This window comes from Lolium perenne, chromosome 1 (genome assembly GCF_019359855.2).
Source record: "Lolium perenne isolate Kyuss_39 chromosome 1, Kyuss_2.0, whole genome shotgun sequence".
Classification (NCBI taxonomy): Eukaryota; Viridiplantae; Streptophyta; class Magnoliopsida; order Poales; family Poaceae; genus Lolium; species Lolium perenne.
The window spans coordinates 67689748-67761836 of NC_067244.2; the positions used below are offsets into that span (position 1 = coordinate 67689748).

Here is a 72089-nt window from a genome sequence, read left to right on the forward strand (position 1 = left end):
CCCACAACCATAACAGATGATTCTAGGTTTCTGACAATCCTTCTGCAAATGACCCCTCAGGCCACAATTGTTGCAGATGATCTGATTGATTGGGTTCTGACTCTGACCTCCCCTGTTGTATTGACTACCAGGAATAGGTCGAAATCGGGGTTTGAAACTCCGATCAGGTGTTGGTTTACTAATTGGGTACTTTCTTGGCTCGATACGAGCCCTCTTCCTCCTATCCTCCTGGACTTGCCTGTAATCATCCTCGAAAGTGATTGCCGAGTCAATCAGTTCCTGGAATTCGGCAGTCCGTGCCAACCTCAGTTGCATCTTCATGTATGGATTCATGCCTTTCATGAACCGCTTCTTTCTCTTTTCTTCCGTATCAACATCCTCAGGTGCATACCTGGATAACCTGTTGAAATCCCGAACATATTGCATAATGGGTGCAGTGTTCTGACGTAGTTCGTCAAACTCCCTCTTCTTCAGCTCCACCACGCTCTCCGGAACATGGGCATCCCGGAACTTCTTCTTGAACTCCTCCCAGGTGAACACCTTATCTGGAGGGTGTACTGCTACAAGATTCTCCCACCATGATGCTGCTGGTCCTGACAACAGATAAGTAGTATATCTAATCTTCTCCTCATCGTTGCAACCAACGGTCTTCAGCTTCCGTTCCGTATCCATGAGCCAATCTTCAGCGTCCATTGGTTCTGGAGCTGATGTAAAAGGTAGTGGTCTTGCATTTTGGAAGTCTGATAGGGTTACTCCCTTGCCTTCATTACCCCTATCATTGATGACGTGGGTAAAGAAGTCTTGCATGTTCTTGCTTTGACTTTCCTGGTAACGCCTCCTATCTTCCTCCATTGCTCTCATATACTGTTGGAAGTCTGGGTGCATCATTGGGTGTGGTGGTGGTGGTGCATTCTCTGCTCTAGCTGCTGCATCTGCCTCCTCTTTTTCTCTCGCCTCCCGCTCTCTGCGAGCCTCTTCGGTTTCTACTAACGCCATGTTCCCCCTAGTCCTGTAACAAAGAGCGATTACTCATAATTACACCATGCAAATGTTTTCTGAGCTCAACTCATTGCCCAGAACTAGTCACACAATGAAATCAAGAAGCAAATACAAAACAAACATTTATTATGCATATACTTTGTATATTACATAACACACACATACTTATATTACATGTGGTATATATAAACCACTTATTTGGCTCAAAGCCCAAGCCAACAGAATTTTAAAATACGTTCTATTACAATACCACCTAGATTAATTTATTCTTCCTTGGAGCTCTACTCCTCGTCATCATAACTCGCATCCACGTACATCCCTGGGGTCCATCCGGTACAGCGGTTTGTCTTCCGAACACCGTCCGGAATGAAGGTCCTTCCAGTAGGTATGTAGTCTGAATCGGACGAAGTGCCGAGACAGAGATCTGTCATGCCAAAGTAACTGGATAAAGACTCATATGTATCCCCAGTGGGATACAGCTCACCTTCTTCTGCCATCCATGGAGGATTCCTACTCACTTGACCTCTCATCTTCTTATTCTTGGTTCCAGAACTCTCACCTACAACGTACTGGGATGTTTTGGGTAATCCCATCTCCAGATCTAAAGAAATGGAGTTGGTGTCTTTCTCTTCCTGCCCAAAGCTTTGGTTAACATTCTGGTTAACCGCGCCTCCTTCATCCTCTGTATCACAAGTGATGGGTTCTCCTTCATCCCCATATGGTTCCTCGAAACGCCAACCAGTCGAATTCTCGATTGGTGACTCCGAGCAGTTTAGGTTCCTGGAATCATCTCCCCCATATCCAGACTCATACGATGCGGACACATGTGGATAGTGTGGAACAAAGTTGGGTGTGAGTGGGTCTTTATGGGACAACTGGTCACTCAAATCTACATAGCTGTCTAGGCTAAAGAAAGGTGTAGTGTGTTGTGGTTGTGCCCTCAGATCACGCATCCGAGTTTGGACTTTATCAGGGTCCGTGAACTCAGTTAGCATGTGCTCAATCTCACCCCTCATCTTCATGTGTAAAAGGTACATCGTGGTCAATAAAGACTTACAGCTATCCATGTGCTGTGCTGCAGCTTCCGGACTCCTGTGTGTAAGGATGGCAATTTTACCCACGGGTACGGGTACCCGCGGGTACCATGCCCGCATGGGCAGGGTATGGGCACACTTTTATGCCCATGGGTAGTACCCATACCCTGCCCGTTAAGTCATGGGCAGGGCACGGGTATAGCCTCATACCCGCGGGTATACCCATACCCTGCCCGTTTATTGTTAAATTTTTACGTGACACATCTACTTCTGTTGACTTATGAGTTAGAATATGACAACATGGTTTTTAAATTATGTTAATTGTTATGTACTCAACTACTTGTTATTTAGTTGAGATAATTAATTTTTTCAATCGAAATTATTATCGATAAACGTAAAATTGTGATTGACTTGTGTACAATTTAACCTACCCACCGGGTACCCAATGGGTACGGGTACCCGCCGGGTATGGGTATGGGTAATGTTTTATACCCATGGGTATGGGTATGGGTAGAAGTTTATACCCATTGACTATACGGTTATGGGTATGGTATTGGTCTACCCTGCCCATACCCTACCCATTGCCATCCTTACCTGTGTGCTAACACCAAATGATTCAGAGTGGGATCCTCATCTTCCTCGGCATGAGGGATATGAGAATACGCTGAACATAGCAGCTCTACTGACTTGTGCTGCCTTATCTCAAGGATTGCCTTGAATAGGGCCATGTGATAGGCTGTGGTGATGGTTTTGGCTTCTCCGTATGGCATTATACGACTCATCAGCAGTTGTGTCGGTAGTTGGACCGATACTCTGCACTTGGCTAGGATTTCCCCATCGTAATAGGTATACTTGATAACGGGTATCCGTGGGTCACAATGGAGTTCCTTCAGCATCCCACGCAGGAGATCTGTGATTTGTCCATCATAATCACCGAGCCATCCCTCAACCTTCCTCAAAGTCCTCTTAGGAAAAGTGTTCGCCATTATGGCTGTATACAAAAGCAGAATATTAGTAGTGATAATGCATCATAATAGCTATAATAAAGAATTATCGCACTAAAATATATGGTTTTGCTATTCTCATGTGAATAATCACCATATTTCTAGAGAATCCTTTACTATTTCTACTAGACTCCTACAGGTTTCTTCCCTATACTAAGTTTTTTCCAACCTAAGGTCGCAACATTTGCTCTGATACCAGCTGCGGTGACCCAGCATACCACTGCATGTTGTAGTATACAAGTCGTTGATATGATCTTTGTGAAGGGACTTCTTCACAATTTGCCATATCCCTCAGAGTGGTACAACAGAAACATTGCAGGTCATAACACTCCATATATTATTACAAACATGGTCTTAACAAGTTGGTATTCTCACAGGTCCTATGAGAACACCCTAAGATACTACTTAAGTACGATTACAACTCAAAACCAAATATAAAGAGAGCTCAACAACTTATTTAGGTAAGTTCTACGTTGCTCGGCTCTATGATGCCAGGGTATATCACTACTCCTCCACCTCCGTGTCATCGGGTCCGTAGACTATCCCATAGTCTACTCCTTCAACTCCGCCGGTAAGATCAGGTTCCTCGTAGAACAACTCGTAGCTTCCTTCTAGTGCTCCATCGTTGATGGCCTCCACTTCCGGATCACAGTCTAGCAAGGGTGTCGAAAGAAAGTGAGTACAGAGGTACTCAGCAAGTTCTAAAAGAGTGAAAAGGTGTTTGATGCACTAGCTACGACCATTGATCAGGAAATCGCAGGTCAATGCATGTTTTGAAATCATTTCTTCAAAAGGTTGCTTTTATTATGAAAACTATGCCCATCAGTCTTCACAGGTTGACTAGAACTTCATGGAGTTCCTTTCCTGCCGCGTTCGCAGTTCCCTTCCCGGAACAGGGAGTGACAGCCACAATTTGATACACTCTGCAGAGGTGCGTTACTTTTCCCATAAGGGATCTCACCCTTTTTGCCATCCGCAGGGACTTGCCCCCGTTCACACTTCCTTTGGTGTGAGGCCAGGTATAAAGATCCAAACCCACACCGCCTTCTCCGCGACTGCAAACCCACCCTTTTGTCCACCCGCACACCCCCAGTAGACTTCTCCCGATAATACAGTTTTACTCACGATGTACTTTGGACAATCCATCATAGATCGTAGAGCCATCATCACTAATGGATGGGGATTTAAAAGGCCATCCCAACCTACGGCAGTGCCTCCAACACCCCGCGGCTCTACCAATCCGTTGGCGTGCAGAAGGGAAAAGATACGCCTGGCTTCCCCAGAGCCATTATAGATCTCATGGTTAACGCGGTTTGTACGGTGCTAGAATCACTGGACGGCATTGGTAATTAATCCTAGGGTGATATAACCCATGCAATGGAACCTCCACCATATCAACACATACCATGGTTCCATTGCCAACCACATAGTCATATTCATAGTTGGAAGGTAACATTTTATTTGCAATGCAGGAATGATAAGTATATAGCTTTGCATTAAAGTAGTAGAAAATAATCAAGTTGACATGAGCAAGGGTGAACTTGCCTATGGACTGCGAGATAGTGCAGTTCAATGCAGTTGATGGAACCTGGACCTCGGGTTCTGTAAGAAGCATCATTGTCCGGTAAGGACAATGTTATAAAATCCAAATAATGCAATCATGGACGTATTATTTTATGTTGAATCCCTTTATCCCAATGAGTTATTATAATTTAGGGTTGAGTTAAGATTTATGCCTTTGGTAGTAACTTGCAATTGATTTAAGGTGTAAACCATTTTAATTCACATAAAGTAAAATACTTCAAAGTAAAACTACTTTACTTGGTGATTCATTATTCATTCCAAAAATTGAGTTGAAATAATAGAGTTGCCTCTATATTTTTGGAATAAAAAGGGAATAGAGTATTTCTCTTTGAAAAATACCTTTCTCAATAGAAATGACTTGGAATAATAGAATTTCATTTTGAAATGTTTGAAAATAAGTATTTGAACTTATTTGAGATTTTTCCTTGAATTTTAAATACAAGGAAATAATAGTTTGAAATTCCAAGTTATTATTTTAAATTCTTCAAATTCATAATTTTGAATTTGTTTCTTAAATTCTATTTCATATTTTATTCTGCTTAAGATTTATTTTTCATTTACTAATCCAATTTTTAATGGATTTTTAGAGTTGTATTTTATTTACTAAAAATTGGTGAAATTCTGGCCTTTTTCTTATTTGTGAAAAGTCCAAAATACCCCTGGCCCCTATTGGGCCAGCCCACTAACCTAAGCCCATGGGACAGCCCACTAAGGCATGCCCCATAGTGGCTCGGTGGCGCCGAAGCGGCCCACCTCGCTCACTCACTCGTCTCTCTCGCTCACTTGCCCTAACCCTAACCTCTCGCGACTGCCGTGGCGATGGCGTCGATCGCCGCCATGGCCGCCGCCGTGCTCCGGCCACCTCCTGGCCTCCCTACCTTCGCCACCTACCTGATCTGGACCGCCGCGAGATGATCTGTCGATCTGTCCGCGTGGTTTCTCCAACCTCCTCCTCTCCAGGCGAATCGCCTCTGATCTGGATCCACTGGAGAATCGCCTCGGGCGATTTGGTGGTCTCCGGCGAACTCTCGTCCTCGCCGTCGACGTGCGCGCCCCCTGAGACCGACCTGGTGCGGTGCTGCTTGCAGTACCAGTGCCGTCGTCTCTGTGTCGTGCTGCTGTGGTGGTGTTCGTGCTCGTCGGTGTAACGCCGGCGCCTACCCTGGGTCTTGCAGCTGCTATGGCCGCGCGGGCACTGCCTCGCCATGCCATAGCCTCTGCCACCAGGCGCATGTAAGTGTTCTTCTCCTCCTGCTTCTCTTCTCCATGCATGTGCGCCTCCCAAGCTACTGTGCTTCTTCTTCCTCTAGTTCTACTACTCTCTGGTGATCCTGTGATCACACAGAGCCTTGCCATAGCTGCCTAATGTTGCCTGTGCTTCCATTTTCTGCAAGCCATGGCCAATCTACCAATTTCTGGTACTGGCCAGTGCTGCCTTGCTTGCTGTACATGCCATGTGTTGATTATCTACTGCTCCTGGCATGCTCTAATCTTGCTATGCTATGCTGTGCTTGCTTACAAGCCTGATATATCATGATGTTCATGATTATGGACTTGCTATGCTTACTGGCAATCTACACTTGCTTGTCTAGGTGTACTGCTGTGTATCTGTGACACTTGTGAATGCCAGAGATATGTGTGAGGTGCTCTGTGCCTTCTGTGTAAGCCATTGATCCATTGGATCAACCATTCCTTGTTGGCTAGCTTATCTGTGTGGCTTGACTTGATTCAATTGATCCATTTGATCAATTAAATGTCAGTGCTTGGTTGCTGTTTAATTCTGTGACTAAGTGAAGCATTTTCCTTGTTGATGCTGATGCTCAAGCATCACTATGCTACTGCATACATGTGCTGTTGCTTATTCTAGCTTACTGGACTTGATCCAGTGGTTGTGATGTAGTGATTGGTGTTGTGTTGCCTTTCAGTGTTTACTGTCAGTAAATAGCATGGATCTGTGATATATTCATGCTTGAATAAATTGACTTATGATGAACTGCTTATGCAGTGATGATTTGAATTACTTGCTTGTATATGAATTTGCTGTTCATAATAATTTAACAAGCAATTGAATCTGAATCCAACTCTGGATGATGATGTTCTATATTGGGCTTTACTTTAGCTGGTGCTAAGTGTGATGTGACCTCAGTAGCCTTGCTACTGATTGGTTGCTCACCTATTTGGTTGGATCTTGTGGGCTACTCAACTTTGCTTGCATGTTTGGGAATCATACCAAGTATGAATGCCAATATGCTTGCCTGTGATGAAATCTAGGGTTTTACTGATGGTTATGTGCCTAGGATTTTCTGTGTAGTCTATACTAGCTGCTATTTATTGCAATACATCTACTGGTGCTATCTGTGCATCAGATCTTGCTTCTGTGCACAAGATCTGTATCTGGATGGTTTCTATTTTGGTGGCTTTTTAGACTAGCAGTGATCCTTGGTGAAAACCAAGTGATGATTCACCCTGTTGAGCATCTGCTCAACCCCATGACTGTGTCATGCATGATTTATGGATTAGATCCATTGGATCTCTCCAGGAACTTGGTATACCTTGTTCCAGCTCCTAGAATGAGATTTTGTGTTAATGCAGACTTGTGGTTTGTTCACAGCCCTTCACCTCCAGTTCTGGTTGATCTTCTGTGGGTTAAGTGGTTGTGTGGGTTGGTTCTGTTCTTGAGCAAGAACTGGATGAACTCTGTGTTCTAGCTTCACCCTTACCTGGTGAATTCCTTATCTGGTCGACTGCTACATTTTCTAGGGTTTGTGTTGCTTTTATATGAGGCCTACTTCTATTCTGGCCATGACACACAAGCCTGGCTTGCTTTATGACTAAGCCCTTGCATGGCCTTGCTGTGCCTTGCATAGCACACATGAGCTGGTGCTCTCATATGCTGAAACTTGAGCCCTGTGGTGCTGCTCAGTTCTGGTCTGCTTGATCCTATCTTGTGTTGTCCAGGCTTTGGACAAGCACAAGTGTGCAGTGACAGTTGGTTCTGTCCAAACTGAATTTCTGTGATGATTATACTCTGTCCAAACTGAAGTTCTAACACTTAACACTTTGGCTAGCACTTGTGGTTTTGTTTTGCAGGTTTGAAGTTGAATATGACCAGAAGATAATATTCAAGGCATTTAGTCTAGGTTTTAGTTTAGGATAATATTGTAATTTTCCTTTTTCATTTCTGTTTATTATTCCATAATTCTTGTATCAAGAATATTGTAATGACATTGTAATTTGTGTTGTGTATTAATAAAGCTCAAGTTTTGTTTATGAGCTTTTGTCTTATGTAATGTTTATATTCTTGATTAAATATTGTATTTAATAATCAATTTGAAATTCAAAGTCATTTGAATTCATAAGTTGTGTTTGAATTGTGAATTCCATATTTATATTGTGTAATGCTTATTGTTAAATGTATTAACACTTGTCAAATGAAATCATTCCCCAAATCAAGAAGATACAAAAGAGATCATGTCGAAATTTCCCTAACTCACATTGCCTAACCCTAAGTGCAAAGTGAGAGAGAACCTCGATCCCTCTTAGCTTTAGTTGCAATAAGGCGCGAAAATTTCCCCCGTTTTGCGATGAAATGCACATCCCATTTCTAAATCTACCCTTCGTTGTTCCTATGTTCTGGGTTATTACAGGACGCGACTGGAGATGCTCTTACGCACCAACTGAAATACTAGCAGAGCTAGGAATTGGGAAAAAATGTAATCCTCCCAAACGAAGACCTCCAAGTCCCCGCAGAACTGAAACCTCTTGAAGAGCTCCGAGACATCGTTCCAGCTGATTCAAATACCTAACTAAGCGACCTACCTAACTAAGCGACCTGAATCTAACCAATGAATGAACTGTTCTCCCCAGCTGTTACGAACTATCAGATAGATGGCCAAGAAATGACAGGGATGAAGGGAATTGATTTAAAGGATCAGATAAAGGGAATTTTCTATTGGCTACGCCCCTATCTAATTTGCGGGTTATTATAACAATCTAAAAAGAAGATAATGTTTGGAGTTCAATAAGCTCTTTGCAAAAGAATAGTTCCTACCTAAATAGTGCAATCTCTTGCATCAAGAATCATCCTACTGGAGAACCTTCTTGATTATCTTTCCCTTATCTTGCTAGCTCTATACCAGTGCTTGAAATAGGCATACTCTAAGGAATTGGCTGTTGAACTGGTAAGCTGATAAGCGAGCGTCGGTATTGGCTTTTTGATAGATAGCAAGGAAAAGAAGTAAGTTGAAAAGGTCAGTCACCCCGGATATGCATTACTTTGGTAGTAAAGGAATATGCGTGAGAGGACTATTTCAAAGAAAGACCGGTCTATGGTAGTTCTTGGCAAGGACGTAGTACCGGCAGTAGAGATAGGCATACTTGCCCTCCGTGATTACATTGCCCCAGATACCCAACTGTAATAGAAACCTGCCGCAGACAACTCCTGAAACTCTTCCATGAAATTTTTTATAGTGAGAATGTGCCTAGGGAGTTGATTTGCATGTACTAGAACAATGTGTACCTTATGTCACCACTCACCACCATTGCAATGCCATGTTATGATATGGCAAACTGTTGCGTCTCTACAGTTGCAAAGCTCTGCTGTAGTGGTATGTTCTAACGCTCAGATGAAAATTTGCTTGCTTTATTATCTTTATTATACATGGCTAACAATCTCTTAAACATGTCTATGCCAGGTACCAAAATTGTCGAAGAACCTGCTCTTCAATTATCCCTCCTTTGCAGCTTTCAGGAGCTCATCCCAGGCTGTGATCTTCTCTCTAGGCTTGTTCTTCAGCTGGCCTGCTGTCTTCTCTTTAGAATCGATCTTCTCCCAGTCATGGAAGGGCACATAGCGGGTATTCTTTTGTTCTAGAATCTCAAGTAGTCCCCTCCGCCCTTGCCTTTTCGAATCGGATGAGGCCACGAGCACGCCCTTCTTTTCATCTTCAAGTATGCTAGCCACCTGTTAATCAACAAATAATTTCAACACAACATACAGAGCATACGAAAGTCTCAAAAACCAACTTCTGATTGTTGTGTTGCCAAATAAGCTGCTACACATCTCACACTGGAAACAAACGTGAGAAAACTAGCAACGTATTTGGCAATATTAAAATTATAGCTTCAAATTATGTCATACGATACAATGGTTAAAACTGAGAAGTTCTAACTTCGGAAATAAATCCAAGTTTTGGAACAACCTGACAAATTCTTAGAATAAGAATTCGGTCAGAATCTTCAGCCCTTAGGCCAAAAATATGCCCATTTGTATGATATGCAAAAAAAAGGGGGGAAGGTCTAATAAAGCAACTATAATAATATCCAAATTAAATATTTTAAAGCATGCAAATGGATATAAGGTTGGCCCAAATTTTGCAGGCTCACACTTCTTGCCACCATGTACATCTACAAGTTTTTTTTTCGAGAAAACGCAAGTGACCTTTGCGTTTCATTTCATTGAAAAGGTAGAGTTTTGTTACAAACCTCCTAAGAGGTGGGTTACAGCATGAAGGAAGCTAACTTAGTGCACATCCCAGGTGGATGGCAAGACTACTCGAAGCCCGTTGGCGCCTGCCCATGCCCAAAGTCTGGCCTCTTCCTTGATCCTGGAGACGGGGGAGCAGACAGAAGGCTGGGTACCCTGGAATATGCAGTCGTTTCGATGTTTCCATATCATCCAGGGGGTGAGCAACATGGCAGAGGCGAGGCCTTTGCGAAGCTTCTTGGAGGTTTGCTGTTTGGCTTGCAGCCACCAGTCCATGAGGGTGTCTTTCCTATTTGGTGCTCTTGCTGTCATTCTGAGCCATGCAAGCACTTCATGCCAAGCTTTCCTGGTGAAAGGACATTCGAGCATCAGGTGGCGCATTGTTTCTGGGACCTGGTCGAAGAGAGGGAAGCGTGTGTGATGTTGCAGGCCATGTCTTGCGAGGCGTTCCGTGGTCCATCATCTATCCAAGTTTGCGAGCCAGTGGAAGAATTTGACTCGCGGCGGCGCCCATGTTTTCCATATCAACTTCCAGGAGTAGCGCATCATGGATCCATGGAAGGTTCCCAGGTATGCAGAATGGGCTGAATAGGTACCGTCGGCAGTCCACTTCCAAAGTAGTTGGTCCAGCTCGTCGTTGAGGGCAATGTTCTGGATTGCAAGCCAAAGTTGCAAGTATTGCCCAACCTCAGTGATGCCAATGACGCCCAATATCCCTAGCCCAGCTGTTGCTGTTTGGGCCTGCTGCCACTGTCATGGCCCTGCGTCTCCTTTTGGAGATGCAGCTGTAGAGCTGTGGCGCCAACTCGCTGACTGAGCGGCAGTTTATCCAAGGATCCTCCCAGAAGAGGGCCTTGGTGTCGTTCCCAACCTTCATGGATGTCGAGGCGAAGAACCAGGGCATGCTCATCGCAGGAAAATTGCAGGTCCAGTCCGCTCCGGGCTCTGTTGCTGTCCGTCCGAGAGTACCAGAGCCATCTTAGCCGTAGTGCCAGGCCTGCACGCTCAAGGTCTTGGACACCCAGCCTCCATGGGTGACGGGGCGGCAGACACGATTCCAGTTGACATGGCAGTGCCCTCCATTGGCGTCTGCTCTTCCAGCACAAAGAAAACCTCTCCGAATCTTAGCGATCTGTTTGAGGGATTTTTTTGGTGGTGCATAGACCAATAGTTGGTGCAGAGGGATGGCGCCAAGGACTGACTTGACGAAGGCGAGGCAGCCTGGTTTGTTCATGAGCTTGGCCTTCCAGGCTGGCAGCTGTCCAACAATGCGATCGACGACAGGTTGTAGCTGCGCCGCAGTTGGCCTTCTGATTGTGAGAGGAATGCCCAGGTACTTGAATGGCAGGTCCATAATTGGGCATCCAAGCTGTGCAATGACAGGCGCTGCCACCTCGTTGTCTCAGCACACCAGTGTAGCCGAGCTTTTTGTGTAGTTAACCTGGAGGCCGGAGGCATCGCTGAACATCGGGAGGATTCCTCTTACGGCGGCAACGTCGCTAGGTGATGGGTGGCAGAAGAGCACCACATCATCGGCATACAGGGAGATGGCTGGGATCATCCGCGAGCGGTGTAGCTGCTGCAAGACTCCGAGGTGGGTAGCGTTTGATCCAGCCGTCCGAGGACGTCGACAGCTAGCACGAACAACTGCGGGGAGAAGGGGTCACCTTGGCGTAGTCCTCTCCGATGCCAGATGGGAGGCCCTGGCTCTCCGTTGATGAGTACTCATGTGCTAGCTGACGAGAGTAGGATGGCAATCCACTCCAGGAACCTGTGGCTAAATCCATATTGGCGTAGGACCTCAAAAAGGAAAGGCCCGGAGATGGAATCAAATGCCTTTGCCAGGTCGAGCTTGAGCAGAACCCTTGGATCGCCCAACTGGTGCAGCAGCCTCAGCCGACTGTTTGACCAAGACGAAATTATCATGGAGGGTTCATCCCACAATGAATGTGTTCTGGTTCCGGCTCACCATGTCAGTTAGCTTGGGAGCAAGCCGGGGCGAGAGCACCTTGGCGAACAGCTTTGCCACCAAGTGGATGAGGCTGATGGGGCGGTGGTCCCCTAGTTGGCTCGTGTCTGCGTGTTTTGTTTTAGATTTTTTTCAGCAATAGGAAGTAAACTTTTAGTGGGAAAATTTCATATGTGACCATTTTGATAATCCCCAGATAATCTTTAACTATTTATTCTTCAGTAATTACTTGAATGTTTATCATTTTCTGGAGTAATAAAAAACAACCAAGATAGCAAAATATCTTTAAGCGGTTCCACCAATGTGTTACTGACCTATATCCACAATGAGATAATTTAGGTAAAGCAGAGGTCTGAAGACTGGGATAAGGCATTCGCCTCAACAATTTGACGACATGGCTTGTCCATGACATGGAAGAGAGGTGCTGAGGCTAGATATATGTTGAATAAGGATTGTTTGATTGATTAAACGAGTACAGGCTAGTTCTTCACATAGGACAACTAACTTGATCCACAAGTTAGATCTCAGTTGGAACTAAAAACATACCAAAGATAATTAAGTGAAGAAATTGTTGAATACGCGCTAAGAGATTCTTGCGCTTGTTTTTTTTTTTTGTTGGGACGATTGTAAATGCCAGATTTACCACTTAAGTGGATCGGATGGTCGAGTAGCCAGCTGATTCTCCCCTAGAATCAGCTGGCAGACGCCTAGTGTTGTCCTTCAAATTATTATCAAACACCCAAGAAATGAAACAGTGTACAATTCTAAACCTGAAAGAGATCAATTGATAATTTCACACGAAATCTGTTCGATCTACGTAATGTACATGATAAGTAACTATTAGAGTTCAGAATCAATAATAGCCAAGCCATTCCACAACAATGTACACTGCACACAAACATGATAACTTCCGTATTAAATGTGTATAAGATGGTATATTGGTATGCCACTGAATAAATTGCGGGATCCCATGGAATTAGGCTACTTCAGGAGATATTTTCTGATGTTGTCACAGACGAGAACCAACCAAAACTACTCCCCAGTCACTACAGGATATAAGTCATATCAATTGGGTGCTTGAAAATCTTTTGCAGCACAACGATAGGAAATAATAATAACAATGTGAGTACTGCTTCCCTTTAATAAATGGAGGAGCATAGGGTACATACTGTTTCCTCGGCACAATGGAGATTCGTAGCAACAATCCCAGTTGGTCCTCTCTTCAACCATCCTACCACGTACAGTCCTGCTTCCACCGTGGCAGTCTCTGATTCATTGCTCAGAATTCTGCCCCTCAAATTTGGGACAACTCCTGCAATGAACAGACGATCATTACAAGTATAATTGAAAATATTCTTTATGGATAAAAAAAGAAGTAAACAAAGTCTAAGCTCCAAGGAATTAAACAAAGGCAATAACATGCACCTCTGTATTTGTCAAAGGGTAAACCTTCTATTGGCAAGGATTTGTAACCAATACTCTTCAAAACCAGTCTGACAAAAAGATAGACCTTAGGAACCAAGATTTAACTGGTCATCAAAAAACAGGAAACCATTGTCTAAAGGACTCACCCACATTTCAGATCTTCAAACTCACCAGTTCCGACTGCCACTTGTTTTCCAGTTATTCCATCATCTATATTACCAACAAAAAGTAATTGTCAAAAAGATGTGCAAGAAAATAAATAATCGAGTAGACTCCTGACATATAACCTTTTAGAAGAGTCTTTTCAAGTTCCACAGCACCAACTGTGGTTCCATCTTCTGAAGGGAGAAATCTGGTAGGTTTCCTAAAAAAGACAAAGTGAAGCTCCTTTCTATCATCATTGCTCTTTTCCTGATGCACGGTAGCAGCTTTTGATAGCAGCTCGTGGACTCTCCTTTTAATCCTACTATTCCTCATCTCCTCCTGCAACAAGATAGGCTTTCTTCTATCACAGGCAAGATGACCAAATATGGGAATGTGAACGGAACGTCAGAGTAAATTTACAGGATGATGTCAACAAATTACAAGTAAGAAGTTTTGTAGCAGTGATTCAGATATTAGTAAGTGATTGGTTTGTAACTATTACAATTTACAACCAAGAGCTGCAAAAATGGCATAGGATTGAACACTTGTCGGCCAGTGTCATTCTCATCGCATAACCAGAACAGGGATCAAAACATTTGCAAATAATGCTGATACTTCTCAACAGGATCAATCAGTTAAGTTGTCAACTTTCACCAGAATCACACTATGCCAACCTATTATGGTTCCATGTGTTTCCTGATTTCTAATGTTCGCATAAAATAAAAGGGGTTTGACAAGTTTATTGATTTTAAATGGTTATTCCTCAACCCAATGGGCTTAACCCGTCCTCTGTGTTGCTTAACAGCCACGTACAGCATGCATTCTGATCCCAAATCCGGCAGTTTTCAGAAGCTGAACTAGTTATATTCAAATATAAAGCCATAGATGCCAGCTCAGCCATTACAAATATACAACTACTGCGGTAATTTACTGCTCAAACCTTATCTGCAGGTGAGGTCACAAGATCAGCTTCCTTGATACAAACATGGACATTTTTCAAACCTACATGACATCAGTTTTTGAATCTAATATGAGCAATCAAATAAGCCAATATGAATCTAAAAAGGCTGATAAACTTTGCAACAAGAACATACCTAATATTTCACGTAGTTCCTTTGCTGTGCAAGCTGCCTGTACGGGGCCTCGTCGTCCAACCAAGAAAACCTTCCTTTACATGAACCAACAATAGCAACACAAGAACTTTTTTTATCATCCTAACATTCATAAGAGCTCACAAACAAAAGAAAGTGTTCAAATGAAAAGGTATGGATACCTTATTGTGCTGCTACGGAGAGCATCCAAAGCATAACCAGCAATGTCTGTGGAAGCCAACTCGGTTGTGCACCGAAGAAGAATACGGGCAACATCAAGAGCAACATTTCCCTTGATGGAGTGAACAACACAAAAGCAAATAGACATTACAAAAAGAGATAGAAATAATAATTTGGCAAACCATGGTGTGCTACATCACGTTTTCACATGAGGACATCACTTAAAAAAGTTGCAGAAACAAATTGTTTTGTCGGGACAGTAATTAGTTCCAAAGAAGGAACATAAACACAGTAAAGTATGAACTTCTCTATACAGAGAGTTCAGAAAACTCAAACATAATTGCTTTATCGAAGGAGCTGGTAATGTTTTAATATCTTCTATAGCCACACAAGACACAATACTTCAAGGTTAACTGAAATATTGGATCAATAGCAATCTCTCAATTTATAACTGAATTATGAGTCTGACGTATTTTAGTTTCAAGTTTAGAATGCAAACTATTAAACACCTCTGTTGACCAAAAATGTTGATATACTGTTCAAAGTTTATCTACTGATTCATTTCATAGGACTAAATTCAGATACCTGTCCAAGGACCACAGCAGAATCTGTGTTTTTCAAGTCAGGAGCCAAGTTACACATGTCTGGATGCCCATTATACCACCATACAAACTCTCGAGCTGAATGTATTCCCCTGAGGTCCTAGATACAAAGACGATATGAGGAATAGGACAACCAAAAGAAAACGAAGAAAGCGAAACATAAAAAATGATAACAATAACACTACACAAGTTTGCACACCAGATGCTATGTCAGTAGTACATAACAGTGTTCCAGCATCTGTGCATAATTTGTGTTTTCTTCTGATGATACCAATTCTGTGTTCCATATGCAAGTATCTTAGGTGAGTAATTTTTGTAGTTTCTTTATTATGGCGATAATATCATTGTAGCTACCAAATGCACGCTACTCTTATATGGTATTCATGATGAACCATTACTAAAGCTAAAATGTGGAATAAAATAGAAGGAAGCAAATAAATTAGTTGTACCTCCCCAGGAATGCCAAATGATCTATCACTTTCTGCACCATAAGCAAGAACGACCTGTTAAGGAGGGCATACTACATCAGCACTCTATCAATAACAGTTCAAAAAAAGCACTCTATCAATAAAGAACTTTGTCAAGCCATGGTAACAGAAAATAGCTAATTGGCATAAATTAAAGATCAATGGTTATCTGCTTACAACGTCATATGTCTTCCGCAGCTCTGATAGAGATACATCACTTCCAAGCGTTACATTCCCAAAGAATGAGCAGCGGGCATTCGCAGCTACACGAGAAAATTGGTTTACCACAATCTGTTGAAAGTATATGGAAAACTTAATCTTCTATGGAATTTCTTTAGTGCTATAATATTTATGCAGATTGAGAGGGAAAATAAAACCATGAGCTGACAAAGTAACTAGTATCGATGTTGGTGTAATCAATAATTTACTTCTCTAAATAATACTGTACAAGAAACTGCAGAAGTATGAAGTAGCACACCAGCTCTAAACAAAACGTGTGTCAGAATTCATTGCAGTTATGGTAGCAGCTGCTGGTACATACAAATTTACTGGACTTGAATTTCACAGTAAGACAACAAAATGAAATGCTCACCTTTGTTTCTGGATGATCTGGAGCCACTCCAGAACGAACTAAGCCAAACGGTGTAGGCAGTCTGTCAATAATATCGACTTGTGCTCCTTCGTGACCCTTTAGCATCTGCTTAATCAACCAAAGGAAGAGTCGATGTAAGCATGGAAATGATGCAGAAATAAGTAGGTAACTCCCAAGAAAAACTTCTCACGAATGTTTGCCTAACCATCTTCACCTTCTTTGTATTGTTGCAACATATACAAGGAAAATAGCATTCCTTTCTATTGCGACTAAACTCACTATTTCTGCAAATATGTCACGCTTGTCTATTGTTGCTACCTATTGGGGTACATTACAAGAAACTTATTTTTCTTCAGCACTGCTTCTATGATCTCAGGAGCGACTACAGATGCATTGTTGCCCAAGCATGGTTTAGGTTTTGAGCTTTTACTATACAGCTATAGGTTCCAGATTACAGCACATTTGACAATCATCGCTATTAAAATACACAATTCCACGACTATGACAGCACCTTAGCATTCAGATTTTCATAGAACTGGAATCAGGGGGAAAAATGCTAGTGCAGAAGAAAGCACTGAAACGCTCTATCACTGTCACCATGAAGGGAAGAACAGACATGAATAGCGAAGAAACCAGCCCCCAAAGAGGGGCCAGACCAAGGGAACCGAAGACCCGCACCTTTTCCGCCGTGTAGAATCCGGCGGGGCCGCTGCCGACGACGCAGACGTGGAGCGGCTCGCGCGTCGAAGCGACGGAGGCGGACGTGGAGAAGCCCGTCGGCCGCAGGAGCGGCATCAGCCTCCTCGCGTGGGGGAGAAGAACCCCGCGACCCATCTCCGAAGCACCAAAGTGGTTGGCGAGCAGTGCCGGAAGGGAATGGGAGGCGTGGGGCGCCGCCGGCCTTCTTCTCTCCCGGCTGGCGCTAGGGTTCGGGGGGAGCGGGGAAGGGAAGGGGAGGCGCCGGGCGGCGGGGACCTGGAAGGTTCGGGGCGGGGAGGAATATCGGTGGCCGGAGGGTGGCGTGCTGGCGGCGGCCGGAGGGTGGTGTCACCGGCGGCGACGGAGAGGGAGCGACGGCGTCGGGCGGCGACGAGATGCTGGTGGGCTTGCCTCTGGTTCTCCAGGGAGGCAGCGAGCGACGCTGCATCGGTAATGGGCTTTCCAAGAAAAACAGAATCCTAAATGCTGCCTCGTGAGCAGGGAGTTGCCGAGCTGGGAAGTGGGCCAACAGGAAGGAGAGTTAGGCCGTATTCAGACATGGGCTGAAAGCACGGAGACCGCATGGTATTGGTACCGACGTCTTTTCTTTCTCCCTCAAAAATAAAAATAAAGAGGTTCCGATGAAGCTCAAAAGGAAACAACCATACCAGTGCCCCTCCAGCAACCCCGCACCGGCCCCGACACATAGAGACATGTTAGTGAGCATCGGCACACGTGACACGTTAGAAAGAGGCGAACCTGCTCCACTCACCAGCAACCCAGCCTCACTCGTCTCCTCACACAAAATCGCCCATAAAATCGTCGACGCCGCGACCCCTTTCCACCACGCCAACAGTTTATTGATCTGTCTACATCTCATTGGTGTCGTTCTCCCGCTTTGGTTGCCGATCGCGCCCTCGTTCGAAAGCAGTTGCCACTTTTGTCCGCCACCACGTGGTCTAGAAAACTCATTTGCGTCGACCCTGCATATGTGCCACCATCGTCGGAAAATGCCTAGCTGAAATGACGGTGAGACGTCCAAGGAGTCGTGGCTCGGCGATGTGAGTTCCCTTGGCCGCAGATATAGTTGTTTTTTTGTCGATTGAGCCAAGCATTTAGCATTAAAATGGTCATTTGGCCGATGCAATACCGGAGGTGGACTACATCGATGCTCGTACGATGGGCTCGCATACAATGATGCTCCGAATTGCCGCATCCATGGCCGCGTAATGGAGAAAGACGTTCCTTTCGAAGGGACGAACACGCGCCGATGGCTCTTCGCGTGTGCCTCACAACATAATATGAGTATGTGCAGTGGCGGAGCCAGGATATGAATTGAGCCGGTGAAAGGATCGTATGCCGCACCTAGAGGGGGGGGTGAATAGGTGCTAACCAATTTTTAGTTCTTTTTAAATTTAGGCTTGACGCAAATGGTAAATTCTCTAGATATGCAACTAAGTGAATTTACCTATATGACAAGGCAAACAACTAAGCAAGATATAGTTAAGCAATATAGAGATAGAATAGGATAGAGGTAACCGAGAGTGGAGCACGCGATGACACGGAGATGATTCCCGTAGTTCCCTTCCTTTGCAAGAAGGTACGTCTACGTTTGGAGTAGTGTGGTTGCTACGAAAGCCAAACCAACAGCCACGAAGGCTTCACTCAGATCTCCGGTGAGCAACGCCACGAAGGCCTAGCCCACTTCCACTAAGGGATTTCCTCGAGGCGGAAACCGGGCCTTTACAAGGTTCTTGGGGCACACATCCACAACCAAATTGGAGGCTCCCAAATCTGTTACAACACAACAATCAACAACAATACATCAACACAAATTAACTAGGGAACCAAATAGGAACACTAGCATGAGATCCCTCAAACAAGAGAGGGGGAAATGAAGAACGCTTCGGTGAGGATGTAGATCGGTGTCTTCTCCTTCGAATCTCCAAAGATCAAGAGCTTTGGTTGGGGGAGGAAGGAGATCTTGCAAATCTTGAGTTTCTTGAGGTGGCTCTAATGGAGGTGGCTTGGCAGATTTCTTGTGTAATGATTGAGCAAGCAACCAAGGTAGAAGAAGGGGGGTATTTATACCCCCTCTCAAAAATGAGCCGTTGCAGCTTCCGGGGGGCCGGATATTCCAGCCTAAGTAAGGGCCGGATAATCCGGCCCCCCCAGATAATCTGGCCTACGGGACAAAACAGTGACTTTATCCGGCCAAATGTCCGGCTCTATGCCAGAGAAGCTTTTCTTCCAGTCCTTAGCCAAAATCGGGGGGGCCGGATATTTCCAAAATATCCGGCCCGGATATTCCGGCCCTGGTACAATACCGAGACAATATCCGGGCAAATGTCCGGCCCCCATACTGCGCTGCTTTTCCCTCGAAGACTTAGCCAAAATCAGGGGGCCGGATATTTCAACAATATCCGGCCCGGATTATCCGGCCTGGCCATCTTTTGCTGTTAACTTTTGACAGACCGACCAAATCCAACACACATAAATATGAATCTATGTAAACCCTGTACCACTTAAACAAACATTAGTGTATCACATATATTGACATCAAACACACAAAACATAATGTGAGAGATGTCCTTTCAATCTCCCCCTTTTTGGTGTTTGATGACAATATACGGATTTGCAAGGGAATCACTATAGAGACAAGCATGATGGCAAAACATAGAGGCACTCCCCCTACATGTGTGCATATAAGTAATTTGCATTTGAATACAAATACACAACACATAGGAGTATGGTGCCTCAACACAAGAGATATCCAACATGAGCTCTAACAATAGACATTGACACATATGAAGTTGAGATAGGATGCAAGAAATCATACCCATGTGTAGATATATAATGCGGAGATATAGCATCACACATAATGTAATATCCTTGATCTCAACAAATAGAAATCCGAAAACCATAACAATGTCTCACACCACATAGCACATAGTTTTGAACGGCACACAAACAAACCAAATAGTTCAAATAAGAGGGAACACAAGCAATATAAGAATGATAAACGCATATGCTTGTGCCCAAACCATGCAAATCCCCGAGAATCCTAATAGAACATTTCTCCCCCTTTGGCATCGAGACGCCAAAAAGGGGACAAGCGCGATGCTACACGTCCCATGGGAATCACTCGGAGGCTTCTTCATCATCGGACTGGTATGCTGCTTCCTCTTCTTCCTCATCGTTGTCGATGCATCCTGAGAGCGGCGAGAGATGTTGGACCTTTGAAGGCAATCATCAAGATCACTCCATGGAACTCGTGCGAGTGCCATCCACTGTAACCCTGGTGAGCTGGAGGCTGAGGCGGGGGACCTTGATCACCACTGAGCTTGTGTAGAATAACCGCCTGAGTATGCTTAATCTCAGAACGCTCTCGGCTAGCTGCATAGTTCTCCTTATGGATCTCAATGTTCATGCACAGGATGTGACGCTGAAACCAACTAAGCCGGCTCACTTGCTTCCTCATAGCCGGGACATCAGGATGATGAGCAGGAGCAAAACCACTAGAACGAGCATCACCCATGAAAGTGTCAGGTGCAGGTACAGCTGAAGAGACTGGCTTAAGCTTGTAGGCTTTCTTGACATGGTGCTTCACATAAGGATACCCACTCAAGTCTTCACCACTCACAGCCACAGAGTTGTTGATGAGAAGCTGAATGTAGGGTGCATAGGGTATGGTGGTCCGGGAGACCATGGCATCATGGATCTCATGGAAGATAAAGTCCATGATATCAAGAGAGTAGTCCCGTTCCTCATTAGTCTCACGAGCACACTTATAGCTGAGGTGCATAAGGTCCACAAGGGCTCCCCGGAGAGCATCATTGTTACCACCACTTGGGCAAATGGTTGCCCGAAAGAACCGGAGCAACTGACTGTAAATGGGAAGCAGCCCCTTAGTAAAACCAACTTTTCCCGCTGAGGTATAGAGATGCACAAGAGCATTCTTATCTGTCTGTTGTGGTCCATGAAGGCGACGACCCTCATCAACAGGAACTCCAAGAATACCAGCAAATCGGCGCAGAGTGGCACTGCAGTGAGTGGAGCCAGTCATCCATTCCATAGTGCGTTCCTCATCTTTCTTGATTGCCAAAGTGGCAAAGAATTGCTTCACCAAATCTGGGCTATAGTCACATTGAATCTTCATGATATCATGCAAGCCCAGCCTTCCAGCTACCCAGATTGCATCTTCAAAGTGATTGTTGACCGCCAGAATGTCCACATCGATAGCTTACATGGGTCTCAGATTCTTCATGGGCTCATAGACATCCTTGTAGATGAACTCCTGCTCCATGCACCAGTATCTCCTGCCCTCTATCTCTTCATCCCTTGGAACATCTTCATACCAGTTCTTCATGCGGATAGCGGAATAAGAGACTGGGTCCATGGCCTTGTAGTTCTCCCTCACTTCCTTGTTCTTCCGCCTTGAAGTGACGGACTTGCGAGGTGCATTGGGTGCAAACTCGTCACTAGATCGATCATGCCTTGAGCGTCTCCGACCACCCCGAGAAGCACCACCTGTGAGAAGCAAAGGCGGGTAGCAAAGAGAAGGTAATGCTCATAAGTCATGTAAGATACAGTAATATACTCGAAAAACATGCTATAAGTCGGTACACATCTAGACATGATAGATTGAAGCAAAAACTGCAGCGGCGATGAAGCTCCAGGCCGGATAATCCGGGGTCCCCAGGGGGCGGATAATCCGGCCAGGCCGGATAATCCGGCCCTGCGAAAGTTGCAGTTTTCCAATCAAAAGCTTGTCTAAGACTAGATCGGCCACATAGCATGCAAGAGGAGTACACTACACGAGATTTGGAACAACTAGACACCAATTCCACCAAGAAAATAGCACATATAAAACACAACATCTAGGGTTAGAGATTGTGAATCATACCCACATCCATTGTGGAAACCGCTTGGAGGAGAAGGTAGCTAGGTAGGAGATGCACCCGATCCACCCAAGAACTCCGAGAGGGGGCGGACGGAGCGTCTCCGGCGAGGAGGAGGTCCGGCGATCTTGAGAGGAGAAAGAGGAGAGAGAGGCGCGTGGGGGGTGGTGTGAACCTTTTGCCCCCCCCCCCCCCGCGGCCTCGACCTCAACCCTTTCAAGATCGCCTGTGCCGGATAATCCGGCCCTAGCTTAGGGCGGATAATCCGGCCGGGCCGGATTTTCCGGGGTCTCCTGGGGCCGGATTATCCGGGGTTCTGGAAAATTCCAGAATCGCCGTGAATCCGGCCCATCTTTCGTTGGTTATTTGCATGACCCATATGCGATGCAATAATGTATCACGTCACATATAAGGTGCAAATTTACCAATAAGATGGAGGAACCAAGATCATCCGACCGAAAAACCTCAAACTCCAAGTTTTTACCAAACATGACAAATGAGCAAGATGGAAATGGCTTATAGGAGAGAGTAGGCTTAGGTTTTAGAAGATACAAACTGTTAATGGTACATGGTCACTCAAGTTTGCAAGATATGAGCAAATAAGGCCAAACTAGAGTGATTTCCCATAAGAACATGGAGATTGTCAATAAAATCCAATGCAAATCCAAACAACTCCAACTCTTCACGAAGAAGAGTGTGGTGGCCTAGGCCACCATATATGAGTGTTGTGGCATGGCACCGCGAAGATATATCTTGGGTCCAAGCCACTACTCATCATTGAAGCTCACATATCAACATATGATATAAAGGGAATGATTTCTTAATGTTGGCATTATGGGGGGAGGGATAGCTCAATAATTTAAACCGCACTCCCCCTATCTCCATGCCCACATCTAAACCAAATAAAGTTTTGAGACGAAGGTGTGTTTGCAAGATGGTCAAGCTATACTCCTTGAATCGATGATATTTAGCTCATTCCTCAAATAAGTGAACCTTGCTTCATCAAGAGGCTTCGTGAATATATCGGCAAGTTGATCTTTGGTAGGAACATAGATGAGCTCAATATCACCACGGGCAACATGATCCCTAATGAAATGATTCCGGATCTCAATACGCTTCGTTCTTGAATGTTGCACCGGATTATAGGCAATCTTGATAGCACTTTCATTGTCACATAATAGAGGCACTTTGTCACAAATGACACCGTATTCCTTTAAAGTTTGCCTCATCCATAACAATTGAGTGCATCCACTTGCGGCGGCAACATATTCGGCTTCGGCGGTGGAGAGAGATATACAATTTTGCTTCTTAGATGACCAACACACCAAGGACCTACCAAGAAATTGGCAAGCCCCGGAGGTTGATTTCCTATCATCCTTGTCTCCCGCCCAATCCGCATCGGTGTACCCATTGAGAATAAAACTTGAGCCTTTGGGGTACCAAATACCATATCTTGGGGTATCAACCAAATATCGAAAGATTCTCTTGAGAGCTATCATGTGGCTCTCCTTAGGAGAAGCTTGATACCTTGCACACACACCAACACTCAACACTATGTCCGGTCTAGATGCACAAAGGTAAAGCAAGGATCCAATCATGGAGCGATATACCTTTTGATCCACCTCTTTACCATTGGGATCAAGTGCAAGATGACATTTGGTAACCATAGGAGTGGCAACACCTTTCATCTCGGTCATCTTGAACCTCTTGAGCATGTCTTGGAGATATTTTGCTTGGTTGATGAAGGTTCCTCCTCTCAATTGCTTGATCTCAAAACCAAGGAAGAACTTCATCTCTCCCATCATAGACATCTCAAACCTATCGGTCATAAGCTTTGAGAATTCATCATTGAAAGCTTTGTTAGTAGAGCCAAAGATAATATCATCAACATATAATTGGCAAACGAAAAGCTCCCCATTGACCCTCTTAGTAAAAAGAGTGGGATCGATTAGCCCAACATCAAACCCACGGTCTACCAATAATTCCTTAAGGTGCTCATACCAAGCTCTAGGAGCTTGTTTGAGACCATAAAGAGCTTTATCGAGCTTGTAGACATGGTTAGGGAAGTTGAGATCCTCGAACCCGGGGTTGCTTAACATAAACCTCTTCATGTATAGGACCATTAAGAAATGCACTTTTCACATCCATTTGTTGTAACTTGAAGTTATGATGCGATGCATAAGCAAGAAGGATACGGATGGACTCAAGACGAGCCACGGGAGCATAGGTTTCTCCAAAGTCAATTTCCTCAACTTGAGAGAACCCTTGAGCCACCAATCTTGCCTTGTTCCTCACAATATTTCCAAACTCATCTTGCTTGTTCTTGAATATCCATTTAGTGCCAATAACATTGCGGCACCCCTTTGGCTTCTCTACTAATGTCCACACTTTGTTGCGCTTGAAGTTGTTGAGTTCTTCGTGCATAGCTTCCAACCAATCCGAATTTTCAAGGGCTTCAAATACTTTCTTGGGTTCCACTAAGGAGATATAAGCATGATGGTTGCTAAAATTAGCCAATTGCCTTCTTGTGGAAACCTTTGCCCTTATATCACCAAGAACCTTATCATGAGTGTGATCACGAAGCTCAAGGTTCCTTTCTCTTCTTGCTAGACGACGGGCCTCGATCTCCTCCTTGGTTCTTCTTGGCCTTGGAGGTATCACTTGATCAACTTGATCTTTTGGGTCCCCGTCTTGACCTTCAACTTGAGCAACTACAATCTCTTGTGAGTGCTCAACATCATGTGCTTGATCTTGGACATCATTTGGTGCGGAGCAAATATCAAATGGATACTCGTCGGAACCATCATGAATTCTTGGTTGATCATGACCTTGATCTTGTCCTTGATCTTGTCCTTGATCTTGCACACTAGAGGGAGGGTTTTGTTCTTGTTCTTGGGTTGGTGCATCATTTGCTTCACTTGATGGGGTTTGTTGATGTTGAGAAGATGAGGGCTCCACCGTGGTAGAGCATAGTCCTTCCCGAGACGCCACACCGTGTCCCTCAACGGGGCGGAAAAATCCCACACCCATTCTTACTATGGCATCTTGAGGTATTTCATCACCTGCACAAACATCAACTTGCCCCACTTGGGAGCCACCATTTTCTTCGAACCTCACACTACAAGATTCAATGATAATCCCGGAGGCTTTATCAAAGATTCTATAAGTGTGAGACTCGGCACCGTAACCAACAAATATACCCTCCAAAGCTTTAGGAGCGAATTTAGATAAACGAACTCCTTTGATTTTGTAGAAACACTTACACCCGAACACCTTGAAGTATGAGATATTAGGCTTGTTCCCGGTGAGTATTTCATATGGAGTCTTGTTCAAGCCCTTGCGGAGATAGAGCCGGTTGGAGGAGTGACAAGCGGTGGAGATGGCTTCGGCCCAAAAGTTATAGCGGGATTTATATTCCGCCATCATAGACCTTGCCATATCCATAAGAGTCCGGTTCTTCCTCTCCGCAACACCATTTTGTTGAGGGGTGTAAGCAGCGGAATATTGATGACGAATCCCCTCATCACTAAGAAAATCATTGAGTGTGTAGTTCTTGAACTCGGAGCCGTTGTCACTTCTTATTGCCATAATGAGGAGGTTGTGTTGGCGTTGCACCTCGGTAGCAAAGTCAATGAATATTTGTTGAGTCTCATCTTTCGTCTTGAGAAAGTAGACCCAAGTGTATCTTGAGTAGTCATCGACAATCACCAAGCAATGTTTCTTCGCACCAAGACTTGCATGAGTAACGGGACCAAAGAGATCCACATGAAGGAGCTCCAAGATCCTCTTGGAAGAGATGATGGTCTTGCTTGGATGCGGAGAGTCATGCATTTTGCCTTCAACACAAGCCCTACAAACACGATCTTTGGCAAAAGACACATTTTCCATTAGTCCCACAATATGGTTCCCCTTGTGAAGACTTTGCAAAGTTCTCATGTTGACATGGGCTAGGCGGCGATGCCACAACCAACCCACGTCCGCCTTTCCGAATAGGCACATCGCACTTGTCGTGGTGGTCCCCGAAAAATCCACCACATACAAGTTGTGTTCGCGATACCCAACGAAAGCGACTTTTAGAGTCTTGCTCCACAAGAGGACCACAATATCATTATCAATAAAGACGGCGAAACCCATCTTGCCAAGGGCGGAAACGGAAAGCAAATTGTAACCAAGGGTTTTGACAAGCATGACATCCACAAGAGTAATGTTGTGTGCAACCACAACCTTGCCAAAACCCAATACCTCGGATGTAGAATTATCGCCAAAGGAGACGGTGATATCATTTATGTTGGGCCTCAACTCCTTGACGAGGTTCTTGCCGCCGGTCATATGACTTGTACATCCACTATCAAGTACCCATTTTGAACCTCCGGTGGCATAGTCCTACATGAGATCAATTCTTGGATTTAGGTACCCATTTTTCAATGGGTCCTCTTTTGTTAGCAACAAGGGTCTTTGGAACCCAAATAGACCAAGCAACATAACCATCATAGGGACCAACATATTTAGCATAGACATCACCATAATAATCTTTAAAGAGAACATAGTGAGGGTTATCTATTCCCGCACCATCATCATTAATGGTGTTGCCCTTTCGGGGTTCACCATTAGCTTTCTCATGTGCGGGCTTGGTCTTTTTCTTGTTTGCCTTTTTAGCCTTGGTATTAAAACCAAGTCCCTCCTTCCCATTGTTTGACCTTTGCTTACTCAAAAGATCATCCAAGGAAAGTTTACTTTGGGGAGAGGAGGTCCTAGCAAGTTCATCTTTCAACCTAGCATTTTCCTCAATTATATTTGCATGATCACATGAAGGAGTAGAGGTACTAGGTATGTCATATGAAGCAAGCCTAATTTGAAGTTGCTCATAAGACTCGGAGAGGAGAGAGTATTCACTCTTCAAGGCTTTGTGAGCCTTGTCTAGTTCATCTAGATCCTTCACAAGTTTCTCATGATCAACACCAAATTTGGCCTTTTCCTTTATAAGCACTTTAGTCTTAGCTCTAGCAAGATCTCTAGCTTTAGTGAGCTTGTTAATTTTATCTTGAGGCTCTTCAAGAGTTTCTAGCCTCTCCTCAAGAGAAGCTATAGTTTCTTGACTTTCCTCAAGAGCATTTTTAAGGGCATGGATTTCAAGAGAGTCTTCTCTCTCTATTTGACCCTTTTTCTCAAGCATATCACTTTGTTGAGCTATACGAACCATGAGGCTTGAAACATGCTTTTAGTGTTACCTTGTAGGTTACTAATGAACTCATCAAACTCTAGCATCTCTTGTTTCACTTTTAGACTAGCGGGGTCAACCCCTAGATCATTAGCAATGTTAGGCATAGAGGGGTTAGGAGATGATACCTCGGAAGATTTAGCCATAAGGCAACTTTCTTCCTCCACATGAATGACCTCATTGGGGGATTCACTTGGTGATGAAGAGTTAGTGGAGAGGGAGGCAAGAGCGACCAATCCATTAGAGGTTGCATCTTCTTCATCATCAACATCATCATCTCCGGAGGTATACTCTTCTTGAGTTGATAGCACAATAGGTGTGTCCAAGGAGGACCTTGCCATGAAGCAATGTGCATTCTTGATATGAGGGTTCTCATTGGGAGATTCAAAGAGAGATGAAGAGGGTATGTTGGTGGTGACGATGGCGGCCAATTCCTTTGAGCTTTCTTCATCTTCATCACCACTAGAACTTTCAACTTTATCGGATGAATATTCTTCCCTTGTTACTAGCACAACTCTTGAGGGCCTCTTGCCCTTCTTGATCTTGTTGTTGTAGAACTTCTTGTTGAGGGGCTTTGAATATTTGCCCTTTGAGTCTTTGCTCTTGTCCTTGGGAATGAGCCTCCCATTATGAAGCTCTCTATTCTCATAGGGGCATTCGGCAATGAAGTGGCGCTTGTCATCACAATTGTAGCATGATCTTGTCTTTGGACCAAAGCTAGTGAACCCACTTTTGTTGTTCCTCTTGATGTTGTCTTCCTTGGCCTTGGAGGGATCAACCCAAAAGGATTTTGCATGGAAGGCCATGTGATCATGGTAGTGGCATTGCAAATCTTCCGGATAGGACATACTCCAAGATGCCCTATAAGATTCTTGAGGAATCACTTCTTCAACGGAGTTGACCACCAAGGCAAGGTTGGTACCTTTTGCCATCCCAAGAGCACGATTGCGAGAATCATGAGAGGTTTCCTCAAGCACCTTGAGAGCTTGCATCTCGTGCATGACTTGTTGAGAGGTGAGAGAGGAATAGCATTCCCTCCCCACAAGAGTCTTGACATCAATGGGTACAAATGGCATCATGCATTCAATGTACTTCTCCTTGATCCAAGAGTCATTGATGTGGGTGGCACCAATAAGCCGGAAGGCATCGGCAACGGTGAGAAGTCTTCCATACATGTCTTCATGATCTTCATCCGGTAGCCTCATGAACCCTTCGGCTTTATTCTTAAGAGCATTATACTTGTTCCTCCTTGTGCTCTCACTTCCAATGCAACTAGCGGTCAAACCATCCCAAGCTTCCTTGGCGGTGGTGTAGTTCTGGACACGATGCAATTCCTTTGTCCCCACACTAGTTTGAATCATGTGCAAGGCCGTGTTGTTGAGTTGACTATCAACCGCTTCTCTTCTAGTCAACTTGTCGGGGTTGTATGGCTTGAAGCCCTCCAAGATGATTCTCCATAATTCATTGGAGGCACTACAAACATGAGAGCGGAACTCAAATTGCCAAGTATCGAAATTATCAATAGAAAACTTAGGTGGGTCGCCCCGAATGTTCAAATGGGGATGGGGAACCGGTATATCGGGTGATTGGAAAGGTGGAGGTACTCGATTGTAGCTCTCACTCCCACTAGTTCCCTTAGGAGATGCAATGGGAGATTTGATAGTGTTTAAGTTATCACCTTCCACGGGTTTGGTAGATGAGGGTAAGTCCGAAGCCTCTCCCTCATCTAACGCACCCGTGTCTTTTACCTCTACACTAGGAGCCTTGGGAAGAGCCGGAGCCAAAAGCTCGGCAATCATCTTTTTCATGCTTTCCATTTGGGCTTCCACGGAGGACTTCAACGAATTGAAGTCTTCCACGGAGACCGTCTTGGCGGCCCCTTCCGAGGACTCCTCGTCCGGCATACTCTTAGGCGGTTAAGCCCGAAATAAGAGCCGAGGCTCTGATACCAATTGAAAGGATCGTATGCCGCACCTAGAGGGGGGGGGGGTGAATAGGTGCTAACCAATTTTTAGTTCTTTTTCAATTTAGTCTTGACACAAAAGGTAAATTCTCTAGATATGCAACTAAGTGAATTTACCTATATGACAAGGCAAACAACTAAGCAAGATATAGCTAAGCAATATAGAGATAGAATAGGATAGAGGTAACCGAGAGTGGAGCACGCGATGACACGGAGATGATTCCCGTAGTTCTCTTCCTTTGCAAGAAGGTACGTCTACGTTTGGAGGAGTGTGGTTGCTACGAAAGCCAAACCAACAGCCACGAAGGCTTCACTCAGATCTCCGGTGAGCAACGCCACAAAGGCCTAGCCCACTTCCACTAAGGGATTTCCTCGAGGCGGAAATCGGGCCTTTACAAGGTTCTTGGGGCACACATCCACAACCAAATTAGAGGCTCCCAAATCTGTTACAACACAACAATCAACAACAATACATCAACACAAATCAACTAGGGAACCAAATAGGAACACTAGCATGAGATCCCTCAAACAAGAGAGGGGGAAATGAAGAACGCTTCGGTGAGGATGTAGATCGGTGTCTTCTCCTTCGAATCTCCAAAGATCAAGAGCTTTGGTTGGGGGAGGAAGGAGATCTTGCAAATCTTGAGTTTCTTGAGGTGGCTCTAATGGAGGTGGCTTGGCAGATTTCTTGTGTAATGATTGAGCAAGCAACCAAGGTAGAAGAAGGGGGGTATTTATACCCCCTCTCAAAAATGAGCCGTTGCAGCTTCCGGGGGGCCGGATATTCCGGCCTAAGTAAGGGCCGGATAATCCGGCCCCCCCGGATAATCCGGCCTACGGGACAAAACAGTGACTTTATCCGGCCAAATGTCCGGCCCTATGCCAGAGAAGCTTTTCTTCCAGTCCTTAGCCAAAATAGGGGGGGCCGGATATTTCCAAAATATCCGGCCCGGATATTCCGGCCCTGGTACAATACCGGGACAATATCCGGGCAAATGTCCGGCCCCCATACTGCGCTGCTTTTCCCTCGAAGACTTAGCCAAAATCAGGGGGCCGGATATTTCAACAATATCCGGCCCGGATTATCCGGCCTGGCCATCTTTTGCTGTTAACTTTTGACAGACCGACCAAATCCAACACACATAAATATGAATCTATGTAAACCCTGTACCACTTAAACAAACATTAGTGTATCACATATATTGACATCAAACACACAAAACATAATGTGAGAGATGTTCTTTCAGCCGGATCGAACAAATAAGCTCTAAAAAAATTTGGGGCAAAAAAACACATGTAATCAACAAAAAATGGTCCAAACTGATGCATTTATCATATTTCACTGAGTAGAAGTACAAACTGGCTAAAAAACAAGAACTAGATACAAAAGTGCTACATTTTGAGGAGATATTATCATACCATTAAGTTGAATCCATGCTAGGAAGTCGAAATCCACGAGGAAGATGACCTCTACAGTTATTGTAGGCATGAAAACGAAGCATAATCAAGAGCATATGCAACACTTTGCTTTTTATTTCTGAAATCTTCACAACTATTTCTTGCATTGTTGTGAAAACTCGTTGGTCCACCTACATGACCCCTAAAATTTTCCGATGCTTTCTTCCAATTTTTAAACCCCGACTTTGTGAAAACATCCGATCCAAAGTGGCTACCATTATTTGAAGATTTGAAAAGAAAACAATGGAAACAAAATGCAGCATTCTTCTCCACACTATACTCTAACCAATCATACTTGCTATACCATGCATCTAGAAATGATCGCCTATCCGGATTTTTGGGATAACTATGACCAACTAAACGATTACGACCTCTCGACAAATACGCCCATCGCATTTTATCTCTAATTTTAGGGGTACTATATGACTCAATTGGTCTCTGAATTCCGGGATCGGGAACCACATTTGCTAGATCAAAGATTTCCGGAATATTTGCCTACAACAATGAAAATAAAACAAACTATGAGGAAACAAACTAGACAAATATGTATCAAAACTCAAGACAAATGGGGGGAATTCAACCTCTGTGCGTGCCCTCTAGCGTGCTTCTTCTTCTGCTGCCTCAACGGCCTCCCCTTCTTCAATCCAGGCAGCCAGGTCAGCCTCGTCGCTGGAGTCCATCGAAGACGGCCGCCGGAACAAGCAGAGATGAGGGGGAGCGCAGCGGCGCCCAGTGCTGCAGCGCCGTGGAGCCTGGAGACTGGAGAGGGGTGGGGGCGGTCAGGGACGGCTGGAAACAGGGCGTGCCGGTGTGTGGAGCGAGCGACGGCGCCGGCGTGCGCCGTGCTAGAGCGAGCGAGGGCGCCGGGATCGAGCGACGGCGGCGGCCTGCGGGAGCGAGCGACGGCGGCGGCCTGCGGGAGCGAGCGAGGGCGCCGGGATCGAGCGACGGCGGCGGCCTGCGGGAGCGAGCGACGACGGCGGCCTGCGGGAGCGAGCGAGGTGGGGATTAGGTCGGGGACTCGGGGCGTTTCCGTGCGTGCGGGACAGGGAGCGAGGTGGGGATTTTTTTTCCCCAAAATCTGAGCCGGGTCGGTTGCCCAGGCTCGACCCGGTGTTGGCTCCGCCAATGAGTATGTGTAGCTAAATTATATTTTGAAGAGAAAATAATATTTGTAGGATTTTTAGTGCTATTTTCTCAATTGTAGTGTTCACGGTTATATTTATACGATTGAATATGGCTTTGTTTGTTGGGTTGATCCCAAGCGGCCTGCACAACTGCAACATGCACTCTCTAGTTTCTGAAGCATTGTATAAAATAAGCGACAATGCTAGAATTGAAGAGAAAATAAAAAATGCTCAGCTAGTTAAGAATTTGTACAAGGAGACAAGTTGGATAAGAAATTTACCACCTTATTAGGAGATGTGAAACGCTGGCTAGATCCTATTAAGAACCTTGTGTTACGTGGCCAAGTTGAAAAGGAGCCATCAGAAGCAAGCTCAGGTTGAGTTTGGAAACATGGAGAAGAAGAACAAGAAATGGGAAGAAGAGAGAAAAAGACTTGAAGGAGGAAAAGAAAAGGCTAGAGTAAACGTTGTACGGCCTTAATCAGAACAATACAACATAAATAAAATCTTGCAAATTTGTGAAGGATGATGTTATGAGTCTGAGAAAAACATAAATAAAGAAAAACTCCCTCCATCGATAAGCAAATATCTGAGATTTGTCTAAATCTCAAGCGTCTATTTATAGACAGAGGTAGTACCATTTATGTAGTTCTAGTTGTAATAACTAGTTTAATTGTTGTATGATATCTCTGTTCCAAAATATAAGACGTCTAAGAATTACTCAAAAGTCAATGTTTTTTTAAGTTTGATCAAGTTTATACATAAAAATATGAACAATTACAATCCGGAATCAATATCAATTGATTCGCCATAATGTATATTTGTTTAATATGTCCATTTAATATTATATACATGGATGTTTTTTTAAAATATTTGGTTAAAATTAGTACAGTTTGACGTTTAACTAATTTTTAGGCGCCTTGCATTTTAGGACGGAAGGAGTACCATGTTTAGAATTTCAAATGTATTTGATTTAATTTTCAACAGAAGAACAGCTCACCGCGCTACTCTGCACCATGGGAGAAGCTGAAAAACCACGCCAAAGTCGATTTACACTGGTGCAAGTTGGATCCGTCATGGAGGGCGGAACATGCGGGGTTTACACTTTACAGTCGTGACTTTGCATCGCAGTCACTGAAGCCGCGTCCTACGAAGATGTGGATAATATTGCTAGTAACAAACTCTGCGATTACTCTAGAGTCTAGACAATTACTCCGAGATTATAAAAAAAAATGCGACCAACCCAGACACTAGCACCCGTTGGCATTTTTATAGAAGAAAACTCCTGAGCACCCGCCGAACTCAAGGTTCGAACCCGGGTGGGCAGTGTGCGCTCTCACACCTACCAACGGTCTGTTCTCTTTACTCCGAGATTATAAGACCGGTCTAGCGGAGGTGGCGTTTTGGCTCATAGGAGCAAATGCTCTCATTATACAAAATAATTAAAAAACAATTTTAAAAATGTCAAAAAATTCTGACATAAATTTTTTGTTGTACATCGTGACATTCTATGTTAGTGCACAAGTTTTCAGGGAGAAACAACATTTTATGTGGCGTGTACAAAAAAAATAAAAAAATGTCATGTACGTAGTCGTGTTATAGCATCAAAATTTGTCTTTTTTACTGAAGCCACAAATTTTTATAGTTTTTTTTGAAAACTTGTGTACGAACATAAAATGTGTAGATGTACATGAAAATTTTTAGTTTAGAATTTTTTGACACTTTGAAATGTAGATTCACACAATAGGAGCAAATGCTCCTATGAGCCAAAGTGAATATCCCCGGTCTAGCTTACGATGCAAAGTTTGTCTCTTGGATTTCCGTAGCAGCTTCCATCGGATGTGCCCGATACTCAGGCCGACACGTTCTCACACATTCTGATCGGGGGCCACTTCTCGCAAGCCTTGATTTTTGGGGCGCATGTGGCCTTGTGGATGGGTGGGCAATTCTGCCGTGTCGCTCCACGCCACGCCACGCAGGCCAGCCGCCCAGCACCGGCCGCGCGATCCCCGGCGAACGTTTCATGTTCATGCCGCCGCCCAAGGCCACACTGCAGTTAGCTGTCCCAGCCGAATCCACAGCGTAAGAAACGTTGCTATTGCGTATTGCGCGCGACCGCGACGCGAACGTGCACGCGTAACGTGTCCTGTCCTGCGGGGACCCCACGCCCACAGCGTACGTGCGAGTGCGATGCGGCTCACAGCCTCACAGATGGTGTTCAAAGAATCAAAGGTACTGTGGGTCCACCAAATACAAGCGAAAGTTCCCTGGAGGCGATCACGTAGGCGATCGCGGTTGGGCTAGGGTTTTCTCCTTGAGGGTGGTGACTTCGACGGCGGCTACGATCTTGACGGCAAGATCTGATCCGTGCGACGGTGTGTGTCTCTCCCGGGGATCGGTTGCTGTGGGGAGGAGAAGGTACTGCCATGTCGGCGCGTTCCCGCTCGGGGCCGATGGGTGGCAGTTCGTCCAGGACACCCTCGCGTTCGCCTGCCAAGAGGGGAGGCGATGATCTTGCGGCTGGCCTATCGGTGAGGTTGGGCGATCTACTGCTGACCGAAAAGGAGGCCACTGGGCTGGTAATCGGTGGGGTGAGTTCGTCGGAGGCACCGCGCCCGAGGTGGGCGGCGGTGGGTAAGGTCTGTTCCTCAAGGAAGTTAGTGATCGGAGCTCTGGAAAGGGCGATGGATCGAGCGTGGGGTCTCCATAGGCCTGCACAATTCAGGGATATTGGCAACAATAGGTTTGTGGTGAGATTCTCTTCGAAGGGGATTGGAAGCATGCGATGAATAATGGCCCGTGGCATTTTGATTTTGCTGCTATTCTTCTGAAGAACTATGCTGGCTCGGTGAGACCTTCCGACATGAAATTTGATACGATGGACGTCTGGATAAGAGTACCAGACCTTCCCATGGATATGATGAATAAACTGTATGGCACACTCATTGGTAATTGGGTTGGGAAGTATATCTCTGTCGATGTTGATCAAGATGGTATTGCATGGGGTAAGGATCTACGGATTAGGGTGGAAATAAGGGTGGATCAGCCGCTCCCGAGGGGCGTGAGTATGAAGGAAAGGGAAGACGACGAAGAAGGAACCTGGTTTGAGATCAAGTACGAGAGGATCCCTCACTTTTGCTTTGAGTGTGGATGCATTGTTCACCCGGAGGATGGCTGTGCTGTTGAGAAGTCAGAGATAAAGCAGTGGGGAGAGTGGCTCAGGGCTTCGCCACGCAAACCTCAGAAACAGGCGGCCCCTCCCCGCCCATCGGTCTCATCTGGAAGCTTTCACAACTACTCAACGGGATCAGAGTCAAGAGGGCGGTGTCACTATCAGAGACATCCCCTCGAGGAGAAAACTGATGAGAGATGAGACCTTCTCGAGCTCATCCCGCACTGGTGGGCATGACTCGAGCTATGACAATGCTGTAGCTACATGCAAGGGCAAACAGGATGGCACCATGTCTGATGAGCAACTTCGGGACAAAGCAGCAGTGGTTGTAGAAGGTAGGTCCTCGAGACAAGGCACTTTCACGAGACGGTCTAGGAACCTTCCTGTTGCACAGGAGCGTGCAAAGGAGCTTGCTCCCACTCATGCACCACGGGGTGTGGGGGGCAAGAAGAGGGGATCCAAACAAATCTGGATGCCTATTCCAGTTCAGATAGTGGGGGAAGACGGGTTGTCAAAGGATGGAAAGCGCCAGCGAAAGAACTCTGTGTTTGACAGGATGGAAGTGGAAAATGGTGGAGATGAGGGTTTGGCAACAGCGGGATCAGTTTTCAATAGGCTTGAGGATCCGATAATGGGAAGAAGAGAAGGACAAAGCAGCTCAGTGTTTCAAAGACTAGAAACCCAATCGGCGGACCCTGCGTCGCGGGGCCGCCGGGACCAATGAATATCCTCGGCCTTAACTGTCGCGGCTTAGGGTTGGACGCGGCAGTAGGCGAACTTCGGGATCTTTGCAGGTCCTACAACCCAAGGGTGGTGTTTCTGTGTGAGACGAAGAAAAGAGCAAAAGAGATGGAAAAAAATAAAATGGAGTATGGGCTTCACTAATGGAGTGGCTGTGGATTGTCAGGGAAGGAGTGGTGGCTTGGCTCTTTGGTGGAAGGAGGATGTGGAGGTACATACCAGGCCATGTTGTCAATACTACATCGATGCTAAAATTACCTATAGCGGAAAAACTTGGCGGTTCAGTGGCATCTACAGAGAGCCACGTACAGAACTGCGGAGTAAAATGTGGGAAGCTTTGCGGTATCTGAAGTCACAGGATGATCTGCCGTGGCTATGTGCCGGAGACTTTAATGAGATTTTGTTCCAGTATGAACAATTAGGGGGTAACCCACGGAACCAAGCACAGATGGATGCATTCCGAGAGTGCCTGGCAGATTGTAACCTTACGGATTTGGGATACAAGGGATATGACTACACATGGAATAACAAACGGGAGGAAGGGGAAAATATCCAAGTGCGGCTGGACAGGGGGACGACGACAGCGTCGTTCCTTGACTTGTACCCTATGACAATGGTGGAACATATAGTGACCGAGGAATCAGATCACATGGCTATTTTGATCCGTGTCGCTGATGAACCACCGATGCAAAAACAGCCTAATTCTAGAGGTTTCATGTTTGAGGAGATGTGGCTGAAACATGCAGGTTATGATGTAATGGTTAAAGAAGCCTGGGATAGCAGATCACCACATGTCCATGGTTTGAACGACCTGTGGAGACAGCTCCATGAGGTCTCAGCTGATATTAAGAGATGGAGCTTCGAGGAATTTGGTTCAGTCAAAACTGAAATAAAAAGGTTGCGCGCCCAGCTTGAGACAGCTAGAGCTGCAGCAATATTGCAAGGCACCTCTCCAGAAGTACGTGAGCTAGAAAAGCAGCTGCATGAGGTTTATGAAAAGGAGGAGGTGATGTATAGGCAAAGGTCAAGGCAAGAATGGCTCAAGGCGGGCGACAAAAACACAAAGTATTTTCAGAACAGAGCCTCGCATCGAAGGCGCAAAAATACAGTCCGTGGCCTACGAAGGGAAGATGGATCCCTGTGCAAAACAAATGAAGGGATGTGCGCAATGGCACATGCCTTTTATCACACGCTTTATTCATCGGAAGGATCCAATGGTGGAGATCAGGTGCTAGACCTGATAGACAATCTCGTAACTGAAGACATGAATCGATTTTTGAATGCAGAGTTTACGGACAAGGAAATCACAGAAGTTCTATTTCAGACGGGACCCACAAAGGCCCCTGGGCTGGACGGGCTCCTAGCCCTTTTTTATCAAAGACACTGGTCTTTTTTAAAAACCTATGTCTGTCAGGCTGTAAGGGATTTTTTGTCTGGGAAAGATTGTCCAGCGGATTTCAACAACACCATTCTGGTTCTGATCCCCAAGGTCAATGCGCCTGAGCTGCTCACTCAGTTTCGCCCCATTAGCTTATGCAACATGCTCTACAAGATAGCATCAAAAGTGGCAGCGAACGGACTAAAGAAAATCTTGCTCGTCTTGATCTCGGAAGAACAAAGTGCGTTCGTGCCGGGAAGATTAATTACTGACAATTTGTTTATTGCATACGAGTGCACGCATGCAGTCCGAACAAGGAAGAGAAAACGGCCTTTATGTGCAATCAAGTTAGACATGATGAAGGCCTACGACCGCGTAGAATGGCTCTTCCTGGAAAATGTGTTGATTAAAATGGGCTTCTCACAGGCTTGGATCTCGATGATCATGAGGTGTGTCAAGTCTGTCTCCTTTTCAGTTAAGCTTAATGGTTGCCTTTCGGAGTCCTTCCTTCCTTCGAGGGGTTTACGACAGGGGGACCCCTTGTCTCCCTATTTATTTCTCTTCTGCGTGGACGGTTTCTCAGCTCTCCTCCGTCAAGCACAGGCTGAAAAAGAGGTGGCTGGAGTTAGTTTTGGAAGGGGAGGACCGACGGTGACACATTTGTTATTCGCAGATGATAGCATTGTTTTTCTGGAGGCTAACATTGGCAATGTATTGGCTCTCAAAAGAATTCTGCAGCAATATGAGGAGTGCTCAGGACAGCGTGTCAATTTACAGAAATCATCTATCTATTTTGGGAAAGGAAGCACGACGGCGTTGCGGACTTCTCTGAAGGAGACAATTGGCATACAGTGTGAGGCTCTCTCGGAGCGTTATTTGGGCCTGCCAACGGTGGTAGGCCGATCTAAATTTGGTGCTTTCAAGCACCTTTCTGACCACTCGAGAGGGAAAGTGGCAGGGTTGAAAGGACAGGGTTTATCTAAGGCGGGCAAAGAGGTGTTGGTGAAATCGGTCCTGCAATCTGTCTCAACTTATACTATGGGATGTTTTCAGCTGACAAAGGGGCAGTGCAAGGAACTTAAATCAATTTCCTCGGGCTTCTGGTGGGGTGACAATAAAGGAAAGAAGAGAGTACATTGGATAAGCTGGGATCCTATGTGCGTTCCCAAGCGCAGTGGCGGGATGGGCTTCAGAGATTATACAGATTTTAACCAAGCACTGTTAGCTAAACAAGCATGGCGTTTGGTGACAGCACCAGACTCTCTATGTGCTCGAGTTCTAGGTGCAAGATATATTAAGGAGGGCAACTTTCTGGGCGCAGCATACCCAAAGAGAGCTTCATATACTTGGAAGAGTATTTTGTTTGGGAGAGATCTGCTAAAAGAAGGCCTGATTTGGCGGGTGGGTGATGGTACAAAGATCGATGTTTGGAACCAAAATTGGATTCCAAGATCCTCACTGAAACGCCCCATATGCCACAGGCCGGATAAGAATGTTGAGAAAGTAAACGAGCCGTTGTTGCCTGAAGGGGAAGGTTGGAATATTGATAAGCTAAATGAGGTGCTTTTTGAGGGGGACGTCGATGATATTCTGAAAATCCCAGTGGGTCGTGCTGGAACGGATGATTATTTAGCATGGAATTACACAAAAAATGGGTTATTCAGTGTCAGATCGGCGTATCACCTAAAACGGCATCTCAAGCGTATGTCAGCCGGGACAGCGAGTTCATCTTTGAACTGCAGCGAACACCAATGTTGGTTATCTCTTTGGGGCGCTAATGTACCAGGGAAAGTGAAAATACACTGTTGGAGATTGGCACAAAATGGGTTGGCTGTTGGGGCATAATTGAAAAGAAGACATATTAAAGAGGGAGTGTTCACCTCCGGCAGATATCAGATCACCAAGTGAGCTTCAAAATTGGCTCCTAGAATGGATGGGGAGGGTGGATGAAAAGGAGTTGACACTGGGTATGATGGCGTTGTACCACCTCTGGCTTGTACGGAATGATGCGCGGGATGAAGCACCGATTGAGGACCCCAGAAGGACGGCTAGCCGTATCCTGGCTCTATCGGAGGAGTGGCGAGAAATCCAAAATGCGGTTCCAGCGAGCAACCCGCGGGTGGAGGAGCACTGGCATCCACCACCGCTAGGATGGCATAAAGTGAACGTGGACGGAGCTTTCTCTCAAGATGACAAACATGGAGGCGGTGGAGTGATTATTCGCGACCATCATGGTGCTCCGTTGGCTGGAGCGAGCCATTTTTCCCCCATGTGAGTGACCCTGAGAGCTCGGAGCTCCTGGCTTGTAGACGAGCAGTCATGCTAGCGAAGGAGATGGGTTCGGTGAAGCTTATACTAGAATCGGACTGTGCGGGTGCTATGTCAAAACTGAGAAGCGGAGAGCTAGATCGATCAGCTCAAGGCCCGTTGGTTGAGGACATCAAGGCTCTGCTTGGCGAGTTTGAGGATGTCTTGATTACTCATGTTCGTCGATCTTGTAATGAGGTTGCACATCGTTTAGCGAAGGCAGGCTGTAGGGATAAGATTAGTGAATCCTGGGTGGGTACTCCCCCTAGTTTTGTAATGAACGCTTTGGCTCTGGAGGCCGGTGAATAATAAAAAACAGCCTGATCTTTTCTCAAAAAAAAAAAAAATCAAAGGTACTCACTCCCTGAAGTAGCAAATTTGTTTCTTTTCTTTCTTTTGAAACGAGGCAGTAGCAAATTTGTGGCGAATCTGTCCTTTTAATCAATGCTAATATTGCATTGCAACACAGAACCGTCCAAGTATCAATTTTTATCCTATGAAATTTGTTAACGAAACCGTCCAAGTATTTGTGGAGTAATACTTTTCGTATTTATTGTACCTTTCAATTCTATGTGTATTTTTCAAATTAGTGTGTGTATTTCTCGCGTTAATTAATGCATGTATTTTGTGATAGCAGTGGCTGTTTTTTTTTCTCATGTTGGTATGTGTACATCTCTACATTCATTGTATAGAATGTTTTTAAACACGGGAAACTAAGAAAAGAAAGAAACACACAAGAGAAACTGCCAAAAAAAGGGACAACGAATTGGGCACGTTGGCCTCAAATCTGCAGCGCGGCGCCTACTAGGGCGGAGAGGTTGAATCGGGACGGGAGACAACCGTGGCACTACGCAACTCAATTCAATCACTACAATAGATGTGACATTATACGATGCTCATTCCATGACGCTTTGGTAAAATGAAATGTTACATTTTGTGAAAAAATTGACTATTTGCTGACTTTTTTTTGCTGTATCGTCACAAAATGAGCATCATATAATGTCACATTAGTTGTAATGGATCCTCGATTCGAGACGGGAGGAGGGGGGAGAGGGGACAAAAGCAGATGCATTGTGGCTCACGCACGCCAGGGGCGGCAATTTAATTTGAGCCCTTCAAGATAGGCCTCCCGTGGAGCACTATGCTAGATTCGTGGTTGGCGCTCCATAGGATTCGTGGTGAAAGCATATGAGGCACCGTGAGCTCCGCGAGAGGTGTGAATGGCGCGTCATCGGTTGGGGACCTTGTCGGCGGCGGAGCGGCTTGAATTGATGACGGGAGGCGGTGGCAACGGTAGAAAGGCTTAGTCCTGAAATTTCCGTTGCTCCATGATTTTTGAGGTTTGCGGGAAATGTCCAAACATAGGCCGCTCTAAGTAGATGTGTTCTTGCGGGAAGAAGTATAAAAGAATTACGGTTTAAATCAGTTATGAGATCCAAAATGAATTTTTTAAGTCTAAATTCAAAATATCGAGTATTTTATGATTTTATCCGATTAGAGGATATGCTAGAGTTGCTCAAACCAAGCAATATTCCACCTCTAAATATAGGCAAATCTAGTTCTGCTGAATGCAAGCAGAGTGGAGGGACCGCGGGCACGATGACGACTTAGCTGGTACGCATTGATGCAAACCGATGGATTCCTTGTACTCTGCCGCACGATGAGTCGTCTCCATGATATGCCTTTGGAACGGTTTTACTACATAAGCTGCATGACACGGCTGCCGGACAGTGGGGTTGTATACGTACGTGTAGTGCACTACTGCATGTATGAAGCCATGAAGGTCAATCTGACACAAATATAACTGTACTATATATATTCTCCAACTAACTGTTTCCCTTTAAGGAACATTTAGTTTATTTTTTAAGACTGACTCAGAGCACTAATGTTCTTTATTTTTTGGTTGAGGAACGACTAACTCTACCGTACTGTTTGGTTGCTTGGGCCTGATTCGTGGCTCACTGGCATAGCGGTGTAAGCACAATTGCGCATCCAGAACGAGCCACAAGCTGAAATTAGCCTGTTGTTTGGTAGGTCGGGTTGCATCGGCTGGGTCAAAAAGAACTTTCTTTGTTTGCCTAACCAAGCCAAAATCTCGATGAAAATGATATTAGGCATGTTTGGTACCATCTGGACATGCCTAAGGTTACCTCTTCTCTATGACGGGTAGTCTTACCATGCTCTCACCTCTCATCACACATAAATCACACTGCATGATAGTTGCAAACTTACGAAGCATAGGTGTTCACGAAATCATCCCTAGCTACTACGAATACCCTAGCTAATACGAATTGCAGTTTATCATAATGGGATCGTTCGACATACGGGGATCGAAAAGGGGTCCGAGAAACAGAGGATCATAGGGGGTTGTTCTTCTTCTTCACCTTTTCTTCTTCACTTCTTCTCAGATGGTGGTGTTGCCTCTGGCTTCCCACATTGCGTCTTCCCACTCTTGCCTCTTCACCTTCCAGGCATCATTGTCGCCTGCGTCCAGGCCATGGCCGGTCTCTACTTCATCAAAAGTGACAACCTCTTCGAAGAACTCATCCTCACCCCAACCTAGGATCCAGTTGTGAAAAATGCAGGAAGCAAAGGACCAGCTTTACCTGAGTGTCAAACGTGTGGAACAGTTTCTGGTCAAGGACCTTGAACCTGTTCTTCAATGCAGCAAAGGCCCTCTCAATAGTGACTCTAAGGCTTGAGTGTCTGAGATTGAACAACTCTCTCGCATTCAGAGGTCGGTGCTTCGCAGAGAACTCGTTGAGGTGGTACCTTGTTTTCCTGAAGGGAGGTACAATTCCAGGTCGGCATGCATATCCAACATATCCAAGGTAGAACTTACCCTCATGGATTTGCAACCCATAAGGCCTTGACAAGCTGTCGGCTCTGATGCTCGCATTATGAGCTGAACACTCCCACCCAGCAAGCACGTAGGTGATCCTTATATCGAAATCCACAACTGCTAGCACATTCTGGCTGGTGTAGTGCTTCCTCCCGCAGAATGCTGCAGACATTGATCTCAGTACCTTGCAGTGACATGAGTACCATCAATAGCCCCAATGCAATCCTATACAAAAATTAGCACACAGTCATGTTTCTAACAGTACCACACATCTGATAGGTAGAAGGAACATGATTTTGTACTCACCCTAAAATAGGGGAACCACCTGTAGTTGTTCTTGATCTTGGGCGGTGTGTTCATTGATGCTGGCTTGATCATTTCACCTCTGAGCTCCGCAATTGCGTACAACACCTGCTGGAAATACCGAGAGATAGTCTCCGTGGATCGCCTGAATGTGTTACGGATGACTCTGAACCTCTGGTTATGACTGACGACATGAAGAAACATTGCGACTTGTTCTTCGATAGAGGTGTGGATGCTATCAGTCAGCAGTCCTCTACCCCTCAATGTTTTCACAAGTGCATAGAAAGGGGCTCTTCTCATCCGTAGCATCTGGATAGCCTCTACGTCGTTGCAGTTTTAGATGTTGTTTATGTTGGCAATGCTCTCCTGATCTCGTTGTAACACAGGTCCGTAAGTCACACGAGGATAAGCAGCATGCCTAACTGCTCTCTTGTGCACTATCAGGATCCAGGCTTGTATGCAAATGATGAGTGCTACGTGACACGCATACAACACGCGACCGTTGGGAAACCCAAGTGGAAGGTGTGATGCGTACAGCAGTAAGTTTCCCTCAGTTAGAAACCAAGGTTTATCGAACCAGTAGGAGTCAAGAAGCACGTTGAAGGTTGATGATGGCGAGATGTAGTGCGGCGCAACACCAGGGATTCCGGCGCCAACGTGGAACCTGCACAACACAACCAAAGTACTTTGCCCCAACGAAACAGTGAGGTTGTCAATCTCACCGGCTTGCTGTAACAAAGGATTAGATGTATAGTGTGGATGATGATTGTTTGCATAAAACAGTAGAACAAGTATTGCAGTAGATTGTATTCGATGTAAAAGAATGGACCGGGGTCCACAGTTCACTAGAGGTGTCTCTCCCGTAAGATAAATAGCATGTTGGGTGAACAAATTACAGTTGGGCAATTGACAAATAGAGAGGGCATGACAATGCACATACATGATATGATGAGTATTGTGAGATTTAATTGGGCATTACGACAAAGTACATAGACCGCTATCCAGCATGCATCTATGCCTAAAAAGTCCACCTTCAGGTTATCATCCGAACCCCTTCCAGTATTAAGTTGCAAACAACAGACAATTGCATTAAGTATGGTGCGTAATGTAATCAATAACTACATCCTCGGACATAGCATCAATGTTTTATCCCTAGTGGCAACAGCACATCCACAACCTTAGAGGTTTCTGTCACTCCCCCAGATTTAATGGAGACATGAACCCACTATCGAGCATAAATACTCCCTCTTGGAGTTAAGAGTAAAAACTTGGCCAGAGCCTCTACTAATAACGGAGAGCATGCAAGATCATAAACAACACATATATAATAGATTGATAATCAACATAACATAGTATTCTCTATCCATTGGATCCCAACAAACACAACATATAGCATTACAGATAGATGATCTTGATCATGTTAGGCAGCTCACAAGATCCGACAATGAAGCACAAGTAGGAGAAGACGACCATCTAGCTACTGCTATGGACCCATAGTCCAGGGGTGAACTACTCACTCATCACTCCGGAGGCGACCATGGCGGTGAAGAGTCCTCCAGGAGATGATTCCCCTCTCCGGCAGGGTGCCGGAGGCGATCTCCTGAATCCCCCGAGATGGGATTGGCAGCGGCGGCGTCTCTGGAAGGTTTTCCGTATCGTGGCTCTCGGTACTGGGGGTTTCGCGACGAAGGCTAAAAGTAGGCGGAGGAGATAGGTCAGGGGGGCGCACGAGGGCCCCACACGCTAGGCCGGCACGGCCAAGGGCTGGGCCGCGCCGCCCTATTGTGTCACCAGCTCGTGGCCCCACTTCGTATCATCTTCGGTCTTCTGGAAGCTTCGTGTGAAAATAGGCCCCTGGGCGTTGATTTCGTCCAATTTCGAGAATATTTCCTTACTAGGATTTCTGAAACCAAAAACAGCAGAAAACAGCAACTGGCTCTTCGGCATCTCGTTAATAGGTTAGTGCCGGAAAATGCATAAATATGACATAAAGTATGCATAAAACATGTAGATATCATCAATAATGTGGCATGGAACATAAGAAATTATCGATACGTCGGAGACGTATCAGCATCCCCAATTTTAGTTTCTGCTCGTCCCGAGCAGGTAAATGATAACAAAGATAATTTCTGGAGTGACATGCCATCATAACCTTGATCATACTATTGTAAGCATATGCAATGAATGCAGCGATCAAAACAATGGTGAATGACATGAGTAAACAAATGAATCATATAGCAAATACTTTTCATGAATAGTACTTCAAGACAAGCATCAATAAGTCTTGCATAAGAGTTAACTCATAAAGCAATAATTCAAAGTAAAGGTATTGAAGCAACATAAAGGAAGATTAAGTTTCAGCGGTTGCTTTCAACTTGTAACATGTATATCTCATGGATAGTTGTCAACATAAAGTAATATAACAAGTGCAATATGCAAGTATGTAGGAATCAATGCACAGTTCACACAAGTATTTGCTTCTTGAGATGGAGAGAAATAGGTGAACTGACTCAACGTAAAAGGTAAAAGAAAGGCCCTTCGCAGAGGGAAGCATTGATTGCTATATTTGTGCTAGAGCTTTGGTTTTGAAAACAAGAAACAATTTTGTCAACGGTAGTAATAAAGCATATGTGTTATGCAAATTATATCCTACAAGTTGCAAGCCTCATGCATAGTATACTAATAGTGTCCGCACCTTGTCCTAATTAGCTCGGATTACCTGGATTATCATCGCAATGCATATGTTTTAACCGAGTGTCACAAAGGGGTACCTCTATGCCGCCTGTACAAAGGTCTAAGGAGAAAGCTCGCATCGGATTTCTCGCTATTGATTATTCTCAACTTAGACATCCATACCGGGACAACATAGACAACAGATAATGGACTCCTCTTTAATGCTTAAGCATTCAACAATTATTAATTTTCTCATATGAGATTGAGGATATTTGTCCAAAACTGAAACTTCCACCATGGATCATGGCTTTAGTTAGCGGCCCAATGTTCTTCTCTAACATTATGCATGCTCTAACCATTCTAGCGGTAAATCTCCCTTACTTCAGACAAGACGAACATGCATAGCAACTCACATGATATTCAACAAAGAGTAGTTGATGGCGTCCCCAGGAACATGGTTATCGCACAACAAGCAACTTAATAAGAGATAAAGTGCATAAGTACATATTCAATACCACAATAGTTTTTAGGCTATTTGTCCCATGAGCTATATATTGCAAAGATAGAGGATAGAAATTTAAAGGTAGTGATGTCTACGGGTGCTTCTATTCTTGTAGACAGTGTTGGGCCTCCAAGAGCAGAGGTTTGTAGAACAGCAGCAAGTTTCCCTTAAGTGGATCACCCAAGGTTTATCGATCTCAGGGAGGAAGAGGTCAAAGATATCCCTCTCATGCAACCCTGCAACCACAAAGCAAGAAGTCTCTTGTGTCCCCAACACACCTAATAGGTGTACTAGTTCGGCGAAGAGATAGTGAAATACAGGTGGTATGAATAAGTATGAGCAGTAGTAACGGCGCCAGAAAAGTGCTTGCTGGCGTGTAGTTGATGGTGGTAATATTTGCAGGCAGTACAAATGCAGTAGAACAGTAAACAAGCAGCGATAGCAGTATTTAGGAACAAGGCCTAGGGATCATACTTTCACTAGTGGATACTCTCAACTTTGATCACATAACAGAATAGATAAATGCATACTCTACACTCTCTTGTTGGATGATGAACATCATTGCGTAGGATTACACGAACCCTCAATGCCGGAGTTAACAAGCTCCACAATTCAATGTTCATATTTAAATAACCTTAGAGTGCACGACAGATCAACACAACTAAACCAAGTACTAACATAGCATGCACACTGTCACCTTCACGCTACGAAAGGAGGCATAGATCACATCAATACTATCATAGCAATAGTTAACTTCATAATCTACAAGAGATCACAATCATAGCCTACGCCAAGTACTAACACGATGCACACACTGTCACCATTACACCGTGCAGGAGGAATAAACTACTTTAATAACATCACTAGAGTAGCACATAGATAAATTGTGATACAAAACACATTGCAATCATAAAGAGATATAAATAAGCACTTCACTATGCCATTCATAACAGTGAATAAGTATTCTGTGAAATATAGCCTAAGAGACCCACACGGTGCACACACTGTCACCTTTACACACGTGGGACAAGGAGTCTCCGGAGATCACATAAGTAAAACCCACTTGACTAGCATAATGACATCTAGATTACAAGCATCATCATATGAATCTCAATCATGTAAGGCAGCTCATGAGATTATTGTATTGAAGTACATAGGAGAGAGATGAACCACATAGCTACCGGTACAGCCCCGAGCCTCGATGGAGAACTACTCCCTCCTCATGGGAGACAGCAGCGTTGATGGAGATGGTGGTGGTGTCGATGGAGAAGCCTTCCGGGGGCACTTCCCCGTCCCGGCGGCGTGCCGGAACAGAGACTCCTGTCCCCGAGATCTTGGCTTCACGATGGCGGCGGCTCTGGATGGTTTCTCGTACCGTGGCTTTTCCGTATCGTGGTTTTAGGTCGAGGACCCTTAAATAGGCGAAGAGGCGGAGTCGGAGGGTCGAAGAGGCGGCGAGGAGATAGGGGGGCGTGACAAGGTATTAACTTGTCAATGCCTACGGATTGTAGACTAGGGTTTAGTTGGAAGTAGAGGGCAAGTAGATCTCGAAGGTTTCAGCCGAAAAAGTACTCGACGATTATGAAACTAGGGTTTGTAAACAATGATTCGATGATTTCTGTGTCCCTCGACTCCCCCTTATATAGGAGGCGGAGCCGAGGGATTCGTGCCGTACAAGTCACAGAGTCCGGGAAGGTTTCTAACTCATCCCGTAACATTACAAATAACACTTCCTATTACAACTCTAGTCTTCCTTAATAATATCTTGGGCTCCCGAATCTTCTTATTCTTCGGGTAATGGGCCTTCAGTAAACCCCGGGTACTATCTTCGGCAGGCCCATTTGGGATGCCTATGTCAGTAGCCCCCGAGATTTTGCTTGAATCGTAGAGTCAAGGAAAATCTCCACTGTTTATTTTTATTTGACAACTTTAACTTTCCTATATTTCTTCTCATAAACTTCTATATTGTACAGGGATAATGGTAGATGGGGCTAGTTCATCTGACGGATCAGGTACTAGTTAACTGCTCTAGTGGCAATCCGCAAAAACCTACTTCAAGATCACGTCCCTGGACATGATCTTGGAATACTGGTGTAAACTTCGACAGGTGCCGCTTAAGGTCTTACCATTCTATCGAGTCCCAGTAAAATTTATCGGGTACCTAACGCGTCCGTTAGGATTTTTCTTCGTATCTACTGATACGGATAAAACTAGCAGAGCGCAGTCTTCGGCGATGCCACGCCCAGCAGAACGGATCTGGGGTCTTACCTTCGCAAATTTTGCGGCATTCAGAAATTGATCACAACTTTGGCGTTCTGAGAATATATTGTCGAGTGCTTATTCGGCTGTTGGAATGGCACATTTTATCGAGTCAAAGATGACTTGTATTGCTCTCCCGATGGGAGTATATGCAGAATTATTTATTGTAATGTCCCAGGTTTAGAGACGATCGAGGGGTAGATTTTAGAAAGGGATGTGCATTGCATAGTAAATTCTGGGGAAATTTCGCGCTTTTAAACAAAAACTGCATCGAAGGGGGACAAGTTTCTCTCTCGACACCTTACAGGGTTAGGGTTTCGAGAGTGCGACAAACTTGCACCTCACTTCATTAGTTTAGGGTTTTAAGAAGAGAGGGGAGAGTTGCATGATTTAATTCTTGATAAGTGACATGGTTGAATTTAAACCAATGTTGAATTTTGAATTTCAAATTCAAACATTAAAGAATTACCCTAAATAATTAAATTGTGAGAAAATTCATTAAGTAATTAATCAATAATAAATAATATGGACAATTATAATAAAGAAAAGCTCATTAGAGAAAACTTTGAGCTTTATTGATCATCACACAAATTACATTGTCATTACAATATTCATAAGTGAAATAAATGATTAATACAACACATTACATAAATGGCAGAATTGAAGAAAGAAAAATAAAGAAAAATTACAAGTTAATGATCTATCCTAAACTACACAAGATGATCATCATGGAGATATTGCCAAGAGGATCTTGATCTTCATCCAGAGCATCACATTGTTCCCTGTAAATACACAAACAAAGACAAAGACAAGTGTTATGCCAAGTGGCATTGCCACTTGGCAAGTTAGCAAGAAAATGTGAATTTGAGAGGATATTATCAAGATCAGCCGAGCTGATCCACCAAATGGACCAAGTTCCAACCAGGAACTACACAAGCAGGTCACCAGGCAGTGTGCATGTCTACCAAAGACATACACAACAGGAGAGTCACCAAAGTGACCAGGCCAAGCTGTCGACCAGAGAGAGCAAGAGGGCATCATATATAACCTTTTTGAGCCAAACCCTAGCCATTCTGTCGATAGAACTTCCCAGGGTAAGATCATCAAGAACAAATAGAACAGGAAGAACACCAAGTTTCCCAAACAACCAATCTATCCATAACAGTTCCACTAGAACTGTTGTAGAACAAGGCACAAGCAGGAAATCAAGCACAGGCTAACCAGGAGGAGCAGGGCAAGCTCACATCACAATCCTGAAGCCAAATCCTCTACACCAACAACCACTTTCTAGGAGCTGGAGTGAGGTATAAACAGATCAACCTGAGCAAAACCCTGGTTTGCTCATAAATAAGCATTTGCATATGTCACAGAAAGCCAAAAAGGGTAGAATACCCAGCTTGTATCATCATCTGGCTACCAAGTCAGTTGGTGCAAGCAAAAAATGGGTGAAGCCAATAGGAAATCCCCAAGGGAACACTGGCTAGACCAAAACAGTGGCATAACCAAGGCAATCCAGCAAGGAAATGATCCTATCTATTCAACCAAAGCCACTTAGCACCTAAAACCTAGCACACCATCAGATAGATAGACAATATGTGTCTATTCTTGTTTGTCAACATCAAAGATCACTGGAAATCCAACAAGGAATTACCCAGTGATGCATTCACTAAGCCATAGCAAGCCAACAAGGGTGGGAGCTACCTAAACAGCAATGAATTGCTGTCAAGGTCACCTCAACCACTGAACCAGCCCAAACTAATAAGCCATGCACAGCTATCATCACCCAGATGGGTTCAAAAGGAGGGCTAGGGTACCAACCAAGTGGTGGCATCCATCTAGCCCTGCCAAACTCAATGAAATGATCATTACTGCAAGCAGTTCACATCACTTATCCATTTTAGTAAATCCAGTAAATACAGATAAGTGAATCCTATAAGGAATCAAAGCACCAGAGTCTTGCAGCTGATCCAATGGATCATTGCAAGCATCACCAACTGCTTGAGCAAGCAAAAGCATGCATCAGTACAGATTTTGGTGTCACACAGACACAAAGATGAGCAGAAGAGAGGCACAGTCAGAGCACAGCAGATTCTACAAGCAACTGATGATCATATGATCATCAGAAGCTTGTTAGAGCATGCCAAGACATGATAGAGCCAAGCCTAGCAACCACACATTTAACTAGGTCAACTATATAGCCACATCTCATAAACCATTGCATCACAGATAAGTAAATAAATTAACTACAATTGTATTCAGAAGCACACCAATGAGGGTTGGTGTTATTTAGTCAGTAACAATGCTCAATTGAGCATAATCATGTAATTATAGGACACAGAAGAGCACACTGGGGTACTGGCACTTGTAAATTTACAAGAATTTCACACAGTAAACAAGCCAGAACACCATAAATGAATACACTTGAGTAATTGGTGAAGATAGCATCAGGAACAGAGACACTGGCACTTGCATACTACAAGGATCATGCATAATGATCAAGCCAGGGACAAGATTATGCACATACAGAATATCCTAGTAGCAATAATGATCACAGGAGCCAGCCAGCAGGCCATGAGCATCACTGGATGTTCATGAACAATCACAGAAAGGCCACAGTAGGAATTGAGCATGCAACAGAAGTGCATAGAGGAAAATAGAAGAGCAGCAGCAACTAGAATCCATGGCTAATGCACAGCAGCAACATACGCATGGCAGCCAAAGATAGCATCGTGGCTGGCTTGGCGCAAGGCACACAGAGCGTTGTACAACAAAGAAATAGGGCAAGACTCCGCATCTACATGAGGAGAGGCATGCGAGTAATTAGAGCATGGCATAGAGGAGGATGAAGAGAGGGAGAAGATGGAGGCGCATGTACCTGGAGCGAAGCAGACGGCAGGTGTGGCCGTGGCGGCCACGGCGGCGCGCGCCGAAGGCACGGCGGCACCTGGCCAGGCCATGCCAGGCCTGACTAGTGCCGCAGCGCTCCGCACCACGGCGGCGCAGGCCGGCGGCGCCATCACGCCATGGCGCCAGGCTCGTCGGCAACGACGAGATCACGGCGATTCGTCGCGGTCATATCACGGTAATGATGGGGAAGAACGGCGGCGGCGAGGAAAAGCAGATCGATGCGGATCAATCGAAGCGCCGTCGAACGGCGGTTCGATTGATACCCATCTCACCGCCGGCGATGGCCGGAGTCGGCCGGAGAAAATCGGCAAAGGCGGCGGCGACGCGGGTGTCGCCCGAGCTCAGAGGGTTAGGGTTAGCGCGTGCGCGAGAGGAAGGGGACGGGTGCGTCCGACCGAGCCGGACGAGCGGCTCGGGTTAGGGTTAACCCACTGGGCCACCCTGACAGGTGGGCCCAGGGGCAAAAAGGACCTTTTACAATTTAACAAAAATATGAAACTTTGAAATTCAACAGAAAATTATTAAAAGCTCTTAAAAATAACTTAAAAATATGAAAAATGATCAGCATAAAATTCTCTATTTAAATAAAATATCAAAGAGAATTTTGAAAGACAATTATGAATAAGTCCTATTTTGATGATTTAAATAATCATTTAAATCACACACCTAATTTTCTATAAATGAAATTAAGTCCATTAATGTATTTGGACTTTAAAAACACCTTGACAACATTTCAAGGTTGTATTTTACTTGGAATGGAGTATCCTCAAATTATTCTTAGTATTAACCTCTTACATGAAATAATAACGACATCGGAAGGGGGGAACAAACCCTAAAAATGGAATCATGCATAATTGCCTCTTTAACCATTGCCCTTATCGGACAATGATGCTATTTTTCAGAGGCAGAGGACAAGGGTCAGTCCACACCTTCCAACTGCAAAACTTTGCAGTGTTCAGGCAAGTTCATCACTTGCTCATGTCATTTGAGTATTTCTATCAAATTACTTGCAAAGTATTATGGTTATCACTATTGCATAAAAAACCAAAACCACTACTTTCATAACTATGAATATGACTATGTGGTGGGCAATGGAACCATGGATTGTGTTGATATGGTGGAGGTTCCATTGCAAGGGTTAATATCCATCTAGGATTAAACAACAAATGTCGCCAGTGATTCTTGTGCCGTAATACCGTGTTAACCATAAGATCCGGAGTGGGACGGAGTAGTCAAAAGTGTTTCCACCTCTCGTTCATCAACGGATGCGCTTTACCGTAGTACACTTGTGATCCAAGGGGGCAAGCTGGTGAGGCTGGGGAGTCCTAAGTCCCCACGGCATAGTCCGTAGTACACTTGTCGCCCGAAGGAGCAAGATGGTGAGGCTGGGGAGTCCTAAGTCCCCACGGTATTGCGGTCTAGGATGGGTTGCAGCTACCGGCGTAGGAGTGTATGGTAGAGCCCAGCACTGTTGTCGTGGTCGGGGTCCACCTTGAAATCTACAGGAATAATGGGACCGACGTGGACCCAGGGTCGGGGCATGCAACAAAGGGTGGGTGTTCGAGGTAGCGGAGGAACATAATTGGCTAGACCTTATACCGGGCCTCACACCAAAGGAAGTGTGGACGGGAAAGCTGCCCGGTTGGCACCAAGGTTAAGATCTCTTATGGGTAAAGCAACACACCTCTGCAGAGTGTAAAGAATCGTGGACTGTCACTCCCTCGTTCCGGGATAAGGAATCGCGAACGCGGCCGGAAAGGAGCTCCATGAAGTTCTAGTAAACCGGTGAAGGCTGACGGACATAGCTCTTTGAAATAAAAGCAATCTCTTGAAGAAATGTTTATCAAAACTTGCATTGGTATTAGACTTTCTGGTCTAATATCGTAGCTAGTGCATTAAACACCTCTTATCTATAATGAACTTGTTGAGTACGCTCGTACTCATACCACTCTTAAATCCCATGCTTAGATTGTCTGAACCGTCTGGAGGAGGACTACGACGACAATGAAGGAGCCGAGATTATCGGCTATAATGAACCTGACCTCTCAGGAGGAGTTGAAGGCGTAGACTATCTCATAGTCTACGGATCCGGGGAGGCTTCTGGAGGAGAACAAGCCTAGAGATATCTGATGAGTAGTTGAAGCCGAGCAGCACAAACTCTTAATATATAGCGGCTCGAGGAAATAAATGTTTAGCTTAATGAGACACTTATATTGTAAGTTAAGTTGGGTTCGCCTCGAACCCAGGAGTATTCCTCTTAGGACCCAAGAGGAGCTCCGAGACGACATGTGTATATTAATTGTAATAATATGTGAATGAGTTATGGACCTTGCTATGTTCTGTTGTACTACTCTGAGGGATGTAATATTTGCGGAATGGTACTTCGTGAATGTTATATCAACGACTGGCATACTACAACATGCAGTGGCATGCAGGGTCACCACAGTTGGTATCAGAGCAAAAGCTTTGACCTTAGGTTGGAACCTAGTAAATGGGACCAAACGTTAGGAGTCAAATAGGACTAGTAAAGAATTCTCTAAAAATATGGTGTATATTCAATTGAGAATACAACAATCATATCTTTTAGTGCGATAATTCTTTATTATCTCTATTATGATGCATTATTACTAATCTTATAATCTTTCTATTTCTACAGCCAACATGGCAAGTTCACGACCGGGAAGAAACGTGAAAGTTATGGATTCCACACTGAACGAATACCAAGGAGGACTTGCAGATATCCTACGAGCCATGTTATTGGAATTTGGGTGCGATTCCCAGATTCCAGTAAAGAAGTACATGTTCTATGATGGACCGGTATTAGCCAAGTGCAGGGTAGGACTGCGACTTCCCGAATCTTTGGGAATGAGCGTAGTCATGCCAGCTGGAGAAGCTAGGACAACCAACACAGCCTACCATATAGCGGTTATGAGAGCCATAACCGACATACAGGAACATAAGACAAAAGAGCTTATGGATTCCGAGTTCTCCCATATTCCTCATAATCAGGAGGAAGAAGATCCCATGCTCAACCACTACAAATATGCTAAACGCAAACCCATAGCAGCGGCAAAATATATGGATAATAGCCGCAACTTCATATCATTACTCTTTCAGTTGAACCATCATCTGATAGGAGCAATTGATACGATCCTTGAGGAATTCACTGAACCCAAGGAGGAGAGTAGGGGAAAAGAACCTATGGAGAATGTAGTGCACACACCAGTTTATTCAGCTGGTGACTACATCAGCATTGATCCACTTGCACGTGAACCTACACCTGCTACACCTGGGAACTACCTGGGTAGTTCCTATGGGGGATACGAAGGCGGAGAGGAATCCGGAAACAACCAGCGTTCCGAGACTCCTATCGAGAATTCCAGGGGTTGGCGTTGGGGAGATGATACTGGAACTCATAGTACTTCTGTGTATTATGATGGAGAGATGAATGATGACGCAACAACCCAGAACCAGAGCTATCCTAGTAATGAAGGAGTGGATGGAGGATATCCGACTCAAGTTGAGTCGGGTATGAGTTTTGGTAACCCTTATGGTGGGGCTACAGGAGAGTACACCCGATGGGTGGACTATGATGCACTCAACGATCAGTTTGTAAACACTGATTTCTCCCTAGGATCATCATCGGATTCGGATTACCAGCCAACGGGGAGACCTTATGTTCCAGGGTCTATCAGGAGGACGACACGTTCGACCGGATGGAAGCCTGGGATGTACCGGGAGTGAAGATCGACTAGAGTCCACCAAGGGAGGCGAGGCTATAATACACAAGTACCACGTGTATTATAGTTTGTAATAATTGTATAAATTTGTACATATACTTTAATAAGTGAGTTTGCATACTCACATCGAATTGAGTATTGTAATAAGACCACTTAAGTATGTATATACAGGGTATATGTTTTGTATGATTTGGATTTGCTTCTTGATTTCCATTGCGTGACTAGTTCTGTGCACAAAGTTGAGCTCAGAAAACTTGCGCATGGAGTAATTATGAGTATCATCTTGTGTTGCAGAACTAGGGGGATTATGTCGGGAACGTTAGGAAACGAGACTGAAGCGCAGCGCATGGAGCGCGAAGCAAAAGAAAAGGAAGAGGCTGAGGGTGCAGCCAGAGATCAGTTTCCACCACCACCACCACCCATGACGCAGCAAAACTTTATCCAGTACATGCAGCTGGTGGAGGAGCGACAGCGTGTAACGCTGGAGCAGCAGAATAAATTCTTTCAAGAGTTGCTGCAGCAGAACAGGGTGGAGAGACCTGAGAACCCGGGAGTCACATTAGCAGACTTCCAAAACACCAAGCCGATATCTTTCGCATACGCGCCCGAGCCGATGGACGCGGAAGATTGGCTGATGGATACTGAGCGAAAGCTCAACACCGTTGGATGTAACGACCAAGAGAAGGTTCGTTATGCTACCCATCTGCTATGTGGACCTGCCGCATCATGGTGGGATAATATTGTAGCCGTTTATCCGGCGGGAAAGGTATTCACCTGGGAGGAATTCGCAAGGAAGTTCAGGGAATCCAATGTCCCTGAAAGTATTGTGGAGCTCAAACGTCGAGAATTTGAAAATCTCGAGCAGAAGGACAAAGCAATCCTGACCTATGTCAGGGAGTTCTCAAAGCTGTCCCGGTACGCTGTTGAAGAAGTCAACACCGAGGACAAGAAAAAGAAGAGGTTTCTGAAGGGGTTAAGTCCCCAGTTCAAGGTACAGCTACGTATGATGAGAGCAACGGAATTCCAAGAGTTGGTGGATGCAGCCATCACTCTTGAAGATGACTTCAAACAACTGCAAGAAGAGAAGAGGAAAAAGGCCAAGTTTGAGCCTAAGAGGTTTGTTAGTAACAAGCCCAATACCAGCTTGAGTTTCAAGCCACGGTACAATAACAACAACAACAACAACAACAACAATCAGAGGAGGAACCAAGGATATCAGTCTGCAAACCAGATTATATGCCATTCCTGTGGATTCAAAGGACATGTCGCGAAAGATTGTAAGAAGCCAAAGATTATATGCTTTGGTTGTCGCCAGGAGGGGCACATGCTGAAGGATTGCCCCAAGAGAAACACTGGAGGAGGTCAATCTGGAGGAGGAGGAAATCGAGGAAACACCGGAGGGAGCTGGAAGAATAAGAAGCCCTTCGGCAAGCTGAACTGCACTAGTCTGGAGGAGGTGGTCAACTCCGATCAGGCGGTGATAGGTACGCTCCAGATACTCACTCATCCTGGCAAAGTACTTTTTGATACTGGTGCAACTACATCATTCATTTCTCAACAATTCATTATCAAACATGGGATTAGTTGCACTAAGTTAGATACACCCATAACCATACTTTCTGCGGGGGGGAACGATAGTAGTAACCCATGCCAAACAAAAACAAGTCATTATGATCAATAAGTGCGCGTTTGACGTGGACCTGTTCATTTTACCGATGAAGGACATTGATGTCATTCTTGGTATGAACTGGTTAGAAGCTAATGGAGCATTGATCGACTGTGTAAACAAGACGGTGTCATTGAAAAGTCCTGATGGAAGTAGAATGATCTACCAAGGCGACAAACATACACAGATTGAAGTTGAGCTACAGCTGAACAAAGATGAAGGAGGTGAAGTTAGAGGATATACCTGTAGTAAATGAATTCCAGGATGTGTTTCCTGCAGAATTACCTGGTATGCCACCAGATAGGGAGATAGAATTCACTATCGACCTAATCCCAGGAACAGCTCCGATTGCTAAGGCACCATACAAGATGGGGCCCAAGGAGTTGAAAGAGCTTAAGGAGCAACTGGATGACTTAGAACAGAAAGGATTCATTCAAGAAAGTGTTTCACCATGGGGATCACCTGTGATCTTCGTAGATAAAAGGGATGGAGGAAGAAGGATGTGCGGAGACTACAGGAATCTGAACAATGTCACAATCAAGAACAAGTATCCACTTCCAAGAATACAGGATCTATTTGATCAAGTTGGAGGAGCGGGAGTCTTTTCCAAGATTGATCTAAGATCCGGTTATCACCAGATAAAGATCAAGAAAGAAGACGTTCCGAAAACTGCTTTTGTTTCAAGATACGGACATCATGAATATCTTGTAGTACCTTTTGGATTGACCAATGCCCCAGCAATATTCATGAATCTCATGAATAAGATTTTCATGCCATATCTAGACAAGTTTGTCATCGTATTTATCGATGATATCTTGATATATTCCAAGAACAAGGCTGAACATGCTGAACATTTGAGGTTAGTGTTGCAAACACTAAGAGAACATCAACTTTATGCCAAACTTAGCAAGTGTGAATTTTGGCTAGATCAAGTGGAATTTCTTGGTCATGTTATTAGCAAAGATGGAATCACTGTTAACCCGAGTAAGGTAGCAGCAGTTCTAGAATGGGAAGCACCCAAGACTGTCAAGGAAATCCGAGGATTCCTAGGAATGGCAGGATATTATCGGAGATTCATTGAAGGATTCTCTAAGATAGCAGGACCAATGACAAAGTTGCTAAGGAAAAACACACCATTCGTGTGGTCAGAGGAGTGTGAGAAGAGTTTTCAAACTCTGAAGGAGAAACTCACCACGGCACCGGTGTTAGCAGTTCCAGAAGTGGGCAAGGATTACACCGTGTACTGTGACGCATCCAAACATGGATTGGGTTGCGTACTCGTGCAAGATCGGAAAGTGATATCCTATGGATCGAGGCAACTCAGACCTCATGAAGTGAATTATCCAACACATGACTTGGAATTAGCAGCTGTCGTATTTGCACTAAAAACTTGGAGACATTTTCTCTATGGAGCGAAGTGTGAGCTCTATACAGATCATAAAAGCCTCAAATATTTCTTCACTCAGAAGGAACTCAACATGAGACAGAAAAGATGGCTAGAATTGATCAAGGATTATGACCTGACAATCAATTACACACCAGGGAAGGCTAATGTAGTAGCAGACGCCCTGAGTAGGAAGAGTACCGGAGGAGTGGAACAAGAAATATCACCGGAGTTGAGGAAGGAAATAAGCCAAGCCCAAATACAACTTTGGGAGAAGGAAGCCCATGAAGGATTATCGGCGTTGCAAGTAGCCGATGAGCTTAATGTTAACTTGAAGAATGAGATAATGATGGGTCAGTTGGACGATCCATTCATTGTAGAAGAGATGAGAAGAATAGATGAGGGAAGACCATCAGAATTTCACCGAGGAGAATCTGGATCATTATGGTTCCAGAAAAGAATTTGCGTTCCGGATATTGCTGAAATTAAGGAAGTAATACTCCGGGAAGCTCATCAAACGCCATATTCCATACATCCGGGAAGTACAAAGATGTACATGGACCTAAAGGAACTATTCTGGTGGAATAACATGAAGAGGGAGATAGCACAATATGTGGCGTAATGCCATACATGTCGAGAGTGAAGGCTGAACACGTAGTCCAGCAGGAAAGTTACAACCTTTACCTATTCCGGAGTGGAAATGGGAAGAAATAGGGATGGATTTCATCACCGGACTACCCATGACTAACAAAAAGAAGGACATGATATGGGTAATCGTGGACCGGTTGACGAAAAGTGCACACTTCTTAGCGGTAAACCAGCAGGATAAAGGAGAGAAACTTATCGATCTTTACATCAAAGAGATCGTGAGTAAGCATGGAGTGCCAAAGAAGATAGTATCGGATCGAGGATCCGTGTTCACATCAGCATTCTGGAAGCAGCTTCACGAAGCTTTAGGATCCAAGTTGGATTATAGTACCGCTTATCATCCCCAGACCGGTGGACAAACCGAGAGAACCAACCAAATCTTAGAGGATATGCTTAGGGCTTGTGCCCTAGACTTCGGAGGATCATGGGAAGAACACCTACCACTAGCAGAGTTTTCATATAACAATAGTTATCAAAGCAGCATCAAGATGGCACCATTTGAAGCTCTGTATGGAAGGAAGTGTAGATCACCAATATGTTGGTATGAAGCCGGAGCAAGCAAAGAGTTCAACCCTGATTATGTCAAGGAAAAACAACAAATCATTGACATTATCAGAGACAGGCTCAAGATAGCCTAAAGTCGGCAAAAGAGTTATGCCGATCAGAAGAGAAGGACATGGGAGCCACGAGTTGGAGACATGGTTTATCTTAAGGTAAGCCCGATGAAAGGACTCCAGAGGTTTGGAGTAAAAGGAAAACTCAGTCCTAGATATATAGGACCTTTCAAGATACTGAGTCAGAATCGAGGTTTAGCCTTTGAATTGGATTTACCGGGAAGGTTAGCTCAAGTTCATAATGTTTTCCATGTGTCACAACTTCGGAAATGCTTAAAGACCCCAGATGAACCAATATCACATGATGAGCTTGAATTACAACCAGACTTAACATATATCGAGAAGCCAGCCAAGATTCTCGAGGAGAGCTGGAAACAACTCAGAAATAAGGCGATTAAGTATTGCAAGATACAATGGAAGCATCATTCCGAGAGGGAAGCCACCTGGGAAAAAGAGGAAGACCTGAGGAAAACATACCCCGAGCTGTTCAGGTATTACAACCACAACTTCGGGACGAAGTTTTCTTTAAGGGGGAAAGGCTGTAATGTCCCAGGTTTAGAGACGATCGAGGGGTAGATTTTAGAAAGGGATGTGCATTGCATAGTAAATTCTGGGGAAATTTCGCGCTTTTAAACAAAAACTGCATCGAAGGGGGACAAGTTTCTCTCTCGACACCTTACAGGGTTAGGGTTTCGAGAGTGCGACAAACTTGCACCTCACTTCATTAGTTTAGGGTTTTAAGAAGAGAGGGGAGAGTTGCATGATTTAATTCTTGATAAGTGACATGGTTGAATTTAAACCAATGTTGAATTTGAATTTCAAATTCAAACATTAAAGAATTACCCTAAATAATTAAATTGTGAGAAAATTCATTAAGTAATTAATCAATAATAAATAATATGGACAATTATAATAAAGAAAAGCTCATTAGAGAAAACTTTGAGCTTTATTGATCATCACACAAATTACATTGTCATTACAATATTCATAAGTGAAATAAATGATTAATACAACACATTACATAAATGGCAGAATTGAAGAAAGAAAAATAAAGAAAAATTACAAGTTAATGATCTATCCTAAACTACACAAGATGATCATCATGGAGATATTGCCAAGAGGATCTTGATCTTCATCCAGAGCATCACATTGTTCCCTGTAAATACACAAACAAAGACAAAGACAAGTGTTATGCCAAGTGGCATTGCCACTTGGCAAGTTAGCAAGAAAATGTGAATTTGAGAGGATATTATCAAGATCAGCCGAGCTGATCCACCAAATGGACCAAGTTCCAACCAGGAACTACACAAGCAGCTCACCAGGTAGAGTGCATGTCTACCAGCACATACACAGCCAGGGAGAGTCACCAAAGTGACCAGGCCAAGCTGTCGACCAGAGAGAGCAAGAGGGCATCATATATAACCTTTTTGAGCCAAACCCTAGCCATTCTCGTTTACGTAACTTCCTGTGGTAAGATCATCAAGAACAAATAGAACAGGAAGAACACCAAGTTTCCCAAACAACCAATCTATCCATAACAGTTCCACTAGAACTGTTGTAGAACAAGGCACAAGCAGGAAATCAAGCACAGGCTAACCAGGAGGAGCAGGGCAAGCTCACATCACAATCCTGAAGCCAAATCCTCTACACCAACAACCACTTTCTAGGAGCTGGAGTGAGGTATAAACAGATCAACCTGAGCAAAACCCTGGTTTGCTCATAAATAAGCATTTGCATATGTCACAGAAAGCCAAAAAGGGTAGAATACCCAGCTTGTATCATCATCTGGCTACCAAGTCAGTTGGTGCAAGCAAAAAATGGGTGAAGCCAATAGGAAATCCCCAAGGGAACACTGGCTAGACCAAAACAGTGGCATAACCAAGGCAATCCAGCAAGGAAATGATCCTATCTATTCAACCAAAGCCACTTAGCACCTAAAACCTAGCACACCATCAGATAGATAGACAATATGTGTCTATTCTTGTTTGTCAACATCAAAGATCACTGGAAATCCAACAAGGAATTACCCAGTGATGCATTCACTAAGCCATAGCAAGCCAACAAGGGTGGGAGCTACCTAAACAGCAATGAATTGCTGTCAAGGTCACCTCAACCACTGAACCAGCCCAAACTAATAAGCCATGCACAGTTATCATCACCCAGATGGGTTCAAAAGGAGGGCTAGGGTACCAACCAAGTGGTGGCATCCATCTAGCCCTGCCAAACTCAATGAAATGATCATTACTGCAAGCAGTTCACATCACTTATCCATTTTAGTAAATCCAGTAAATACAGATAAGTGAATCCTATAAGGAATCAAAGCGCTAGAGTCTTGCAGCTGATCCAATGGATCATTGCAAGCATCACCAACTGCTTGAGCAAGCAAAAGCATGCATCAGTACAGATTTTGGTGTCACACAGACACAAAGATGAGCAGAAGAGAGGCACAGTCAGAACACAGCAGATTCTACAAGCAACTGATGATCATATGATCATCAGAAGCTTGTTAGAGCATGCCAAGACATGATAGAGCCAAGCCTAGCAACCACACATTTAACTAGGTCAACTATATAGCCACATCTCATAAACCATTGCATCATAGATAAGTAAATAAATTAACTACAATTGTATTCAGAAGCACACCAATGAGGGTTGGTGTTATTTAGTCAGTAACAATGCTCAATTGAGCATAATCATGTAATTATAGCACACAGAAGAGCACACTGGGGTACTGGCACTTGTAAATTTACAAGAATTTCACACAGTAAACAAGCCAGAACACCATAAATGAATACACTTGAGTAATTGGTGAAGATAGCATCAGGAACAGAGACACTGGCACTTGCATACTACAAGGATCATGCATAATGATCAAGCCAGGGACAAGATTATGCACATACAGAATATCCTAGTAGCAATAATGATCACAGGAGCCAGCCAGCAGGCCATGAGCATCACTGGATGTTCATGAACAATCACAGAAAGGCCACAGTAGGAATTGAGCATGCAACAGAAGTGCATAGAGGAAAATAGAAGAGCAGCAGCAACTAGAATCCATGGCTAATGCACAGCAGCAACATACGCATGGCAGCAGCCAGCATAGCATCAGGGCTGGCTTGGCGCAAGGCACACAGAGGCGCAGAAGCAACAGCAGTAGGCAGTACCCGCATCTCCATGAGGAGAGGCATGCGAGTAATTAGAGCATGGCATAGAGGAGGATGAAGAGAGGGAGAAGATGGAGGCGCATGTACCTGGAGCGAAGCAGACGGCAGGCGTGGCCATGGCGGCCACGGCGGCGCGCGCCGAAGGCACGGCGGCACCTGGCCAGGCCATGCCAGGCCCGACTAGCGCCGCAGCGCTCCGCACCACGGCGGCGCAGGCCAGCGGCGCCATCACGCCATGGCGCCAGGCTCGTCGGCAACGACGAGATCACGGCGATTCGCCGCGGTCATATCACGGTAATGATGGGGAAGAACGGCGGCGGCGAGGAAAAGTAGATCGATGCGGATCAATCGAAGCGCCGTCGAACGGCGGTTCGATTGATACCCATCTCACCGCCGGCGATGGCCGGAGTCGGCCGGAGAAAATCGGCAAAGGCGGTGGCGACGCGGGTGTCGCCAGAGCTCAGAGGGTTAGGGTTAGCGCGTGCGCGAGAGGAAGGGGACGGGTGCGTCCGACCGAGCCGGACGAGCGGCTCGGGTTAGGGTTAACCCACTGGGCCACCCTGACAGGTGGGCCCAGGGGCAAAAAGGACCTTTTACAATTTAACAAAAATATGAAACTTTGAAATTCAACAGAAAATTATTAAAAGCTCTTAAAAATAACTTAAAAATATGAAAAATGATCAGCATAAAATTCTCTATTTAAATAAAATATCAAAGAGAATTTTGAAAGACAATTATGAATAAGTCCTATTTTGATGATTTAAATAATCATTTAAATCACACACCTAATTTTCTATAAATGAAATTAAGTCCATTAATGTATTTGGACTTTAAAAACACCTTGACAACATTTCAAGGTTGTATTTTACTTGGAATGGAGTATCCTCAAATTATTCTTAGTATTAACCTCTTACATGAAATAATAACGACATCGGAAGGGGGGAACAAACCCTAAAAATGGAATCATGCATAATTGCCTCTTTAACCATTGCCCTTATCGGACAATGATGCTATTTTTCAGAGGCAGAGGACAAGGGTCAGTCCACACCTTCCAACTGCAAAACTTTGCAGTGTTCAGGCAAGTTCATCACTTGCTCATGTCATTTGAGTATTTCTATCAAATTACTTGCGAAGTATTATGGTTATCACTATTGCATAAAAAACCAAAACCACTACTTTCATAACTATGAATATGACTATGTGGTGGGCAATGGAACCATGGATTGTGTTGATATGGTGGAGGTTCCATTGCAAGGGTTAATATCCATCTAGGATTAAACAACAAATGTCGCCAGTGATTCTTGTGCCATAATACCGTGTTAACCATAAGATCCGGAGTGGGACGGAGTAGTCAAAAGTGTTTCCACCTCTCGTTCATCAACGGATGCGCTTTACCGTAGTACACTTGTGATCCAAGGGGGCAAGCTGGTGAGGCTGGGGAGTCCTAAGTCCCCACGGCATAGTCCGTAGTACACTTGTCGCCCGAAGGAGCAAGATGGTGAGGCTGGGGAGTCCTAAGTCCCCACGGTATTGCGGTCTAGGATGGGTTGCAGCTACCGGCGTAGGAGTGTATGGTAGAGCCCAAGATTGTTGTCGTGGTCGGGGTCCACCTTGAAATCTACAGGAATAATGGGACCGACGTGGACCCAGGGTCGGGGCATGCAACAAAGGGTGGGTGTTCGAGGTAGCGGAGGAACATAATTGGCTAGACCTTATACCGGGCCTCACACCAAAGGAAGTGTGGACGGGAAAGCTGCCCGGTTGGCACCAAGGTTAAGATCTCTTATGGGTAAAGCAACACACCTCTGCAGAGTGTAAAGAACTGTGACCTGTCACTCCCTGTTCCGGGATAAGGAACTGTGAACGCGGCCGGAAAGGAGCTCCATGAAGTTCTAGTAAACCGGTGAAGGCTGACGGACATAGCTCTTTGAAATAAAAGCAATCTCTTGAAGAAATGTTTATCAAAACTTGCATTGGTATTAGACTTTCTGGTCTAATATCGTAGCTAGTGCATTAAACACCTCTTATCTATAATGAACTTGTTGAGTACGCTCGTACTCATACCACTCTTAAATCCCATGCTTAGATTGTCTGAACCGTCTGGAGGAGGACTACGACGACAATGAAGGAGCCGAGATTATCGGCTATAATGAACCTGACCTCTCAGGAGGAGTTGAAGGCGTAGACTATCTCATAGTCTACGGATCCGGGGAGGCTTCTGGAGGAGAACAAGCCTAGAGATATCTGATGAGTAGTTGAAGCCGAGCAGCACAAACTCTTAATATATAGCGGCTCGAGGAAATAAATGTTTAGCTTAATGAGACACTTATATTGTAAGTTAAGTTGGGTTCGCCTCAAACCCAGGAGTATTCCTCTTAGGACCCAAGAGGAGCTCCGAGACGACATGTGTATATTAATTGTAATAATATGTGAATGAGTTATGGACCTTGCTATGTTCTGTTGTACTACTCTGAGGGATGTAATATTTGCGGAATGGTACTTCGTGAATGTTATATCAACGACTGGCATACTACAACATGCAGTGGTATGCAGGGTCACCACATTTATAACTCGAAATATACTCTTTTGCTCTGCTATCTTTCTTTTTTCTCTTTCTTTTTTCGCTTCTTTTTTCATGATTTCATCAGGCACGCGAGCAGCGTTCCTGATGGGAGTAGCCCCCGAGGCTACAGCCAAGGACTTGTACTTGGTTGTAGGCTCCACGCCTTATGCCGCTATATTTTCTTTTTATCTCCCGAAGTTTTATAATTTCTCGGGTGCGCGAACAGCGCTCCCGATGGGAGTAGCCCCCGAGGCTATGAACAAATATTTGTATTTGGTCATAGGCTCACGTCATTTCTATTTTGTCTTTCTGGATCTTTTTTTCTTTTTTCCAAAGTAGCCCCCGAGCATTTGATCAAAAACTTGTATTTGATCAAAAGCTCTGCATTATTTTTCCATGTCGCCTTTTATGAAACTGTGGAGTTGAATTTTTTCTTCTGCCAAGGTGACGTTATTGCTGACGATAGCCACGATTGCGAGTCAAAAATCGCGAAAAACCTTCTCCCACTGCCTTGCGGGCCCAATTGATCCACTATCTTGACATGTCGTGCAAGTGGGGGACACACGTCCTCCGCTTTTTCTGGCGCACGTACCGTAACTTCTCCAATGTTGAATTACTTTTTTACCCTCGTGTCCATGTGGTTATCATCTGCCACACATTTTTCTTATCCAACGGTCCGCCGCTTCACCGCACCTCTATATAAGATCTTCTTCTTCCTCCTCGAGCACTTCCGCTCGCGCCGTTCTCCTACTCTCATCTGCAAATTTCCTCCTGCGACCCCAGCCACCTAAGCTCCTCGTCTCCAAGCTGCAAACCCTGCGCCATTGTTGATGCCACCGCGTCGATTGACAAGGCACAGCACGCTGGAGTCCTCCATGGCCGCCGTGGATCTGGGGACGGCGGAGTGGGAAAGATCGAAGATTTCCACCCAGGATATCAACATGCTGAAGAAACTGGGTATCAGCAAGAAGCCCAAAGCGCTGTGCTTCCCCAGTGAGGAGAGCTACCCAACCCCTCCAATGGGGTACCGGGTAAGTTTTGTCGATCACCTCATCCGCGGTCTTTCCGCCCCCATTCATCCTTTTCTCCGCGGACTGCTCTTCATTTATGGTCTGCAACTCCACCACCTCACGCCAAATTCAATCCTCCATATCTCCATTTTCATCACCCTTTGCGAGGCCTTCCTTAGCGTCCAGCCTAACTGGGCGCTATGGAAGCGCATTTTCTTCTGCCGCCGTAATGGCTCGCCCAATGTCGCCTATAATATAGGCGGCGTTGTAATTTCTGTTCGGCCCACTGTCGACTACTTCGACGTCAAACTCCCTGACTCAGTTCAAGGGTGGCGCAAGAAGTGGTTGTACATTCAGGAGGAGAACGACGGATGTGCTGAAGACAATATCCCTCCTTTTGATGGCGCCGAAAAAATCCTTCGCCGCCGTTCCTGGGACGCAGAGGCTACCGAAGAAGAAAAGGCGTCAACAGAAACCTTGATGGCTCGCATCCACGAGTTGCAAAATACTCGTGGCAAAGAGTTATCGGGTATCCAAATCACTGCATACTTTCTTAGGACTAGAGTGCAGCCGCTTCAGGCTCGCAAATATCCTCTCTGGAAATATGCTGGCGAGAAGGACGCAAATCGGCTATCGGTGGATTTAGAGGTCAAGGACTTAGAGAAACTTGTCCGAAAAATCTCCTCTCTCAGCAAAAAAGATCCTGTCCCTTCTTTTTGCCGTGTAAAACCATTCAGCGCCGCCAATCCACTTCCCAAGGTAATCCTTGTCGATTAATTTATTATTGCCTTGCTTATCTTTTTTCTAACTCCTTTTCTGATATCTTTCCTTGTTTCACTTTTGTTTTGTACAGAACCATCCAAACCTTGTCTCGCTTCCTCCTCTTCCTGAAGGTGGAGAAGTCGAGGAAAGGGCCGTTGTCACTGATGACAGCCAAGAGGCCCCCTCTTTTGTGAATGAACCCGTGGATTCTCTAAAATCTGCGGGATCTTCTGAAAAAGATGCTGCCTCCGAAGGCACTGCGTCGGCACTGTCTCCTCCTCCTGCTGTTTCTCCAAGGAACAAAAGGAAGAGGAATGATGTCGAAGATTCCGGCACCTCCAAAGCCGAAGAAGTTGATCCTTCACGTCAGAAGGCAAGTTATGATCCCTATCTTGAATCCCTCGTCAGCTCGTAAGTCACTTTGATATCCCCTTATTTATGTACTCGAAGATTTTTGTCTTATCTTGCTTTTTGTGCTGTCGATCTTTAATCACAGTGATGATGAGGAAGAAGTACCAACTCTTGACGTGGCTCCTCGAACAAGCACGTCACATACTTTAATTGTTTCGGAGACGCCAGTTGAGGGAGAAGAATCCTCGCCTCCTCAACAAAACGTCGTCACCACCACTCCTCCTTCAAGCCCTCTTGCTCCTTCACCAAAAAGGACAAGGGTGGAAACGATCGTGGAGCCTACCCCTCAGTTGGGTAGCTCCTCTAATCCTCTCTTAGATGATGTAAGTTTTTTATTTTCTTACCCGTTTCTATATTTCCTCTGTTTGCTTCTTTATGCCTTCATATTTTTCCCGTACCGATGTTTTCTTTTTTTGTTCTTCTTTGATAGCCTATGATCAAAGAGCTTGTTCGCATCGGGTCCCAATTCATTGGGTACCGTGAGTATGCCAGCAAGACTGAAGGTAATAACTTTTTTGCTACCCCTTATTTATAACTTCTTGCTTCTGTTTTTGTCGCAATTTTGATGATTCCTTTCTATTTTGGCAGAGAAACTTGCAGAAGCTTGTCGACACTCTTGCTCAAAAACTGGAGCAAAGTGAAACGGCTCGCAAGAAGGCTGAACTTGACGCTAGCCAAGCCAAAGCAGAGGCTGATGAAGCCAAGGCAAAAGCTGCTGGTGTCGAAGATCTGCAAAAGAGACTTGAGGATGCCGAAACTGCTTTAAACGAGCACAAGGCCGCGCAGGCTACTCGTGAAAAGGGGATCCTCAAACGCTTGAACACGCAAAATCGGCGCTTCCTCGGTAACTTTGTTGATCCCTTCTATTTTTCTTAGGACTTGCTTTTTTTTCTTTTTACTTGCTGTCGACCAACATATGTTTTCTGTGGCAGGTCAAACAAACCAAGAGTTTGATCTTGAGAATCCCACCAATGATCCTCTCCTTGACGCACTTTCTTATCTGGAATTTCATGGCCAAGAAGTTCGTGAAGGCGTTGTAAATGCTGACGCAGGATTGTCGAAGCTGTTCCCCTACTTCTTCCCGAAGAAAGAGGAGCCCAAGACTTTCCTTGCCGTTGCCAAGGACTTCAATCCGCCGGAGGATCTTGGACTGAAGATGCGCCAGGAGAACATGAAGATTGCTGTCGAGAACACTGTTGCCTTGGTCGCTGACAGCCAACAAATTGTTGACTGGATGAAGGTTGGTGACACCGAGCAAATAGAACAAACAAAATGGCGATCGTTGATCAAGGCAGCCAAGCCCAACACGAAGAAAATCTTGGCCTATCTCGGGATCAAGCCATCTGCAACTCCTAGCTCATCAAGGCCGGAGGTCTAGTTGCATGCCTCTTTTTTTCCTTTTCTTTGCTTTCTGTTTCTTTTGCCCTTGTCGCCACTTTAGCTTTGGCGACAATTATCCTAGTAGTCCTTTTGGAGCACTTCTGTAATATCCATGTAAATTTTCTGGAAATCAATGAAATTCTTCCTGGCACTATCATTGATCCTGGAATTTTCTTTGCCAGTTAATATTTGATAACTACTCGACCAATCCTTGCTCTGCCGATGCTTCGCCTGCTTCTTCGTTCTCGAAGAAAACCCTTATCGATGATTCTTCAAGTGAACCTTTGTCGCAAGATTTGCAAGAACTTCGACAACAGCTTCAATCCATGAAGAAACAAACTTTGGCAATGATGGAACAATCTCTAAAAGCATCTGAGAGAGAGAAAATTGCTCTCCAACAAGCCAAAGAGGCTATGGCTGCCAAGGATGCTGCTATGTTGGAAGCTGAGAAAGCCACTACTCGAGAAAATAGCATGCTCGAGCTGATGTCTGAAGCTAGCACAGATATGCTAGGTATGCTTTTCCCAACCTCACACTGCCTCTTCTTTGTTTGACTGTGCCTCCCCTTAAATTTCTTGCTCTGTCGCTTAATAGGCTCGGTTCTTGATGCTGCCGCCGAAGACCAAAGAGTAAACGAGAGAACGAATCTTCTCGTCAACCTTTCTCTTAACCATGGTTGTTTATTCTGGGCCACCCCTGAACAAACCCAGCAAATTGTCAGATTCCAAGATCGTGCTTGCCAGGTGCGCGAATTTCTCAATTTTTGCACGAGAACCTTGACCCTGGTTTACAAGACTTTATTTCCTCGAGATGAGGCTCCCAAAACTCTTCCTCTATTACTGGAGAAATTTAGAGATGCCCCTCGCATTCATAATTTTGTGCGAGATCAATTGACTACTGGAGCAAGGTTCGCCATGATTATGATAAACATTTGCCATCCAAAGTTGGACCTGACGAAGATTGTTGCTGACTGTCTGGCCAAGAAATCGCGGCGAAAAAATGATATTGACACAATCAATGAGATGGTAACTCCTGTGGCCGAGTCGGTGATGGATGAACTTCTTCGGATGGATTCAGAATTCTTCGTCAAGGGGACCTATGCTGAACACAAAACAACCAGAGGCTTGTCCATAGATAGTATTTTAGGCCTTGATTGAACTGTACTATATTGCGAGACATTGTGTCTGTATCTTTTTTTTATCTCTTTTTTGTTCCGAAGAAATTTGTTGTATATTGTAAAGTGGGCTATATTGTTGGAGCCCCCGAGCCTCTGGCTAGAGTTTGTACTGTTTTGCTATTTCGAAGATTTTTCCTCTTGTCGTAAGAAGATGTCTTTATATTTCCATTGATGGGTTGCAAGCCCCCGAGTATCTTAGTGTCGAAGTTCTATATTTTTGCTGCGAGGTTTTTAGACCAAAGCAATAAGATTTTGACGAGTACACTATATTTATAATTGTTAGCTTCCGATGTTTATATTTGGCGAGGTATTAGCGTACCAAGGCGAAATATTTCGGTAAGACTAGTTTATCTATATTGTACGTATTTTGTAAATTGGAGGCGTTGAGCCCCCGAGCATATCGAAGAATAAGAAGTATATCTCCACTATCTTTATTATATTGCAGCACCGCGAGCCCGCCTCATTAAAAACCTTTCCGGCCCCACTCGGTGCCCCGAAAAGGAAAAGAGTGCGTCTGAAAACTCGCGGGCGTTTCAGTACATTGTATTTTTACAGAGGAGGACTATATTTCGACTCTAAGCGTAGAACCGCCTGAGCTGCGCCACGTTCCAAGGGTTTTTCTCGGGAGCCCCTGTCTTCTTGTCCTTGATCCTGTATGCTCCTCCGTCGATGACTTCCGTGACGACGTAAGGGCCTAACCACGGTGATTTGAGCTTTTCGGTGCTTTTTTGATTTAACCGCAAGACCAAATCCCCGACCTGGAAAGATCTGGGTCTTAACCATCGACTGTGATAGTTTTTGAGGTCCTGCTGGTATTTGGTGACTCGTGAAAGTACTTCATCTCGGGCTTCATCGAGTGCATCCATATCATCCTCCCGAGCTTTTTGTGATGTTTCTTCTTCATACTCTGTTCCTCTTGGAGAATCATGCTCTATTTCAATTGGTAATACAGCTTCGGCTCCGTGGACGAGAAAAAATGGAGTTTCTTGTGTCGCCGTATTTGGTGTTGTTCGGATGCTCCACAAAACACTTGGCAATTCCTCTGGCCAGGTATGTCGAGCTTTTTCAAGCGGTCCTAGCAGGCGCTTTTTGATGCCGTTGCAGATGATGCCATTGGCTTTCTCGACTTGGCCATTGGTTTGCGGGTGCCCAACTGACGCAAAGTGCAATTTAATGCCTACTTCTGCGCAGTACTCCTTGAATTCCTTGGACGTAAATTTTGAACCGTTATCTGTAACAATGTTGTGAGGCACTCCAAACCGAAAAAACGAGGCCTTTCACAAACTTTATTGCCGACGCTGCATCTGGTGAATTTATTGGCTTCACTTCTACCCACTTGGTGAATTTGTCGACAGTGACCAACAGGTACTCATATCCTCCTGGCGAAGCTTTGTGCAACTTGCCCACCATATCAAGTCCCCATTGGGCAAAGGGCCACGACAATGGTATTGGTTTTAATTCTGCCGCTGGAGAGTGAGGTTTTGCGGCAAATCTTTGGCACGCGTTGCAGGTTCATACTATTTCCTTGGCATCCTCGATTGCTGTCAACCAATAAAATCCTGCCCGAAAAACCTTGGCTGCAATTGCTCGACTACTTGCGTGGTGGCCACATATTCCTTCGTGTACATCCTTCAGAATTATTCTTCCTTCTTCGGGTGTGACACACCTTTGCAAGACGCCTGAAATACTTCGCTTGTATAACTCCCCTTTGACCACTGTGAAAGCTTTGGATCGTCGAATAACTCGCCTTGCCTCAACTGGATCGTCGGGTATTTCTTTCCTGAGGATATATGATATATATGCTTGCATCCAAGGAACTTCTACCATCATCACAAGCTCTTGGTCCTCTTCGTCCTCCGTGGTTTCTTTGAGGGGCGCCGAAGTTTTTTCTTCCTTTGCTTTTTTCTGCACCTTTTTCGGCTTCGTGGATCTCTCCGCTATTTCTTCCCAAAATACTCCTGGCGGGATTGGGAGGCACTGCGACCCGATGTTTGCGAGAACGTCGGCTTCATCATTGCTCAATCTACTGATGTGATTTACCTCGCACCCGTCAAACAGCTTCTCGAGCTCATTGTACACCTCCTTGTATGCCATCATGCTATCATTGACTGCGTCACATTGGTTCATAACTTGCTGAGCCACCAATTGTGAGTTGCCAAAGATTTTTAATCGAGTTGCACCGCAAGCTTTCGCCATCTTCATCCCGTGTATGAGGGCTTCATATTCTGCTTCATTGTTGGATGCGTTAGGGAACATCATCCGGAGGACGTATTTTAACTTGTCGCCTTCAGGTGATATAAGTACCACTCCTGCGCCAGCTCCTTCTACTCTTTTGGACCCATCGAAGTTCATGGTCCAAGTTCTCGACAAATCTGGGGGTCCCGTGTTTTGCAGCTTTATCCACTCTGCAATGAAATCTGGCAGAACTTGCGACTTGATTGCCTTTCTTTTTTCATACGTGATGTCCCGAGGGGAAAGTTCTATTCCCCAAAGGGAGACACGCCCTGTAGCTTCTGGATTGTTCAGTATATTTGAAAGAGGTGC

General features: G+C 44.8%; 2 protein-coding genes across 3 annotated transcripts; both read right to left on the reverse strand.

The window, feature by feature from the left end:
• Positions 1-9047: 9047 nt before the first annotated feature.
• LOC127296073 (NADPH:adrenodoxin oxidoreductase, mitochondrial) lies at positions 9048-17726 on the reverse strand. 2 transcript variants are annotated; one of them, XM_051326109.1, is made up of 13 exons: positions 17255-17726; positions 16577-16681; positions 16162-16275; positions 15967-16020; positions 15501-15617; positions 14918-15027; positions 14739-14812; positions 14585-14646; positions 13788-13983; positions 13647-13710; positions 13501-13568; positions 13245-13387; positions 9048-9584 (listed from the first exon to the last, which is right to left on the reverse strand). In XM_051326109.1, exons 1-13 carry the CDS (start codon positions 17408-17410, stop codon positions 9348-9350), a joined length of 1500 nt encoding a protein of 499 aa, XP_051182069.1. In that variant the 5' UTR covers positions 17411-17726; the 3' UTR covers positions 9048-9347. The 2 variants fall into 2 exon arrangements, with proteins under 2 accessions (XP_051182069.1, XP_051182073.1); XM_051326113.1 differs by lacking the exon at positions 17255-17726 and having other exon boundaries at positions 15501-15609; positions 16162-16247.
• A 24218-nt stretch (positions 17727-41944) lies between these two features.
• LOC139832402 (uncharacterized) lies at positions 41945-42889 on the reverse strand. Its single transcript, XM_071822155.1, has 4 exons — positions 42689-42889; positions 42586-42607; positions 42383-42544; positions 41945-42099 (listed from the first exon to the last, which is right to left on the reverse strand). The coding sequence occupies exons 1-4, from the start codon at positions 42887-42889 to the stop codon at positions 41945-41947; spliced, it is 540 nt and encodes a 179-aa protein (XP_071678256.1).
• Between the last annotated feature and the right edge of the window lie 29200 nt (positions 42890-72089).

Excerpts from the sequence above, each read along its gene's own strand:
- LOC127296073 (XM_051326109.1), bottom strand. The coding sequence starts at position 17,410 with ATGGGTCGCGGGGTTCTTCTCCCCCACGCGAGGAGGCTGATGCCGCTC. Across the intron at positions 16,682-17,254 it reads GATTCTACACGGCGGAAAAG|ATGCTAAAGGGTCACGAAGG; the intron begins GTGCGGGTCTTC and ends TTGATTAAGCAG. Across the intron at positions 13,388-13,500 it reads ACCCTTTGACAAATACAGAG|GAGTTGTCCCAAATTTGAGG; the intron begins GTGCATGTTATT and ends TGTTCATTGCAG.
- LOC139832402 (XM_071822155.1), bottom strand. The coding sequence starts at position 42,889 with ATGTTTCTTCATGTCGTCAGTCATAACCAGAGGTTCAGAGTCATCCGT. Across the intron at positions 42,608-42,688 it reads GGTGGTTCCCCTATTTTAGG|GATTGCATTGGGGCTATTGA; the intron begins GTGAGTACAAAA and ends ATTTTTGTATAG. Across the intron at positions 42,545-42,585 it reads TTGCATTGGGGCTATTGATG|CATTCTGCGGGAGGAAGCAC; the intron begins GTACTCATGTCA and ends CAATGTCTGCAG.